The sequence below is a fragment of the Falco biarmicus genome, chromosome 10 (assembly GCF_023638135.1).
Source record: "Falco biarmicus isolate bFalBia1 chromosome 10, bFalBia1.pri, whole genome shotgun sequence".
In the NCBI taxonomy this organism is placed as follows: Eukaryota; Metazoa; Chordata; class Aves; order Falconiformes; family Falconidae; genus Falco; species Falco biarmicus.
Window position 1 is genome coordinate 36171106 of NC_079297.1, and position 69814 is coordinate 36240919.

General features: G+C 46.6%; 2 protein-coding genes and 1 long non-coding RNA gene across 4 annotated transcripts; all 3 read left to right on the forward strand.

Moving 5' to 3' along the window:
* The first annotated feature begins 1070 nt into the window (after positions 1 to 1070).
* LOC130156440 (uncharacterized) lies at positions 1071 to 6303 on the forward strand. The gene is made up of 3 exons (XR_008824425.1): positions 1071 to 1124; positions 1266 to 1356; positions 6268 to 6303. It is a non-coding gene; the product is annotated as an uncharacterized LOC130156440 (long non-coding RNA).
* A 12790-nt stretch (positions 6304 to 19093) lies between these two features.
* TNNT3 (troponin T3, fast skeletal type) lies at positions 19094 to 32869 on the forward strand. Of its 2 annotated transcripts, XM_056354937.1 has the most exons (10): positions 19094 to 19151; positions 22922 to 22940; positions 23731 to 23776; positions 24604 to 24720; positions 25056 to 25133; positions 25390 to 25503; positions 25704 to 25813; positions 26696 to 26786; positions 29790 to 29830; positions 32467 to 32869. In XM_056354937.1, exons 1-10 carry the CDS (start codon positions 19109 to 19111, stop codon positions 32513 to 32515), a joined length of 708 nt encoding a protein of 235 aa, XP_056210912.1. In that variant the 5' UTR covers positions 19094 to 19108; the 3' UTR covers positions 32516 to 32869. The 2 variants fall into 2 exon arrangements, with proteins under 2 accessions (XP_056210912.1, XP_056210913.1); XM_056354938.1 differs by lacking the exons at positions 29790 to 29830; positions 32467 to 32869 and adding an exon at positions 27481 to 29769.
* A 1483-nt stretch (positions 32870 to 34352) lies between these two features.
* MRPL23 (mitochondrial ribosomal protein L23) lies at positions 34353 to 45777 on the forward strand. Its single transcript, XM_056353378.1, has 5 exons — positions 34353 to 34504; positions 34625 to 34747; positions 35460 to 35542; positions 37401 to 37474; positions 45430 to 45777. The coding sequence occupies exons 1-5, from the start codon at positions 34479 to 34481 to the stop codon at positions 45592 to 45594; spliced, it is 471 nt and encodes a 156-aa protein (XP_056209353.1). The 5' UTR covers positions 34353 to 34478; the 3' UTR covers positions 45595 to 45777.
* The last annotated feature ends 24037 nt before the right edge of the window (positions 45778 to 69814 follow it).

Below are 69814 nucleotides of genomic sequence, written 5' to 3' on the forward strand. Positions count from 1 at the left end.
TTGCTCGTGCATGTTACCTGGTGAATGGGAGGTTGCAGCGCTCTGCTCCCGCTCCACGGCTTTAAAAAGCTTGTCTCTACATCCTCGGCTGGGGACTCTTTCCTGCAAGTGGCAGGGAAAGAGTGGGCAGGAATCGATCTGTGACCCAGGCCAAAAATATCGCCTGTCCCGCAGCTCCGAAAGTTTTTCTCTGCTCCTACAGGCTGGGAGAAAGGGGGTACTGGAGCTGCCAGGCACACCGGAGGGCACGCTCTGCATCGCTGGGGAGCCCTGCCAAGGGGACAGGCGGGAGGGAGGGGATGGGGAGCTGAAGCCTGTGAGGTTTAGTGAAATGGAAACAGTGAGCCAGAGCGCTGTGCAAGGCACTGCAATCCTCTGCTGGCATAGCCGTGCAGCTGTGGAGGGTGTTTGGGTGGCAAACCCCCTCTGGGCACCTAGAGGGTCCTAGGTGGGGTCCAGCTGTCTGGGGTTTGCCCTCTCCAAGATGACCTTCCTTAAGTAACTCTTTTGTATCATGCTAAGAAAGGCTCGGAGTGTGGCTCAAGGCAGACAAGCTCTCTTGCTGTGTTCCTGCTCTCTTGCCTTTTGTCCAGGTCTCCTCCAGCCCTGATGTGTGGCAGAGCCCTGGCAGTCTTAGCAAGAGGTGGGTGCGTGCTACATGCCACCCACACACAAACACATGCGTGACACGTGTGCTAAGTGCTTCTGACTTCTCACTCGCCCCGTGACTCCTCATTTCAAAGAGCATCAGACAGCAAAAGGTCCCCAGGTGGCCGCAGGCTCTAACCCTGCAGCACAACCGAAGCAGTTTACGTGCAGAGGGGCAGCAGGGAAGAGCCCCTGCCCGGCTGGGAGGGCAAAGGCTGCTGCTGAGTGTTGGGATTGCAAGAGCCAGGGTGCCACAACCAGGTTGTAAGCAGTGACTATGCACCATGGAGCTGTGGGGGCCCTGCGTTTTGTTCTTGAGGTGCCTTTGCCTCAGATACCCCCCCTTTAAGCTCTGCCTGCCTGGTGGGGTGGTAAATATAGAAACATAAGCCCTGGAGGTTTTTTTTATTCCCTCCAAACATGTCCCTCCCATCTTAGCATCATCTGTGCAATTGCTCCAGCTGCTCCTATACATGGTATGACTTTTTGTTTTCCTTCTACCCTCGCTTCCCCCTCCATCCACCCCCCCTGCCCCATCCCGCTCTGTTCCCTTCCCTGCTGAGCACAGGGAGTCTGGGGCCAATAGGCTCCTCCAGACGATCAAATGTCACTATAAGTTGACAGCTGCATCACCTTGGGACGCTTGCAGATCCCAGCCCACCCTTCCCCTTCAGCAGGGAGCTCGGCACTTCTCTCCGCTCCTCCCAGGTAAGTGGGAGCCCCGGCAAGGGATGCTGCTAGGGGTACAACTGCCGAGGGGCTGAGCTTTGGTCTGAATGGAGAAGCACTAGGGAAGGGTTGGGGTCAACAGGACTTGGGATCCAGCACAGGATCCTAAGGGAAAGGCAGTTTTCCTTCCTGGCTTTGGTTGGGTATCGCATGAGGCTCATGTCCCCTGCAGAGATTTGGGTGCTCTGAACTCTCAAGGATGGGTGGTGGGAGCAAAGACTCTTCCAAGACCAAGGTGTGGGGCTGGGAATGGAGTGGTGTCTCTTGGGAAAACTCCCCCCAGCAGCAGGAAGGAATTGCTGCCCTTCCCTCCCATCACCTGGAGAAGAGAAAGCTGAGGTGGAGGGATGAGGGGCAGGACCAGTGGGGACCTGCTGGCAGGTGAGGGGGGCTGGGGGGGGCCGGGGCTAGAGAGAGACCTGAGAAAAACAAATATGGTCACAGAAAACTGCACCTCCCGCAGAAAAAAAGAAAATTGGGAGAGGAGCTCCCTGTGCACGCGGAGGGGCAGGAGGAGGGGATTAAATTCAGAGCAGTGATGGGATGTTCCCTACCTGCAGAGCTTCCAGCCCCTGCACCTGGCTGGCCTGACCCCACCTACCCTGCGTGGGGGGCATCTCCCCCCACAGCGGAGAGCTCCTGGCTGTTGGGGTGGGGGGTGTCCTGCGAAGGCACCAGCCTCGTGGGTCCCTGCCAGGCCTGGGGGAGAGGCAGGGGATGGAAGCTAAGCACGGTGGTGGTCTTCCACCCTCTGCCTCAGCCTTGCTGTTTCTAGCAAACCCCAGGCAGGGGTCAGACGGATCGGATCTCCCCAAAGGCAAGGACAGAGCTGCTGCTGGGGCAGGGGGTCGGGATCGTGCCGGGGGGGTCGGTGGAGCCTGCAGCACCGCTTGGGTCCTGCTACCCTGTTGCAGCAGCAGCGCTGCCGTGGGTACTTGGTTCTCCAGCCCCAGGGGAGAGAAACGCTTCTGCTGGGGTGTACCGAGCAGTTCAGAAACAAAGGAGGAGGCAGAGGGACAGAAGAAATACATGTTCAAAAAAGTATATGTATATACATCTATACTTTTAAATTTATACATATACTTTTCTATATAAAAAGTATATGCATCCATTTTTATATTTAATAGATATATTACATATAACATATGTGTCAATAAATATATGTATGCATATAAAAAAATAGCTGCAGTGGGTTTGCAGCAGCTCCTGCTGGAAAAGCATGGCCGTGTGGTGCTTGGCAGATCATACCCCTTGTCCTCGCCTGATAGCTGTCCCTGCCAGGTCCCCTGGCCCCTGCGTGGCCACTTTTGTCCTCCCCCCTTTCCATACAGCTCTCGCTACCTTGCCTCCCTTGTATGGCCTGGCTTGGGAGGGATGATTGATGGGCGGGTTATTTCCAGGGATGGCCCAGAGGTGCAAGGCAGCCCGTACCCCCTCCCTGGCGCATTCTCAGCTGCCAAGAGGTTTCTTGGGATGTGCTGGCTCTGCTCTTTCAGCCAAAGGCAGGATCATTTGGGGCCAAAAGGGACGCAGCATTCCTGCCCACCTGAGGTTAATGAGGGTCAGGGGATTTGTCCTTCTAGCCGTGACCTGCTTAGCTCGAGCAAAATGCAGAAGCTAACCTTTGCTTTCACCTTTAAGGGGTGGGAGCAGGCAGGAAGTTTTTGGTCTGGCAAAACTTTCCCATGTGTTTTGATTTCCTTCCAAATGGTGGGCAGTATTAACTAATTGATTTTATTACATCCTTAAACCTCAGTCAAGACCAGACCCCATTTTTCTGCCGCTGTACAAACAAAACCCAGTTATTGCCTTAAGGTGCTAACAGCCTTAATCTTAGGCTGCATTTGCTGCGTGTAAAGTAATTTCCACTGAAGGGTAATCCCGAGCCAGCTGGAGACTTTCCATTGCCTTCAGCGAACTTAATCCTAACTGCAGAAAATACTGCTCTTAGCAGATTGCTTGCTTTATTGCCTTTTGGATGTAAATACGGTTTGGTTTTGTTGGCTGCTTTGATGACAGAGTTAGCTACGTGGACAGTGCTGGGTGTCCAAGAGCCTTTCTCATCTCGGGGGGCTGTTGCTATGATGGTCTGTGTTTTGCCCCTGGCTTTGAGGGACCAGATGCCTTCTGAATGCCACGAAGTGGATAGACACCTTGTTCTTCTCAAGGCGAGACCTTTTTGGCTTTCCAGCCAGGGCAGTGGCAGTCAGCTACAGCCTTAAATGCCAGCTCCTCCCGACGGAGTGACCAAACTTGGCTGAACGTTTGGTCCTTGCAAGGCTGAAACCGCATCTCACCCTGGATTTTTTTCTCCCCAACCTGCTCTAGCCTGTGGGGTTTCTGCATCTGGCTCATCTCTGCACACAGTCTGCCAATGCACTTGTTATTAATTCGTTTTATCCGGGGCCCAGAAACCCCCTCAGAACTGGGGTCTTGTGGTGTCAGGGATGCTGGCATTCTCGCTCGGCTTTTATAGCATGCGGACAGATGCCATGCGAAATCCCATTCGCATTTGCAGCGCTTGGATTAACAAATATGGAAGGGTGTAGGGGAACAGCCAATGTGACAACCCTCGGCAAGATGTCCTTAGAGCTAAATTGGAGTCTAGATGAGCTCATTCCAATAACTGTTAATGGAAAGCCTGATTGCAAAGACTCCTGTTGACTTCAATTGCCTTGGAAAGAACAGCATGCGCTGCATGACGTGCCTACCCCACACCGACCAGACGTTTGCTCTCAGTGTGCATATGCCGGGCTCTCGAGCTGATTTCTTCTCCAGGATTGAGCAGTATTACTACTTTTTTTACCGGAGAGAGAGGGAAGAAGAGTTTAGCTCAAAGCCCTTTAAAAGTCGTCTTCCCGCTCCACACACCCCCCCCCCTTGGCAAGAAGGCAATCTGGGTTTATAAATTAAAGGCAGAATCCGTGGGAGGATTGACCATAGCTCTGAGCCTTTACAGATCCTGCATTTTGGAAGAAGCCAACAGCTGGGCATCTGGCAGCTTCCCTTGATGGGCTTTTGCCAGAAGCTCTGCTGTCCCGCTGCATAAACCAACACACTGCCAAGCATTATTACTAATAGTTTGAATAATTTTTGGAGGCTGAAATGAGATTGTAAACTTGCTAGCCACTGTGCGGAGAGCAAGTGGAAATCTTTACCCTGAAGATTTGATGATCCAGATAAAAAAGACCAGGGGAGAGAGACCAGAGGTGTTGTAGCATCTGAGTAAGTAACAGAAGAAGCAGCAGGAATCAGTGCAGCAGAAAAGCCTTTTGCAGAGCTGAAAATCCGCCCAGACATGAAATTCCTCCAAGATTCCTCCTGCCTGGTGGGGTTAGAGTCCCCAGAGTACTCCTTGGGGTGGCTGTTGCACTTGAGGAGTGGGCAATCATGGCTACCAAGTTAAAAGCAGCCCGGGACCAAGAGGTCACTGAACCCAGATCTCCTGTGTCCTAGCAGATCACCCTCCAGTCCAGCTACTCAGGTCAGGTCGTAACACAGCCGTTGCTGGCACTACTTCCAGGGCAATGCTGAATTTCAGAAACAGGATAAATGAGGAACCAGAGGGGAAAAAAATGCTGGCTGTTTATTGCTGCTTAGGACATGGGGTTTTTAAATCCTGCTGGTGTTAACGTGTGGTGCCCAGGGTCATTGCTGGGGAATGGAGAGAATCCCTTATAGGGCAGGGTTGGAGCCTATGGGATTACTGCCTTCCTCTGAAATAGAAAGCTGCTGAGCTGCAGTTGTTCCTTTTGAGCCTAAGTCAGCCCACCTGCTCCTTCAAGACATCTCTCATATATCAGCTGAGTAATGAAGTCATGAATGTCATGGCTTGGGTTTCCCAGCGAGGAGGAGCCTGGCTTTCTAACTTGAGACGCGCCGCAGATTTGGAGGAAGTTTTGGAGGGTCCTTCCCCACCTCCTCCCTTGGCCTCAGGGCAGCCGACGCTTTTGGGAGAGCCACAGTATTCACCGCTGCCGTCACCCACCCCAGCGCAGCGTGCGGTATCACTGCAGTGCCCCCCGAACAGCAGCTCTGCTCTCTCTGACTCTGTCTGAGGCTCCTGTACACGCACTTGGGGTCCAGCAAGGATCAGCAGAGGGACCACATCCAGCCCTTGCACCCATTCTGTGGGCGGTGGGCTGCATCCAGCCCTGACCAGGGCTGCGCAGAGATGCAAGGCACAGCAGCGCCGTGGATGGGCTCGTTTCTGCCCCATGGTGCAAGGCTTGGGTGTAATAAATACAGCTGGTTACACTGATGTCAACTGCCCAACCGGGCATTTGGCCAGTTTTCCTCTTAAACTAATCAACAGATAATTGTTCATTCATTCATCAGCTGTATAAACCAGACACGCTTTTGGGCGCTGACAAATAAGTAGTTATCTCGGGGTGTATTGGTAGTTTCTGTTATTTTTTCAGCTCTGACTAATGCTTTGGAGCTGGCACCTGCCCACTTGTGATAGGGTAAAAGAACAAAAAATTTCTCTGGTCTTGCTGGAGCGATGGAAATGTCAGATGGGTGTGAGAGGACGCCCTGGCTTGTGCCCGTCTCCCTGAGCTCTGGAGGTTTGGTAACTTAAAGCCGGGTCCAGGTCTCCCCCCGTGCCTGCCTGCGGGAAGCAGCCAGGTTGACAGGGCATGTCTTTCCAGATGATCTTTTCCTCTTCCCCTCTCCTTCTCCTCTAACCTGGCTGGCAAAGGTCTGTGCTGCTCCTAGAATGGCAGTGTTGGTGGGGGACTGGCTGCTGTGTGGGAAAGCAGGTGCTTGGCTTTTTTTGTCCTCAGATGTCAACCCATCTGCTCCTGCTTGGCGTTTTTTTGGAGGCACTCTCACTAATAACATCTCTTTTTTTTTTCTTTTTTTTTCTTCTCTTCATCTTTTGTCTAGAAACCCGTTGCCGACATGTCTGATACCGAGGAAGTGTAAGTAGAGCTAAAGCCACCTGTGTGTCCTGCTCAGCTTGGCCCCGTGCCGCAGAGCGAGGGCATCCCCATGGGGAGCAGAGGCTGGGTTCTGCCCCGTGCACAGCCTGAAGCCCCCCAAGGCAGCGGGGAAGAAGTGTCTTGATTTTGAGCATCAAAGGGTCCATCAAAGGCCCCTGACACCCTCGCTGTCCAACACAGGACATCCTCCAAACACCTCTGCCCAGCTCAGCCTGCCCTCAGCGCCCGTGGCTCTGTACCTGGAATAGCATGACCAAACCCAGTGGGGTCCTTTGACATTTATGCATCAGTAGGTGCAGAAGGGAGATTTAGGGCAATCATGGGACATCACGGAGAGACCTGCAGTGGTCACGTAGCCCCCTCCTCAGCTGCGAGGCAGGCTCAGCTTAACCTGTGTCATTTTGCCCAGCCTGCTCTTAAAACTTGTTTTCCAAAGATGAGATCTGGCACCATTTTCAGGAAATCTCTAACACACATGTCCTTCATTTAGGGTCTGGCCCCAGGGCTGCTCTGGGCTTTGGGTTTCATGCGAGGTGATGGTAGCACAGGAGGGGTGGGCAAGTGGGGGCAAGGAACGGGAGCAGACCCTGAGATTGGCATTGCTACAGCCATGGGATAAACACGGAGCAGCAGCTGGTCTATGCCAAGTTTTTCGTAGGCAGCCCTAGGGTTCAGGGAGCCTGTAGCACATCTGGGTTGGTGTGGGGCAGCGGCTGCAGGCTGGCTTGCCCGGCACACTGGGGCTGAGGTCCAGCTTCATCAGCCCCTGCACGGCGCTCTTGCGTGGGTACCACGTTATAGCCTGGTGGTGGCAGGATTATTCCTGGATGCAGATCTATGTGCACCTTCAGAGTCGGGAACGCTATTTAAAATAAAACCCAAATGCAGTCGCTTTACTGCTCTTTAAACCAAATGGCTCCTGAAAGAGCAGAGGGAGAACGGGGGAAAGAAGACACAGCAGGCTTTAAACAACAGCGCGTTGGGTTGCTTCAGTGTATTGTTTAAAACTTAGCGATGATACGGAGTGAAAGAATTATTTATCTGGTCTCAATAACCTTTTTTCTCTCTCGCAGGGAGCAAGGAGAGGGTAAGTCTTAACTCTGTCTCTAATCGCTTCCATGCAAGCCTGCCACACTCGCAGCCCGAGTCCTCTTCTCCTTTCTGCCCGGTGCTGAGATTTTAACAAAAAGTGCCGGTACAGTTGAGCAAATCTGAGGTTTCTTTTTTGTGCGTCGGTCTGTCCGAGTGTCCCTTTTGTGCGTCGGTCTGTCCGAGTGTCCCCGCGTCCCGGCGCTGGTACCCCCGCAGCCCCCGGGGCTGCCCCACGCCGATGCCCCGGTTTCAGGGGATGCCGCCAGTTTTTGTTAGGGCGCTGCCATCTGCTGGCAATTTATTTTGAGGCTTCTGTACAAGTACTATTTTCTGCTTTAAAATGTAAAGCCCCACAACATGTACAAGCAATATACATAGAAACGTACGATTTTTTTCTTTGCTGCTTTTTTTTGTGTACTCAGAGACCCTCTCTTCCACTTTCCTCCTTCTAACGCGTGTGTACACCTGAGTTCCCATTGCCCAAGAAAAAAATCCAGTACGATATCTCCTTCCTCCCCTTTTTATGCCTCCTCTTTTTTCTCAAAGTCATTTTATTTGCTATTTTACTTGCGGATTTGGAAGTGGCCTCTCAGACACCATCTTGCCCAGCATCCCTGAGAGCGCAAAGGGCTCTGCCATGGGTAAAGTCCTACCGATGTGTCAAGGCTGATGGTTGATTTATCTGCTTTTTTTCTCCCCTCCCCTATTTCAATGCAGAGGAGTACGAAGAAGAAGGTAACAAAAAAACCCCTTGGAACGTAATTTATCTTTCTTTGATTCTTGCTCCTGCTTTTTCCTTGTCTGTATTTCACCCTTCTCTTTGGCGCTTGCCGCTAAAGGTGATCTGAAACACTTGATCAGTAAATCAGTCGGAAACCACAAAAGTGGCCGAGCCGGGCCGTAGTGTGCAGACCCTTCACGTTACAGTGAGACGCTGGATTTGTATGAGCCGTAGGGGGTGGCTGTAAAGCTGGGAGCTAACCCGGCCTTCACCCCAGAGTGGAGCAGGGGCTGGGGCAGAGCTCACCCAACGTAGCACTGGCAGTCCCGGCGGTCTCGTTTGGCAATGCCCTCAGGTTGAGTCTACATTTGGAAATTGAAACGAGGAGCGTGTTGCCCGGCTCCCGAGGAGCACCCAGCGGGGCGCTGCCGAGAGTGGAAATGGGGAGGCAGAGAGCCGACTGGCAAAGATGAAGTTTTTTAACGTGCCTTTAGCTGGCAAAAGTTGATTTGAAAAGCTGCGAGAGACAGAGAAAGATGAGCATGAAAAGCCCTTCTCACCCAAGCTGTTTCAGCCTCTGTAGGCAGCAGCGAGAGGAAGATTTTGGAGACGTGTTGCTGCTTTTGCTGGGCACTTTGGACACATCAGCTTCAGGTCAGGCGAGCGTAGCTGCTGGTTGTCGTCCTTCCTTTTCCCAAGGTGTTTGGATCAGAGACAAAGGCCAAATGCTGGGGCTTTCTCCCAGCATCTGCCCTTAGCGTCCAAGACATCTTCTAAGGCGTCAAAAGCAAAACTCTTTACTGGGAGGTGGAATATTTGCACGTGGAGTGTGTGAGACCAGCTCTGAGAAAGAGACTTACCCCTGTGTAAAAATGTCCATCTTGGGGCTTTTATACACAGCTGCTTTTTCTTCTTCTTTACTGCCCCCCCCCCGCCCCGCCCCCCCCCCCCCCCCCCCATGGATTCCCCATGGCGGTGGGAACAGAGGTGCTGCAGAGTAGTTCCTGCCCTAAGCTATGCTAACTTTACGTCTCCAGTTCCCCCAGCATTGCTTCTGAGGGGATCAAGGGCTCAAAAAAGGAAAACCAAGATGCCAAATGGGTTGCAGATGCCTTCAGTCAGCATCGTGTCCCTGGTCCTGCCCAGAGGGCACAGCCAGAGAGGTGAAGGTGCTATTCATGCTCCATCCTTCATGCTTTGTCAAATGTCCAAAGAGTAAGCAAAGGGTGTTGCTTCTACAGACAAGCCTTCCTTAAAGGAGAAACATTTCTTGCCTTTCTCCTTCCTTCCCTAACTGCCTACTTTTGGGTTTCAAGAATTTAATGATTAATATGAAATTAATAGGCAGGTCACTTCCTATATTTTTAATCTGCATGACTGTCTCCTCTGAGGTGTATCTTCTCGCTCCTCATATTTGCTTGACCTCTGCATTCTCTTCCAAAGTCATCCATCCCCTTTCCATATAACTTCTCCATCACTTTCTAACCACTTTTCTCTCCAGGCCTTAGCTCACCCCAATACCAGTTCCTAACTGTTCTCTGTTTTCATCTCCCTGCTTGCTGTTGCTTCTTGTTCCATGACACTTGCCAGCTGAAGCTCAGGAAGAAGGTATGTGACATGGCTTCTGCTTTCTTTCGCTGTCCGTGCAGAGGAAAAATGTGTGTGAAGAACTCCAGAGCAAGTGGTCCACATCCAGGGGCTGGGACCCGGCCCTGAGCCACAGACATCAATGTGCTGATGGGCATTGATGGCATTTATTGAGCTGGCAGGAAATTGGGCCTTGCTTTTTGTTTAAAAACCCAATCAACCAACCAACCAAATACATAAATAAAATACATGCATATATAGAAATAGAATGCATATAACCCCCCTGGATATTGTATACACAAATATATATAATTTTTAAATATAAATACACATATATGTGTATAGAAACATATATATTTGGTTTAGTCTACCTTTTTTACAGAACTGCTTGACATTATTTTTGTCACAGTAGTGTCAAGTCATCTCCTTTCTTTCCAAAAGCTTGAATTTTTAAAAGGGAGGGGGACACCCTGTAAAGTTCATATTCATCTGTTGAAATTCAGAAATGAATTTATTTGAAATTTCAAAAATTGGTAAATGGTGGTGAAAATTTTCTGCCAAAATTTTCCACAAAAAAAGATTTACAACAAAAGAAATGCAGCACTTTTATTACTGGTTACAGATTCACCAAAAGTCAGTTAGGACATTTTAGCCAGCTCTAATAAGGAATAAAATATTGGATGACTTTTTTAATGTGGTTTTCATTTGTGGTCATACTCCCATATTTCAGTAACATTTATAACCTCATAATATGCCCATAAAAATGTTATTTTTAATTCTCTTTCACCCTGTAATTCCATCATTGTGTATTCTTACCCGTAACGGCCTGGGAGCTTGGCAAACCTCAAGAATGTTCCAATAAGATATTTCTTGTTTTCGTTTTCTCCCATTCCCTTTGCCATGTGATGTGTTCTGCTTGCAGAAGAGGTTCAAGAAGAAGGTACGTGGAATGGCTCCCCAGCCCCTCTCCCCTCAGAAGGGCTCGCTGCCCACGCGCCCCTCGACTTTGCAAACGGGTAGAAGAAAGCTGGAGGCAAGAGAAAGATGCTGGGACAACCCATCCGCTGGCAGAGGGCTCCTCTTGTCCCTTGCCCAAATTTCACCGAGGGTGCCCCCTACCCCTGAGGACCTGCGTGGGCTCCTACCCCCAGCCTGGGGCAGGGAGCCGCTGGGGGCTGCGGATGCCAGCCCTCCAGCCAAGCCGCTGCAGGCTCCGAGGCTGAGCTTCAGCCCCAGGTGTCTGTAACGCCTGCCGCTGCCGTGGGATGGGGTCGCTGGGGGCTGGCTAGGGACGTTTCTCTTGGGTATCAACTGGTTTCTCCTGTGTAGTTTGGCAGATAATGATCGGATGGATTTTGAGATCAAAATCCATCTGTGATAAGGTATGGGTGTAGCCATACCTTACGTGGTACGCATTCTATAATATGCCATATTATATATATAGTATATATTATAAGTTTATAGACTATAATATATCATATTATATATAATATAAGCAATAATACTGTAGAATGCAGATCTTATTAATTATATCTATGCAGACACTGGCAAGTAACCCCAGCTGGCTCCCCACATTGCATGCAGCCTTTGCAAGGTGGAACAGGCAGGGCAGAGGAGAGGGGCTGGAACAGAAACCCACCCTTTGCACTTGAGAGGTTTGGGATGTGGTGCTCCGGGTATGAGGAGCCAAAGGGTGCGTTGGTTCCCGATTTGCAAAGCTTTGTGCGATGGGCACCTTTGAAACAAAGGTAAACCTGATTGCCATGCCGTGGGAAAGCCCCTCTGGGCGGTTTGCAGGGTCTTTACAGCATCCAGGTGCAGAAGGTTTTACATTTCTTGTACCTGCGTGTGCTTTGGTTGCCCGTCTCCATTTCACCTCCTCCTTTCTTTCTCTATTTCATTACCCGCTGTGGTTTTTTAGACCCCCTGTTGCATTCACACACTTTTTAGTCTAACTTCTCATTTTCCATCTCATTGATCTTGCTCCCTACCATGTCCCACCTGATGAAGCTCACGAAGCAGGTACGTGCCATCGCCTTTCGAACTGCTCCCCACCGTCTCTTTGGCGGTGATGGGGGGGGGGATTCGAGGGTGGTGCAAGAGGTGCAGGACCCAGTTACTTCACCTTATCACTTCTGTTGCCTTTGCTTTCCACCTCTCTGTGGCCGGGTCTGCCACAGGCTAACACAGGGGAATTGTCCCAGTGCAAGGTCCTGCTGTGCGCAGAGGCAATGGCAGGAGGTTGCTCCTCTAACACTGGAATTAGACATTTCAGCATGTATTATTTGAGCTTCCTGTGATTTTTTCCCTCTCCAACAAATTTTCACCTCTTCCCTTCACATGGTGAAGTTGCTTCCCATCAACATGTGCCTTTCATTCCTTCCCCTCCTGGCCATTAGTGCATCCTTCACTCGATAAAACTTTTCCCGCTGGCTTAAGAGAGTTTTCAGCCTGTGCAATAGCCTATAATAATGTGTTTCTCCCAATGTTCCTTTGCATCCTGTCCCATGGCTCGTCCCACCTAAAGAAGCTGAGGAGGAAGGTATGTGACATGACTCCTGAATGTCTGTCTGTCAGAGTAAGCTCTGGTTTAGCCATAAGCTGTAAGACAGCAAAAGGAAGCAGGACTTAGAAATAGGCATATTAACATAGAATAAAACTTGCCATGTTTTGTTTTTTATACTCTCTTCATTCGCGTCCTGTCCTGACATTGAACGCACCGGCGACGCTACGTAGTAATTGTTGCATGAAAAAAAAAGAAGTATAAAAACTGCTAGGAAATGTAAACCTCTTGAAAGGATGAAGGTTGCAATGCCTTCATGCTGAGACTGGCTGGGTGTCCCCGGGAGGCTTGTTTGGGACCACTGGAGGTGGGTCGGGACAATGTGCAGATGTGCCCACGATCAGCCTGCTGCCACAGCGGCTGTCAAAGCTGCGGAGGGGTTTTGCCCTCCTTTGCCAGGCTGATGTGGTCACGATAGCCTTTCCTTCAGCTTAAACCCCTGTTGGATAGAGCAGCTGGTGGTAATTTTGATGCTTGAGCTTTGCAAATGATTAAAGATGGCTTTCTTCTTCATGCAATGGAGTCTCTGGACCACTGTTGCACAGTAGTACGTGCAGCCACGTGCCACCAAAATCCTGGCCCCAGGCTGTAAATCCGCTTGGGCATGCACCAGGGCTGTGAAACGGCACGCTGCGCCGGGCTCTGCACAGCTGCAGGAACGTGCGTGTAAGGCAAATGGCTGATATGGCCACTTAAATCAGCTTTTAATATCTCAGATCATTTGTACCCTTACTTCCAGCAGTGCTTTTCAGATCCGTATTCATTTCATTTCCTTGCAATATATTCTCAGGCTTTCCCTCCCCTTCCATTTCGCATGAGTGAAAAATTGTTCTGACGTTTCTAACGCTCTTGTCTTCTTTTGCATTTTGCTCTGTGACTCTTCCCACCTGCTAAAGCTCATGAGGAAGGTATGTGCCATGGCTTGTGAATTCCTCTGTTTCTGTCTGGAGCGGTAATGCGTGCAGGAATTCTGGAGGTGGCTGAAGAGGAGAGGATGCAAAATTATCCTCTGTGTGCTCGCTGACAGCTATTTCGCTCTCGTAGGATAAGCGGTGTGATGAGTAACGAGTACTTACCGCAGCTTTGAAAACAATGCCCGAAGCAGTGGCTGGGCAGTGCTTATGTGTTCCTCGGCACTCCGCTGCCTCTCACCAGGCAATCGGTAGAGACACCAGTTGGTACGGGGATAGCGTTCCCAAAACCGTTTCCTCTATGGAAACCAGCTCTGGGGCTGGAGGTGGGACAGCCATGCCCTGTGGCGATGCTCCATCCCTTGGATGCATCCACCTCATCCTCCTGCCCCCCTGCCACCGTGCAGAGGCAAAACTCACTTTTGCAGCGGTGTATGTGGTTGTGGAGAGACTTGCATCTGAAGTCCTGAGCAACGAGGCATGCTGTGGCATACCTAGTCTTCTCTTGGGCTAAGGACTGGACCGATGGCACTGTTTTAGTTGCAGTGTATTTGCGGAAAATGCCAATTCAGTGAAAAGATGTAGTTGCATGCTTTTCCCATAACTATTGGTATTTTTCCGGGTTAATGTGTGTTATGCAAAAACGGGGGTAGCAGGGTTGAATTTTGATTGATTTTACAATACGAACGGAAGTCCAGCTCTGGTAAGAGGATCTATGTGATTAGCAAAATAGTAGGTCATGCTTATTAAAATACCAGCCTGCCAGCCCAAACCCATTTACCTTTCAATTGCCCTTCTGCCTTCCCCTCTCTGCATGTCCAGCGAGGCTTTCATCGGATACTTGATCCTGCAGGTCGAGGAGCAGTCATACGCTCGCACTTACCTTTCCCCGTCGGGGTGCAGTCCTGCACACCAGTGGTGAAATCCTGGGCACTAAGGAAATCAATGCCAGCTCCCCCAAGCCCATTGATTTCCGCAGAGGCTGGGATTTCTATGCACATGAATAAGAACAGGCTGTCTGTAACCTTTTTGCACAGTCAAAACTATGGGTAATGGACTTGTTTTAATACAAGCAAATATTTCTGTCAAGCAAAGGTTACCAATGGCACATGATAAATGTACATTAGTCATCTGCACCTTTTATCTCCCAACACCCCCTGCCCCTCCCTCTCCATGAATTTCTAATTGACATCCATATGTGCCCTCTACTTCTTTTTTAATCTTATTAATGGTTTTTATCCCCTTAACCCCTCCATCCTGGCTAAAAAAAAAAGTGTAAGGTTTTGTTAATCATCCTGTTTCTTGCTCTAATTCTCTTATCTTTCTTTGCATCTCCTTCCCTGCTACTTCCCTCTTAAAGAAGTCCATGAACCAGGTATGTGACTTCTGAATTCCTCTGCGTCAATCTGAAGGGTTATTATGTGCTGGAAATTCAGTTGCACTTGGCAATTTTACAATTGGGTCATGTTCTGAATTGGGACAAAATGGAAACTTTTCAAACAAAGTAAAACAAAAAAAGGAGATGCCTTGCTTGGCAACTATTGAAAATATTTTTTTTTGTTTAGTTGAAACAAAACATTTTGTTCCAACATTTGCCCCCCCTCCCCTTCTTTCCTCCATGGAAGATTTCCAAATTTTGAAACAAAAATTCTATTTTAGATGCTTTTGAAGCATCGACTTTCTGGATAATGTGGAGTATATTTAGTGTAATGCAAGAACAGATCCGGAATGAGAGACTGTCACAAAGCAAAAAAATGAAAAGGATTTGTTCTAGAAATGCAGTATCTATGCAGTCTTTTATGGCTGTTAAACCGTTTCTATTTTTTAACCAAAATCTTAGCTAAATCTACGTGAGTTTTAAAATACTGAAATTCAATTGAATCTGATTTCTGTTGGGAAATTATACCAGTAACTCTAATATTATACTCAGGAATTCAAAGATGGTGGAAGAAAACAGATAAAAATCAAATATTAATGATAAACTGTAACATGCAGCTTCCTTACACCTTCCACCAATAATAATTTCCTCTGCTCTGTCATGTGTAATAATGAGGATAAGAGCTAACTGTTGCATGAAAAATGTAATAACACTTTTGTAAACAAATATTGCAATATATAAGCTGTAATAGTAGCCCCTGACTGGACTCAGAGCCATCCTTACCCCGCATACAGGAACGTTATAATGCTTATTACAGGGAAAAACAGAAACTGAACTTGCAGCATCATCTAAACTGTCTGTGAAAATTATGCTGTGCCATTTGGAGCAGCTTTATGAAAGCAGCCACACCTCAGCAGCCCCCCAGCCCCGTTATTTCACTGCTCTCGGCAGAGGGACAGCAGCCTCTTAGTTTAGCCGAGATCAGGGCTTTCGCCAGGGTCGAAGTGAGTGAGGTGAAAGCTGTCTGATTGTGTTTTGCATGACTTAATACTTCAACATCCGTGCGCCGCTTCTCATTTCCCTCCTGTTCTCGCCACTCTTGCTTCATGTCCTCGTCTCCTTTTAACCATCTTCATTCTTGTCTGTCACCTGCTCCTAAGGTTTCTCTGACCTTGCTTTGCGCAAGGTAAAGGTCATTGCTACCACCCCAGCTGCTTTACCTGCCTCTGTGCATCTTTCTCCTGGTATTTATTGAACTGCTACTCACTACTTGAGTGTTGGTCTCAAGCTTTGGCATATATATGAGCTTGAATTTTATGCAGGGCACCAGGTATTAACATAATCTGATTAACAATAAAACCATACCTACAGACTCCCTGTGTTTCCTTTTCCCTCTGTAACACAAAGTATAACAAAAAGGAAAGATGTAAATATAACAAGCTTAAAAGAAAACTTTTATGTCAGAGGGAGACTGTTCCAGCTTTTCACATCACTGTATGATTATTTAGTTTCCTTGTTATTAATGCTGTCATTGTCTAATAAATCTTCTAAGTCACAGCTTTGGCCCGCACAAGTTCAGAGTGGTTGCTGCTCTGTGATTCTTGCTCTAATTCTTTTATTTTTCTTTGCTGACACTTTCCACGTAACCAAGCGCATGTGCGTGACATCTAAATTCCTATTAATCTGCAAAATTCCTGTACATAGGAATTTGAAGCTGTTGAAGAAAACCAGAGTCATGACAAATCAATCCATTCTTAAGATTCCCTAAAATTTACGTTCCCTATAGGAAAGTATAGTTATGGTTTGTAACTGGGAAGTCACCTTCTGAGAAGCTTAGAAGAAACATTTTAGTGTCCCTGAAAACTTTTAGGGCTGTGGTTACCCCACAGCCGGGGCAGAGGGAGGTACCCGAGCTGCAGAGACAAGCTGCTCACGCTCACGGGCATCGCTGGCAGCAGGGTCCCGGCACGCAGGCGCGAGCGGCTTCTGCTTTGCAGCAGACAAGCCCTGTGTAGACCCCAATACTTCCAGGTCTGCAGAGCTAAGTTCCAAATCTGCCAGTGAAGGCCCTTAGGTGGGGAGCTTCAGATGCCGAGCGAGAGATCCAAAGCGGTACTTCCCTGCAGTAACTCATACCCCCATACCTGCCCCCACAGCTAAAGGGGCACGGGCACACCTGACACACAGGCTACCCTGCACACTTGTAGAACTTTCTTCTTGGGTATGCTTGCTTTCACATGTAAGGGTCACCGGTGCTGCTACAACTGCCCACTGTTTATATATTTGCATGATATAAACTGTTGCAATTCATCAACATTCAAATTCCCTTTATCTTTCATTTCTATGGCATTCCTTCCTTGTCCCACTTCACACCCCACTGTAACTACTCTCCTTTTCCACTCTTATTAACCCTCCATCCCTATAACCTAGTCTGCAAATGATACTCCTTCAACCCAGTCTTACAAAGTTTGAGGTGATCCCCTCCTGAATAACTTATTTATAATTCTTTTATCTTCCTTTCCTATGTTTTTCCCCTGACACTTCCTACTAAATGAAGCCCCCCCTCCAGGTATGTGATTTAACTTCTAAACCCCCCAGTGTCTGTCTGCAGGGATGGTGTGTGTGGGAAGCCAATACAAGGTGACAGGAGATAACAACCTCTCAATTAATGATAGCTTGTAACTTGCATGCCTTTGGGGGTGTGTGTGTGTGTGTGTTGGTTTTTTAGTTTAATATTTTTTTCTAGGTAAAATGTAAACAGCAGCAAGGAGGAGGAAACTTACCTGTTGCATGAAAATTTTACTAAAAACTACGGGTACACATGTACTACTGTGAAAGAGTAGCTCAGCAAAAAAGTGCCCTTATGGAATGGGTTAAATTCTGCACTGTGATATGAGAATGAGTGTTTCTTCCTATAGGGAAAGCTTATTTTCAAAGCTTGGGGCAGAATTTGACCCATTGGCTGTACACAGGGAATACAAATACCGCCAGATTTTGCATTATTTTTATGCCTGCTTTTGAAAATATTCTGCGGTGCGTATATGGCTGAAAAGCAAAATTTGCCCTGCAAATCTGCCCCGCTGATCTATTCTTGCTTTGCCAAAAAAACCCAGAGGAATGGAACATAGACCTGCACAGACTTTGAACGAACGTTTTCTTCCTATGAAGTAATCTGGTTGTCATTCTGTGTTGCAAATGGAAGTGAAGACCAGCAGCACGTGTATATAAACATCACAGTTGTCTTCAAGGAAGAAAATGGCCTCAGCTACAGATGTAGAGAAGAGCACTGAGCTGCTTTGGAAGTTAGCTGAACACTGACGCTGAGGTGCAGCAGGTATTTCAGTAGGTTTCCAAACCACTCTGGGTTTATTTCAAATGACTGACATCCTGCTGTAGAAAAGGATGGATCCAAGAGCGCTTGGAGACTGCTGACCATGTTCATGTGCATATTTCAAGCCAAGGGAAACCTTGCTACGCTCTGCTATCAGGTTGTGCTTCATGGCATATAATGCTCAGAAGTTTATTTTGAAGGGCTGCACTATTATCGTAAATCTGCCTGTTTCACCTAACTGAATTCCTTTCCTGTGATTTCTGTTTCTATGCTATTTCAAATGTAATTCATTTATTTCACCTCAGGTTTACGTCTTAGCTTCGCCCCCCTCTCCCCTTTTCCTCTCTGCCCCTCCCCCCCTTTGGCTCAAAAGCTCTTTTGGTGTGTGAAATAACAGGTTTCTCGTTCTCATTCTCTTATTTTCCATCGCATCTTGTTCCATGACACTTCACACCTGAAGTTCATGAGCCAGGTATGTGACATGACTTCTGATTTACTCCTCCTAGCTGCAACACAAGAGTGTGTGTGTGTGAGACAGAGAGAACAGGAGTCCTGGGTTGACAGAAGAGAACAAAACAAGAGAAACAAATATTAACCACAATGATCAGTTGCAGCCCTTTTCTCCTTTAATCTCCAGGCTTACCACTGCCTTAACCTTACAGCATCTTTAACTCCTGACAGCCTCTCCAGATACCTTTTCTCCCTGCCTTAATTCACTAATTCCTTTACTTTTTCCCCCCTCCTTTATTTTTCACGCCCCCCTTCATGCATTCCTTGGTCTCTTTCTCAGGCTTCCAAGAGCTTTAAACATCTGTTCTTTCTCTTTTTCTTTTCCTATTTCCTGTCTTTCCATCACTGCTTGCACCACACCACCTGCAGAGGAAGCCCACGAAGAAGGTATGTGATGCACCTACAGCCTCCCTCACCCTTTTTCTTTTTCAGTGCTGGGGAAACAGTGTTAAAAACACTGACCTTGTTCAAGAGCAAAGAGAGCACGGGAGGGAAACGGTTTCTTTGGATGAACATGGAGAAAAGGGCTGTATGTTTGCCCAATGGAATCAGAAAAAAGATGTTGTTTCTTCTTGTCTGATCTCCAGAGAGCCCGAGGTTCCCAGCGTAGCCGGGAGGGAGCGGGGAGAGTTGCTTTTAGGAGAACAGTGCCGGTTGTGGACTGACTGCTCTGCTTCTTCTCTTTTGCTTTTATGCTTCAACCTACAGCTGATGAAGGCGGCGAATACTGTGATGGTAGCTCGGTGTTGTCTTAGGACAACAAAGTCATCTTTCTAACACCTCACTCTCTTTTTCTGTACTTGCTTTTGTTCCTCACTTGATTTTTAAACTCAGGAACTGGGCCAAAACATCTCTGCCGCAAAGAATTGCTCACTGTGCATATCCAATCACCCCCGGGGGGGTCACTGCTGTGTGGAGATCCCTGCACATCCCTGTTAGCATAGCAGATGGTGAAGACCAAGCTCTAGAAGCTTGCTCTGGACTTGTCTTTTAGCTAGGACCTGTTGTGTCACAGATCTCATCAGCAAACCTTCTCTATCTCCCAAAATCAGCAAAGTAGCTCTTAAATCCCTGTGGCGTGCTTGAAAATGGACGTGCCTTCCTCATCCATCCTTAGGTGGTCATGGTCTCCAGGCCTGAATCTCCAGATATTTAAAATTCTGCTCCAGCCACACACTGAGCTGTGCTAAACATGAGGGGTGTGAGTACCTTTATTCAGACTGGCTGGGCAGGCATAGGCTGTGCGTGACCCCTGGCCAAGCGGGAGTACATGGCTGGGGACGAGACTCGTGTGAAGGGACCAAATCCAAAAGTACACAGGGTCAGTTTTGCTCTTGTGTGTGGGTGAGAGAACTTAGCGCCCCCCGGGCCAAATTCAAACCCAGTTTTAAATGTATAGAGAGACCCTCGTGGACTTTTACAGGCCTTTGAAGTAGCTCTGTTGTGTTCTGACTGCCCCAACCCCTAGAACACCTGGCCAGTTGTTTTGAAAGACAAAGCCCAACGTCACTTGTAACCACCCTGAATTTTCTGTTTCCTCGTTTTGTTTTGCTTTTGTAGGGTTTTTTTTGTTAGCTTGTTTTAATTTTCTTGCTTGCTTTTCAGGCTTTTTTTTTCTTTAGAGAAATACCCTGAAGACCTTTCTAAGCCCCTTTCTCTCCTTTTTCTCTTTCTTTCCTTTTTTTTTTTAATAGCATATTGACTTTTTTTCCCCCTAAGGACAGAGTGTGAGTTAGATATGTTGCTTCTGAGAAGTGGGATTAAGGGAGGGCGTTTAGGGAGTTTGGAATGAAGTAAAGGCAGTTCAGGTGGGCTCATAGAGAGGGGGCCACTGTGTGAATACCTCATAGATAGGGCAGGAGAAAGCAAGGTTGTGTTTATGGTGGTGTGTACTCTCCCTAGGCTAATCCTTTTGGAAACCAGAAACTCAGAGACTCTCTAATCACCAGGGCGGTGAACTTGGATTTCCAGTGGCTCTTGCCTTCTTCGGCAGGGTTCTCTGCGGGGGTTTTGTCACAGCCCCATGGTTTGTGGGCAGAGTGACCAGAACGTCAGTCAAAATCCACCATAGGAACAGGAATTTGCTATGACAATTCCTGTCTGTCAACAAATTTTGACCCAGTTCCTTGACTTGGTGTCTTGAAAGAAGGGGCATTTCAAAATAAATTGCATCCCCGGGCTGCTTTTGGTGCATTCAGTATGGACCAATGCTGGGTCATGCACTGCAAAGGACAGGTTTATTACTGTTCATTTATTAATAGAGGTTCCTATTTCTTTTGTCATCCCCTTTTCTGGTTTTCTGGAAGTACCTTGAAATGTTGTAACTACAACTTCTTATTTCAAGAGCAACTAACCTTCATTTTTCTTTTTATTTTTATGATTGTTTGTTGGTTTAAATGAGTTTAAAGTGCTGATTTGGTGGCAGCTGAAACCAAAAAACGAGCGTTTTTTGACAGACAGATGTTGATTCTGGCAACCAAGGTCAACAAACAAAACCAGCTTCCTGCCCCCCAAGTGTTACTAACTGGCAGCCTGAAGTTAAACAGGGATGTTTATGAAAATTATCTGGGTATGTCACGAAGGAAGGGAATCCTGTGTGAATAGCATCCCTGATAGATTGATTAATCATGATTACTTTTCCTCTCTCCAGATAAAAAACAATTTAAGTCATGTGCTAAGAAGCTCACTGGCTATTTGAAAAGCAAAACAATTTAAAAAAACAGATGGAGAAATACAGAAGTACGCTGTGGGCTAATGGTGTTTTTCTGCAGGAGTGATTTGTGACTTCCTTTATGCGAGTGATCTAAAACATTTCAGTAATTACATGCTGTTTGTTTTATTAACATTGCTCTAGTATCTAGAGGCCTCAACTGAAACATGTTTTGGTAGGCAGTGTTCTTGCAGTAAATGAGAAAAGTCTACCCCCCAAAAGTTCATAACTGGAATCGATACTGGAAAGCGTGAGAGAAAGGAAAGGTTTGTTTCTGATCTCTTACGCATCTCTCATGTCTTTTCCCTTAATTATCTCAATAACCCATTTCCAGCCACTTTCTCCACTTGTTATTATTCAACATCCTTGCAAATGATGTCTCTCCTAAGTGTTTTCCAGTATCAGCTTTTGCTACTTTTTTCCTCTTATAATGTTTCACTTTATTTTACCCTACTCTGTTTCATTTGCTGTTCCCGATTTCCTCCATCAGTCCCAAAACAGCTGGATGCAAATAAGCATTTGAAAGAACATAATATAATAGCTTTCTGTATCATGATATGGATAGCAGGGCTCATGCACCCACTCCTGAGGGACACTGTTTTTACTTTTACTTTACAAAGCTGGTTTTTTGTGTTGGTTTTTTTTTTAACTGATTCAACAGCTGTGAGCTTTTTACCTCAGTTCCTCCCACTGAACCAACATGGGGAGAGTCTTGTACCACAGAATCCAGCAGCATCCCTGAAAGTTCAAACGTAGTGTGAGGTTATGAAAGTAAACCTGGGTCCCTGTGAGACCAGGCCAGAATAAACACATAGGTTTAATTTACTTCTGTTTGTGAGAATAACAGTGCTGAACTTACTGGCATTATGCTGGAGTTAATAACTAAAGTTTAAAAAGCATAGCAGAGAGGGGAATTGATGGCAAGCACAAATGTTAAGCAAGTAACTCATAAGACAGCACATTTTGGAGACCCAGGGAAAGGTCACTTGTTGCAGGGGAAGACTTCTGACTGCCAGAGGGCCCAAGCTGACAGCTCTGTGATGGCTTAGCCTGCCCGTTGGGGTGCTATACCTCTCCTGGAGATGCAAAGATCATTCCCATTAACACCGATGGGAATTTTGCATGTACCTCAGCAGGAGAGGATGCTTACTAAGAGAGGACAGCCTTTCCAAGCTGGGTTTGAGGAGCACCACACAGTGCAGAGCGATAAGCATCTTCCCCATGGCACTGAGGTATCTCAGGGACACGTGCCCTAACTAACCTGGGAGTCAATGATCCTGGAGAAAATGTGTGCCATGAAGTTTTTCCCTCCTGGCCTCCATGTGAGGCCTTTGAGCAAAACCGGTGAAGCCCAGTTATCATTGACATACCTGTGAATTCAGGTTAACTTTAGTGAAAGAAGTGCTGATTGGAAAAGGCACAGTTTCTTGTATCCTCCAGCCCAGCTGTCCTCCTTAGAGCTTTGGTCAGGATGGTTTGAGAAAAATAATTTTGCATTTACATGAAACCATTGCTTTCCAGACACTACGCTTGGGACTTTTACACAGTCTCCTGATTGTTTTCTGCCGAATTCTGTTTCAAGGGCAAAACCAGATTCACTCCTAGCAAAAGGGGTGTGTGAGTGTGTGTATTTCTTTTGGAAGCGCTTGAGATTTAACCAGTTTCTCTGGGATGTTTCCCCTAAGATTAAATTTCCCTTCCCTCCTTTTACTTTAGCAGCTGGCATGATCTCTGTTGTTCTAACTGTTCTCCCTCTTTTTCCCCTTCCTGTTTTGCTCCATGTTTCCAAATACAGAGGAGAAGCCCAGAATAAAGTAAGTATGAAGGACAGGGAGCTTCAAAGCCCTGGGATCATTTTTCTGATCTAGCAGAAGCCCTTAGATTGTCTCTTAGGCCAACGGGCACTAGAAGCCTTTAACCCACCCTCCCTGGCGCCACGTCCAGCTGCTCCCGCTCGCCTTCCCGGGATGGCTGCTTTTGCCAGAGGATGCCTCAGCAGTAGTTACTGCCCTGGGTCTTAAGACCAGTTCCTGACAAGAGCTGGAGAAATTGTCAACTGTCCAAGATTCAGCAGTCTCACAGTACCCCGAGATATAGCCAGCTCAACAGTAAATCCTCCGTGAGAGGCCATGGCTGGGAAACTGCCCGTCCATCCAGGATCACTGACAGTAGGAAAGGGGGCAAATATGGGTCTGGGCTGGCTTAAGCTGAAGGTTTCCAACGGACCTTCTGGCCCTGGGCCCCAACACCTTCCCTTCCCACTCTGCCAGCTGCCCAGAACAGAGCCTGCAGCACTGCACCAACAACCTCGCAGGCCAACATCTTTCCATGTGGTAGGGAACGACCATAGGCTTTGGGAACGAAAAAGGTTTGTTAGGGGTAACTCCCTAGGACAGTGCTACTCTGGAGTAGTTTTCCACTGACCTGCTGTTTCACCCCTCTGTATCTCCATCTCCATCAACATTCCTCCTTGTCAGCATCCTCCCTGAGGGCAGGGCAGGTCAGGGCGTGCTATTTAAAAAGCTGCCTGTTCTTTAAGATGAAAATCCTTTTTTTTTTCTTCTTTCTTTCTTTTTTGTTTGTTTTGGTTTTGACTCTCTGCAGACTAACTGCTCCTAAAATACCAGAGGGTGAGAAAGTAGATTTTGATGTAAGTATTCCTGAGCTGGCTGTGTTTGTCTGTCTGTACCTGAGCCATACACATGTGTACAAACACACATAACTCCTCCTGTATTGGATATTGCTGAGCATAAAGTCAAGGACAAAATTATGGATGCTTTGCTGCCTGTTTTCAGTGAAAGGCTACTCTCTGCTCCCTGAAACTCTCTGGTTGCATTTGTTGCTAATGTGGCTAAGCTAAAATAATGTATTTCTTTTTTTTCTCCTTAAATCTTTGAAGCCAATATATGAAGAAAGGAGAAAGTAAGTGTTTTAGGAGATCTCAGATCCCCTCTCCCATTGTTGTAAATGGCATGAAAGTTGCAGGCTGAAATAAAGCAGGCTTATGCACATCTGTTGCTGAGAAACTCTACCTAAAATGACAATAATAAACAGAGATCCACATACCTTCCTAGAAAGTTGATATAAAAATGAAGACGCTTTGGTGTTGAAAATTTCCACTTGCTTTGCCCAAGATGCAGTAACATTTTCTAGGTAAGATTCATATCTCAAAGCAAAGAGGACGCAGCTAAGTATATGCGAAGACAGGCATCTAAGCAAAGCCAGGGATAAAATACGGTGTAGGGGAATGGGAGATGTGGATTCTGTTCCCTTCTGGGCTTCTGTCTGTCACCTGCGTGAGTCTCTGACTGTCTCTGACCTGTACCAACAGCCATTTAAGCTAATCCCACAGATTTCCAGGGATATCTGCAGACAGTCCCTGGTTTTGTTCCTCTGTGTAGGCAGGGTGCTGGGAACGTCCAGGGCATGTGTCTAGAGCGATATGGGCTTACTGAATGTACTGTCCTGCTCTTCTAGGACATCCAAAAGAAAAGGCAGAACAAAGACCTGATTGAACTGCAGGCCTTGATTGACAGCCACTTTGAAGCCAGAAGAAAGGAAGAGGAAGAGCTGATTGCCCTCAAGGAGAGGATTGTGAGTCCCTGTACTGCCATTTCCCTGTACTAGACTGGATCCTCTGTAGGTGAGAAGTTGAATCCATTGGTGCACTGTCAGCCTTTGGCAGAAAGCTGTACCGCTGTGTGCAGAAGTGACTGCTCGAGTCACCACCAAGTGGCTTCTCCCCACATCTGTCCCCTCTCTCAGCCTCTTCTTTTGCACCTGGGAATTGCACACGAGACCCTTTACACGTTCTGGCAAGGGAGTAGGTGGCGCACTCTACAAACCACAGCTCTTGGTGGTGGGATGCGATACTGGAGGTGGGTAAAGCCACAATGATGACTCAATGCCTCTGCAACTGCTTCTTGCAGGAGAAGCGCAGAGCTGAAAGAGCAGAGCAACAGAGGATCCGGGCTGAGAAGGAGAAGGAGCGTCAGGCAAGGCTTGCAGTAAGTGTCTTTGCATCTCTCTCCTTGTTTCAGCATCAAATTGGAGGCTATCTCCAGAGACAGAAGGATACTTCAGATTCTGCCTGTCTCAGTCTGAAGAGGAGATGACCACCCTCTTAAAGCAAGGGCAGGAAACAGGAGCCGCCGATTCTCACCGACTTGCTTATCTGATTACCTTCCCTGCAGTGACACTGGCTGCTGGGGAAGCTGCGAGTCTCCCCTGGGGTAACTTGTTTCTGTGTGTCACTCTTCCCAGGAGGAAAAGGCACGGAGAGAGGAAGAAGATGCCAAGAGAAAAGCTGAGGATGATCTCAAGAAGAAGAAGGCTCTGTCCTCCATGGGTGCCACATACAGCAGCTATCTGGCTAAGGTAAAAAGCATGGCCCGATGGAAGAAATACGGAAATGTTAAACCACAGGGGTGATGGGGAACAGTCTTTATTACAGTTGAGAGAACAACTCAGCTTTCTTTCTGGATCCCTAGCAGCTTGTCTTGCATGCTTTGTCACTGAAATAATTCCATTCAGGCTGTATTTCTGTGGTCTGACATTAATTGATGTTCTGAAAACAGGCTGATCAGAAGAGAGGAAAGAAGCAAACAGCTAGAGAGACAAAGAAGAAGGTCCTGGCAGAGAGGCGCAAGCCCTTGAACATCGACCACCTTAACGAAGACAAGCTGAGGTAATACGCTTATCCTAACTTACTGAAAGTAATCCACTGAACTTTGGTCTTGCTGTCCTGGAGTCTCCTCTGGTGAAAAAAAGAGGTAGAGGAGAGGGCCTTCCTTGAAATTCATCATGGGACAGTGTTCAGTTGTGCCCTTCCTTGATCCAGAAAACAGAGGGGAAATGGGGATGTGGGGAATTGTTGGAATGGTTTGGGAGCCATCTAGCCGTGCTGTTGGCACAGCCCCGGTAGCCTCTGCTGCTAATCAGGGTTAGTCATTTACAGGGCTAGGTACAAACTTTAAACCCAGCTCTGCGATTAGCTGAACAAACCTAGAGATCGAGATCTGTGGCATTCCCAGGGATGAGTTAGAGCTGCTAAGGTATGAGTACCTTGCGGTCTCCACGGAGGCTGGAGGTTTGGGAGCTGAATGCTCTGGTGCAGAACAGTCATCAGATGACAGTCTGGACTCCACTTGTTGGAGTTCACACATGGTTGAAAGATGAGGTTGGCTTACCTTGGCCCTGAAACAGATGAGATTGCACAACGGCAGCTGCTCTGCTCATCTGGGTGGACTTCAGAGTCCTCCTTCCTCCTGATCTGAATCCCCTGGACTCTTCTTTCTTTAAGAGTTAGGCAGAAAACTAAATTTATAGGAAATACGTTAGCATGTGACACATGCAAGAGTACAAGTCCAAAAGGTTCTCAGGTGAGAAAAACATGACCTTGGAACTGGTGAGTAGCTTTCAGAGAACAGAAGGGGTTTGCAGGAACTGCATTAATGTATGAACTGCATTAAATAAAACGTAAAAACTCTCACTACTAGTGATGTGAAAACCATAGAAAACACACGATGTGATGTGTTTCTCTCATATTCCTTTTCCCATGAACACACAGGGACAAGGCTAAGGAACTGTGGGACTGGTTATACCAGCTGGAGACTGAAAAGTATGACTTTACAGAGCAGATCAAGAAGAAAAAATATGAGGTGAGCTGAGAAGCCATTTTACTAATGGCAGCGGGTCCAAAATATGAAAATCTCTGTGACTCCTCTGGCAAAAGCCATGTGGTGACGTCATTTGGGTCTCCAGTGCCCTTTTACAATATTTTAAGCAGCAAGACATCTGGAACTGCATTCCCCTAACGTACATGCTTGGACTGGATTTCACATTTTAGGGTGAAGTTGAATAGAGCACTCTCAGGGTTTTCAGTGCCCCATGGAAAGGCAATCCCAACAGAAAATGGGCTCCCTGCACTCTGCTCAAACACAACTTGTCCATTCTTGTTTATCTATAGGTACCCGTGGCTTGAAAATTCAGTAGCTCTTAATTCACTCATCTCCATTGCTAAGTAGTATTTTTAAATTCATCTTTGATTTCACACTTGAACGTTGTAAGCTTTATTCCCATCCCAGACAGATTCCCTGTGGACTGAGCTCTCTGGAGTCACTGAAAACTATCTCCAGGCAGGAGCATGTGACTGAAGTGTCAAATGGTAACAGAAAGTGGACGTGTTTACTTCACAGTCCCAGGACAGGGCTGCACTCACCTACAACAGGTTTCAGTGGCTGAGAAATCCTACTGGATCTCTCTCTGCCTTGCCCTCCTTTTAATTCCCAATCACACAGACACATGCTGACAGAGAATGAGCAACACCAATGTAACTATCTCAATCTCTCTTAGATTTTAACAATGCGTTGCAGGCTGCAGGAGCTTTCCAAGTTGTAAGTACAATGAACTTGCCTGTGTAACAGCAGCAGCAAAGGCTACCAAATGCATGAGCCTGTGGCATGGTCGGGGCCCGGTGCCAGACAGAAACTGGCACTTGGCTCCAATGCAGAGAGAAAAGAGAAATCTGGATCCTGTGTCTCTCCCTTCCCTTCCTTTTTCTCTCCCCTTCCATTCTTTGAAAAGAGATGAGGCGGTAATTTAGGAAAAGAGTCAGGGTCCCACAGGGATGTGGTTAAAGAACTGAGCATGCAACCCATGCAGAGCATCTCTAAAATAATTCCCTATCCAAACCTCTGGTATTGCATGCATGGGGGAGGCACCCTGATGCACCTGGGATACAGGCAGAAGCTTAGGGATGTATGTGTAGGAGCTCGGACTTCACATAAAAGAATGGTATGGGGTTTGGAAAGATTCTCCACCTTATGGCACATGCTTATCCAGACCCAAAATATTGGAGAGGGCTAGATTAAGGGTGACATGTCTATTGGGTGTGGTAAAGGAGGAATTAAGGCAGTGCCAGGGGAGTTGTACATGCTACGCTAATGAAACTTCTGCATAAAGAAAGAGATGGGTGGCTGCTGATGAAAAGCAAGGAGAGGAAGTACAAAGAATGAGCAAAGTAGAAGGAAAATGCACAGCTGAGATGGGAGAAGAAAAGCGGAAAAGCAAAGGGAAGATGATAGCAAGAAAAATGTGAGGAGAAAGATAAGTAAAAACAGCAAAGGGGATGAAGGAGACACAAGCAAGGATGCAAGGGAGAGACAAAGGAAGGAATTGGGACACACAGGAGTGGAGCTGTTCTTTAGCTCTAGTGTCTGTTGCTCTTTAGTGCTTCATTGGAGACTGAGTGTTATAGTCACTATCACAAGGTTATCACTGAAGGTAAGTCTGAAGCCCTTGGGTCAAACTGAAGGCAGCTGGTTCTCTTCCACACTTGGGAAAAATACTCGGTTGCAAAAAAAGAATTTAAACTGCTACAGCAGATATTACAAATTCCATGAGTAAGTATAAAAGCAAGTGATCTGCTGATCTTTCCTTCCTTGTGTTGTCCTGTTCCTGCTAACGTTTCAGTCTCTTACTTTGTTTGTTTGCCACGGAAAGACACCAGCCAGGAAATACCAGTTGTTGCACCAGCTGAATGTATATACTTGTTTTGCACGTGGGGAATGTCAAGTGCCACTTTAAATGTTCAAATGTTGGGTCATCAGTTCTTGGACTGCAGAGCCAGTGGAGAATTTTGAATTACACCAGAAGCAGAAGCGAAGCACGTGTCTTGGCAAGTGCATTTTTCCACCCCAGGAAAACTATGTAGAACCCTGACTGGGTTACAAGTGAGGAGGCGAAAGGGCAAAAGAAGGCTCTCTATCACACCCTAATTCTTGTGGGCTTTTCCATACCTGAGCTGGAAGAGTCCCAGGATTTTGGTAGCAAGTCCAGGACTATGGGCCAGGACTGAGGTGCTAAGTCAGGCCGTAAGGTGCTCATCCTGTGCAAGGTAGGTGTTTGCTTTCCTGTGCATCAGGTCGAAATATGCAGCTTACCCATGGTTAAACAGAGATGCTCCATCTTGTAGGACAGAGTCTCTAGCGGCCTGCAGTTATCAATAGAGCTTGGGAAGGTCTTCACAGCCCCCACTTCAACCTTTTCCTCTGTGGTTGCTGAAGCCCTCCTCTCTGGACCCTTTAAAAGTCATCTTCTCTTACTAGATGAGTGGCTGGGAAGGTGGTGACTGCTGCAAGCTCCTCATCCCCTGCTCTGCCAGCCAGCAAAGGTAGTCCAGCAGAATGTGACACCCATCTTCGATTCTTGAGGTGCCCACCCAAAGACCACTGAAGCTCTTTGAGCTTACACACTTCCTAATGTATAGAAGTAGGGGAAGAGTGAGAAGGCGAGGTTGACACATAGAGGTGATGGAGCCATCCAAGAGCTTTCCAGTTGGCCAGGGTGACACTCATTCTCATTCAGTCACCTGTGGTTTGACATGTGAGTTCATATGAGATTAATTTTTACCCATAGGAACTCTTCTAATAAGGGTTATAAAATTCTAGCTCTTCTTTCCCTTGACATGTGAAACGGGCTTGCAGATTTATTGCCAAAGAGCAACATTTCTCTCCTTCGTGCAAGGGTGAACTTTCATTTCAAAGGACAAACCCGTACCATAGGCACCTCTTTCCAGCACTTCAACAGGTAACACTCCCCTCTCTGTGAGGGAACAAGGTTTCTTTATCTCCAAAAACGCTGGTCATGTATGTTGTTTGCAGATTGTCACCCTCAGGAACCGGATCGATCAGGCTCAGAAGCAGTAAGTACCTATATCCCCTTCCTAGCTCCTGGCTTGGGGATATCTTCTCAGTGTTAAAAGTAGTTGCTTCAGCCTCCACACCGACATTTTCTTGTTGCAATGAAATGAGGCTAGAGATGGAAGGGTACCTCCCATCCTGCCTCACACTGAGAAAATGAAGGGGAAACTGAAGTGGATGTAACACCTAACAAGACAAAATTGTGTTTCTTCACACCATGTCTGCAAAATTTCCATCTGCTCATTGCTGGGGTTTTCAAACACCTGACTGAGGTGCTTTGAATACTTGAGGGAATATAACCCTTGTTTACGAAGGACAAACAAGTGGTTGCTAAGATTATGAGGAATGGTGTGTAACAAGACTAACATCTGGGATTACTGTTGTGAGTTCTTTTCACTCATCATCTCCCACTTTCCTTCCCCACAAGACTTCTATTTCATTAGATTTTTTGAGTCTAACTATTCCAAGTGTTTACAGTGAATTTATGAGAGACCAGGGCTAGACATAGCCTGGGGGCTAGGGCACGTAGGAAACTAACAGCCACAGAGAAGGAACTGCTGGGAAGCCAGAGAGGAGAGCTCTCCAGTGGTGGGATTTGATCTGAGCTTCTGTATCTTCTGTATCTATCTTCTTAGCAAAGCCAAGCCAGGAATGAAGTGGTGGTCTTTGGTGGTATCTTTGGATGACAGCAGTGACCGGACACTGCCTTCCCACTTTCCCAAGCCACCCTGCCTTATCAGATGAATGTAACACTGGGGGCTCAGCTGTCTGTAGATGCCAAACATAAGGCTTGACCTTCCCATAGTATTTTCTGTACGGAGCTGTAGGCTGATAAAGCTCAGCAGAATGTGCAGCTGCAGAATGATGCCGTGGCTTGCCTGCGTGTTGCTGCCTTTCTGAGAGGCAATACCACACCACCCACAACAGGCTGTACCATTTACTGCATGCTTGTTCCCCCCAAACACATGATAATTTCTCAGGATACAGGCTCACAGAATGGTTTGGGTTGGAAGGGACCTTAAAGATCACCTGGTTCCAACCCTCACCTAGTTCCAGCCCACCTGCCATGGGCAGGGACACCTTCCACCGGACAAGGTTGCTCACAGCCCCATCTAGCCTGGCCATCATTTGAAAAGTTTGTGCTGAGAAGCCCACAGCTTGTGAGATTTGTGTGTACTTAAATTTCTATCCACACTAGATTGTATCATAGCAAAGCAATGCCTGCCATACAAGGACTTATACGAGGATCAAGTAATCTTTTTGCTTCAGACTTTATTAAGTCTCCTTAAGTACACTCTAAAGGTTAGGCATAACATCAAACATCACAGGCGCCTGTGGAGATAAAAGGACTCTGCCTTCATTTGAGGAGCTAAGCAGTTCCATACTAGGTTTTGAACCTGTGGAAAGGCTGGCAAAAGGGACACCGAGATGAATTTTAAGATAAGCAGGAAACGCTCTGCTCTGTCTCAAGTAAAAGGTCAACTTTTTTAATAGATCAAGTTTAACTTGGGCAAAAGGTAAAGTATCCATTATGTTTAACGTCTGTGTCACTGTGCTACATCTTTCTGTAAATATGGTGAGTCCCCATGGGTAGGGGCAGCACCACAAAAATCTCCCCAAACATGTTGTCCACATTTTTGTCTGCTCCTTGGAGGAACCAGTGGATATCTGTTGATAGCAGGGCCCCACCACCTTGTACTCGACCCCCAAACCCATGCTCTGCCATGCCAAAGAACTGTCCCTGGTTTGCATGTGCTTTGGTTCAAGAAGCAGCCTCATCATCATGTGTGTGCGATGGAAAGGTTTGGTGGTTGTGCCGAGCCCCAAAAGCCAAGGTGCTGCCTACGGGAGCCAGTGCAGATTCTAACTCAACTAACTTCATGCCTGGCACCTCTCTGACTCCAGGCATGCCTGCCTCTCATTCAGAAGGTAAGTGGCTTGCATGTAGGATTGCCCTTCTGTGTGCACAAAGATACTATTCGGAGAGAGTTTGCCTCAGGTGCTTTTCATTGGGAGCATAGCTGGACTCTCACGCACACCATGAGCAAGACGGGGATACTGACATGAAGGGAGGCCTAAAAGTTTGTTTGGACTGTTTTGGAGGCTCTTGCTCTCATGATACAAGGAAGAAGCCACTCTGCCTTTGCTAGAGCAAAGCAATTCCTAGTTGTATTTGAATAATCGCTCAGCTTTTTGCCTCCCCTACTAGATGATCAGAGCACCTGGGGAATTTGACCAGAGCTCCTGGTTAATGAGGACATTTTCTCCAGAAACAGCTCTGAATCCTAAAATCCAGATCATTGCAGATTTGAATTCAGGAAACATCAGGTCTGTGGCTGGATAGGCCTGCCATTTAGTTCTGAGGCCACCTGGACTGCCGTCCTGATAATGCAGGAATCTGGAAGGGTCCACCTCTTTCAGGCATGCACATCCTGGCCTTTCACTAAGAGCCTGAGGAGGAATCCCTTTCCACAATATCTACAGTATTTTTCTCAGGATGTGCTCTATGGCAGGTGTACCCAACGTGAGAGAAGTGAAGGCAGTTCAAACCTGATCTAAGGGTCAGAAACGCGCAGCGGTCACAGAGCCACACTGCTTCCATCATGCTGCCATGCTTTTCTTTCTTTCTGTATTGTAGCAGCAAGAAGGCAGGAGCCAAGGGCAAGGTTGGCGGGCGCTGGAAGTAAAGAAGCAGGCAGGATGGCCCTCCATGGCATGCCAAAACCCTGCTGGTCTCCTCTTTCTTCCTTCACCAATCACTTGTGTTCCCATGCCTCGACGATAACAAAAATCACAACATCAGCCTGGGTTGGCTATCGCTGCTGCTTTTCTTCTTTCCCTTCCTGGAGGGGTCTAGCGGCTTCCTCAGTCAAAAGGAAGCAGGTTCCCTGTGGAACCGAGATGACTCCTTGCTGGCATCTTCAATTCCTGCTGAGCATGTCCTTTATCCTCCTGATAGCAGCCCTACGCTGTCCTGTAGATTGCTGTGTACAAATCTCTGGATTTTGTAAATAAAGCATGACCACCAGTACCTACTTCAATGACAGCCCTCTGGAACAGTGTTTCATATTTTATTTAACAGCATCCCATTTTGCAAGGATTTGGGAGTTGGTCCAGGTTCTTATTTAATATCATCTGATCCAGCTCTACAGCTGGGAATGAGGCTCAGCATCGTCAGCAAAGACCCAGGACTCAGGTCCTGTTCTACAGCCACAATACAGGCAGATAACAAAAGCTGACTGTTCAGGGGGAGCTCATAATCTGGATGCCAAACATAATTCAAATTGACTTAAAGGTTTGAGTGACGAAGGAAATCAAAGAATCGGAAATAAAGGAACAAATCCATAGAAGTGGTAGCTTTCAGCACACATGATTTCTTAAGTGCAGTCACAGTGCAATATAGAGAATGAGTCATTCAAATATTAGATTAAAATGTTTATTGATGCTGTTAACCTACATGTAATATCAAAGCCTGATAATGAAGTGTGAATCGGTTGGATAATCCAGCGCAGATGTCAAAACACAAATGGCTGTTCTAAATTTGGGATGTGAGCTACGCCATAGGGCTTCTTGTCTTTGCCAACCCTTGAAATGCCGTGTTGGGAGCGAAGTCCACCAGGGATGGTGGTTCTCCCCCACGTTTCCAAACTTCTGGCTGTTTCTGGTGCCTATGTTCCCACTCTGGCACTCTGTTAGCACACGCTGTGGCTTCATAAATTCATGAAAGTGGTTTAGGTGCCCTTCAAAGGTCACCTAGTTGACCCCCCCTGCCCCGGGCAGGGACACCTTCCACTGGACCAGGTTGCCCCCAGCCCCGTACAGTCTGGCCCTGGACACTGCCAGGGATGGGGCACCCACAGCTGCTCTGGGCAGCCTGTTCTGGTGTCCCACCACCCTCATCGTAAAAAGTTCCTCCCTTACATCTGACCTAAGCCTACCCTCTTGCAGTTTAAAACCCCTGTCCCCTGTCCTGTCACGACAGGCCTTGGTAAAAAAAAACCTCTGTGTCATTCTTATAGGCTCCCTTTATAGGGCCTTTTATAGGTTTATAGTCTTTAATAGGCTATAGGCTTTTAAAGGCCCCTTTAAAGGGCCTTTTATAGGCGCCCCCCCCCCTCCCCGAGCCTCCTCTCCTCCCGGCTCAGCAAGCCCAGCTCTCCCTGCCTTGTCCCCGCAGGGGAAGGGTCCCAGCCCCCCCCCCCCCCCCCCCCCCCCGTTTCCCTGGCCCCCTCCGGGCCCACTCCGACAGCCCCACGTTGGCCTGGCGCTGGGGACCCCCGGGCTGGCGGCAGCACCCCCGCTGGGGTCTCACCCGGGAGCAGAGGCGGAGAGCCACCTCCGTCCTGGAGCCGTGAGGAAAAGACCCCGTGAATCGCAGCCAGCGCTGCGGCGTCCCCCACAGGCGCCATTTTGTAGGCGCTCCCCCCCCTCCCCCGGCCCTGCGGCTCCTCTAGGGGACCGTCCCCAGCCCGACGGGCCGGGTGTGCCCCCGGGGCGGGCTGTGGTGCGGGGGGCGGCGGGGTGACGGGGTCTGGCCCCGCCGGGTCCCCCCGCACAACCCCTCCGCTCCAGCAGGGGGCGAGAGCTGCCGTGACCGCCCCAGCGGCAGCCGCTCTCGGCGCCGCGACGCTTCCGGGCCGGGCCAAGGCCATGGCGACGGGCGCCAGGAAGGCAGTGTGAGCGGGCCGGGCCGGGCCGGGCCGGGCTGGGCGGCGGGGGGCGGCCGGGCGGGCTCGGGCCGGCCTGGGGGTGCTGTGGGGGTGTGCTGGTCAGGCAGCGTCGTCCTCTCCCCGCAGGTACCCGCTGTTCCAGCTGGGCGGGCCGCAGCTGCGGATCTTCCGGCCCAACTTCTACATGCTGGCGGTGCGGCCCGGCGTGCCGCAGCCGGAGGACACAGTCCAGTTCCGCGTCTCCATGGAGTGAGTGCGGGCACGGCAGGGCATAGCCCCCCACCCCACCCCCCCGGCCGCGGGTGGGCCCGGCGCCGCCCCGGGGGTGCAGAGGGGCCCCCGCCGCGCCCAGCCGGCGCCCCGGGCCGGGCGCCACACGGCCGGCTCTGGCCGCCTCCCTCCGGGCTGCGGCCGGTCGGTCAGCGCAGGGTGGGAAGGGGAGGTGCCGGGTAGCGCGCTGCGGGCCGGGGGGAGCGCCTGCTGCATCAGGGAGACCTTCCGGAGGGCGGCCGGGGCGCTGGGTTAGTTACCAGCTTTGCCTGGCGCCGCTTGCTGGGGGTCGGTGAGGCGCAGCCCTCCCGGGTTGGGCTTGGGAAGAAGGGGGTGCGTACGAGGGGCGTCCGGGGGAACAAGGTGATGGCCAGGTATTTGTCAGGACTCTTTCAACCTGACTGGGCTGGTTGCGCGCACTAAAGCCCACAAGGCTGGGACAGGTATTGAAAAGCATTGGAAATTGGTATTCAGAAGATTAGAAAGGATTCTTGGCTCAGACGCTGAGAAAGCCTACCCACGCTGTCCGAATACAGAATATACATGGGGTTTTGTCTGTTGGGGCTACAGAAGAAGACATGCCTATTCCAGAGTATCAACCAGTCTATAAATACTCTGGCTCTGTTTTGTTTTATGTCAGTATTTATACTCTTCCTTCTTTTTCTCCCCAAAATGTTTTTGCATTGCCTAGAATGACAAAAGTGGATATCAAGAATTACCTTGAAAAAATATACAATGTGCCGGTAGCTGCTGTGAGGACCAGGATACAGTACGGTAAGTGCAGTTGAGTAATGCACGGGAATGAGTACAGCAGTCCTGCGCAGCCAGAATAGACTTTCCTATCAAAAGATCCGTTAGATTTAAACAAACTTTGGCTCCAAGGGCTTAGCTAGTGACGTCTGTCAGCTTAGTTGTTTATTTGTCCCTTCAAATGAATGTGTACCACTTCATATTTGGATGCTTTGATTAGATTGAGACATAAGCTTAGTTTTAGAAAGAAAAATCTGAATTTGAAAAGCCTCATCGTCTTTACAGTTATCTGGTTTGTGCTGTATGCTTTTGTAGTTGGTACTGTTTCTCTCTGAGGACCGGTGGGTGTCTCATTTCAGAAGGAACTGCTTAATGTGTTATAGTGAAATTAGTAATTAAACTTGATTTCAACCAGAGCCTTTTTTTGTAAAAAAAATATATGTGAATTGAGATTACCTGGCATGCACACAGAGGTGGTGTTGTGGTCTAACAGAAGGCAAAGTTTGTAGAGCAAAGGAAAATGTTCTATTAGACCAGTAGATAATGTCAGAAAAACATCTTGACAGATCTTCAGCTTTTCATCACCTGTTGTTGCCATACTTCTGCTGCAGGCTTGTATGCTTCTGCTCATGGTGTTTCTCCCCTGTGCCACCCCTACAAAAAAAGCCCCCACCAAACGCCAAAGAACCAACATAAAACCAACCCAAGGGAAAAAGAAAAAACATTCCTAGTTTAAGTTATGCTGAGCTCTGACTTGAAGCAGACGGGCCCATCTCTAATTGAAATAAGCTAAACTTACATAATGTCACCTTTACATATGAATGCTTCCTCTCCCAGAGCTTCTCTGACTGCACTTTGGAAAGTCAGGAATGTAATTTTCATGTTAGTTACTTTTCCAGTCACCTGGCAGGAGCGACTTGTTGGTTAGGACATATTTGATGGCTGGATTTTTCTTTTTTCATGCAGTGACTTTAGGAAAGTAATGGTTGATTACAATGGTAAGGGTAGGGGTGATGTTAAAGGGATTGGGAAAAAAGAGCTGTAAGTGAAAAATGGAGAATGAAAGAAAAAGCTTCAAAATAAGGTTGTAAAACTCAGAACATATAAAAGAAGACAGAAAGATAATCTATAATATGCTTCTATGAAAAACAGAATTAAATAGTCTTAAATACCAAACACATGCAGTTCCAAACAGCACTGAAAAATATTTATGCTTCTCCTTAGAACCATTTTGTCCCCCACTGCTAATGGAAGTGATGGTACAATGCATATATTCAGGGATAAAAAGAGGAAAGGGGTTTAGAATGTCTAACAGATTGAGAGCTTTAATGTCTGCCTAACATGAAGGGAATAAATTGAACTTCCCACTCGGTTGTGACCAGCATACTTGCAGAACGTTGAGATGCTTTGGTTTGTTTGGATGTGGAGTGTAATTTCCTGGTGTATAAACTGTAGATCCAGCTCGTTAGCTGGGTAGTAAAAATTTACAAGTTTGAAGCTGTTTAGTAGTTGTTTCCTCCATGTCTTCCTAAGACTGATGTTGGGGGCCAGGAGTGATAAAACTGTCCTCCCTACTGAGAAGACTTATCTCCATGCTTCCTTGCAAACTTTGTGTGTGACGTGAAGGCACAATGGCTGTCAGCAGCCTGAGTCCGGTGGTGCCTAGGTTCCCTACATGTAGATGAGGTAGATGACACACATGAGTAGTGTCAGCCAGTTTCAGTACACTTTGGTAATTGTGATGCTGTGCTGGTACTGAAGAAACGAGTATTCCTCTTAGCAATAAACCAGAACTAGTGAAGTCCCAGCTTCAGCTTGGCCTTGCTTTGGGAAACTTGGAAGTCTTGGGAAGTAAAAAGCGGGATGCTCTTCACTTCTGCAGGCGCTAACAACAAGAGGAATCACAAGAATCATAGAGTGAAGAAGCCGGATTACAAGGTTGCCTACGTACAGCTGGTGAGTTAACATGGATGCTTGTGGGGAAAGAGGAAGGGACTGTTAACCAGCCAAAGCTACAAGTATCGTTCAGTGAATTGTCAAAGCGGCTGAATGTTTCTGCCAGTCCTCTTAACAATGACAGTACGTTCCAGAATGTATAAAGAGACTTAAATGACTTAAGTCTAAAAATCAAATTCAAACAGATGTTTAGTTTTCAACTCCAGTATTGGTTTGAGGTCTGTATATAAGTTATGGTCTGATGTCATATGGTGCTCCTTTGCCAGTGAGTTTCGTGCTGACCTTGTACTGTCTGTGCTGGAAGGTTCACGACTTGTGTGGTTGATTGCTGAAATGTCCAGTAAGTGAAAGAATGTATTGTAGGGGTAGGGAACTTCTTATTAAAGCTTTTTGGATTTCAGAGAAGACTTAAGGCATATTCCCTGGAGAGGTTTTAGTCATGTCTAACAAGCGTGCTTTGTGGCTAAAGTGGGTTCTGAAATGCATGTTGGTTGCCCAGTGGAAAAGGACCTTCATGTTCTTAGGAGTTCCTTTCATAACAGGAGCATATTACAGTTTAGACTTCTCTTGGGTTTACCTGTCTCTATGTAAAAAAGAAATGCAACCGGTGACAGAAAACCCCTTCATATACCAAAATTACATTAAAGGGATGCTATTTATGGTTGTAAAACCATAAGCTCAAAATTGCTGTTGGCATAACAACCTCAGTGTTACTCCATCCTGGGACAAGGATTCAGTGTGGGGGGAACACTGTATGATCTTAAAGACTGCGTAAGACTTCATGTAGACTTGGGGTACAACTAAAGAGTCATAGACAATGGGAAATCTGATGGTTTTTTGAATTTTTCAAAGGTTAAGCGTGCTTAGAAGTTTTTCTCTTAAGCCCCTTCTGGCAAGGGGATGGAAGCAAAAGTGAGGGCAGCATGTTTTTCTAGACAGACCTTATCTCTAAAAGAACAGTATAAAGTACAACGTTAACAGAGAGAATTGTATTTAGATGAGGACTGGCCTTGTTTTACTATGCTGAAGTGAAAGGCAACCTCATCTTCGTGAGGATTTTGCATTACAATGGCTAAAAAAGACATTCCTTTTTCAAGGAAGAGCCTCTGCCTTGGTGGGCAAATTCTCCCTTCTGGATTGTCGGTGCTAGGTTTTTGTCTGTGAGAGAGCAGGTGTGAACGCATTGGCAGCTGAGGAATTGAATGCCAGGAATGAAGTTGTGCCTTACAAGTTGCTTTCTCTGTGTGCTTTTCCTTAGTAGGTAATTGCAGGCTCTTTTCCATTGTCATGGCCTCTTGGTAGTGGCTTTGCTTTTAGAAACTCGTTTCCCAAGATTGAAGCAGATACAGATCTTTAGCAAACTGTGGTCAGTTCTTGAATTTTGTTTCACTGTATTTAATGCAGTCTTGTTTCTTTTGTCTGCTGAGTTGAGGTACAACCCGTAGATACTCGGGGGAAGGAACGGGAAGCAAAATGCTGCTGCTCTGTGGAGCAAGCCACTCATTTAAGGCAGTGTCTTTGTGCATTTATTTCACATCAAATCTCTGAACCTAGAATAGTTGCCGTTACCTTAAGGGTAGCTTTGTGCTGGACTGGAGGATCACCCAAAGCTGGCTTGGTACTGGAGGCAGTTGCAGAGCAGTAACTGGTCATTCCTCCAGCCTCTCATTTTGTCTGCTGGGCGATGCACAGAGCCCTGTGGCAGTGTGGCTGAGGGCTCCTCTTGGTACGTGAGGCAGCAAGTGGCCCTTAGTGCACTGTGGTGTACTGTAGTATCATCGTAAGTTTTTAAAGAATGCCATGTTTTCAGTCTGTCCCGTAAGCGACATCGAGGGACCACCTTTTGGTGTTGTATCTCACCTCAAATGAGGGAATTCTGACCATTTACTAAACTCTTGTCAGTGAAGCTTAGTCTGTGCATTTTCCTCTCACCTCATTCCTGGTCTCTTTGCTCTCTTTTTTTTTCTCGTTGTTGGTGGTGTCTGTGCAGTCCTTTCACATTTTTGTTTTTCTGTCCTTTTTTTTTTTCCTTTCTCTTTTTCCTTTTGTTCTTTACTTTTCATCGCCAGCTCTGATGTCTCAGACAATGAGCTCCCAGTTCTGTGTTCACACCAGCTTTAAACAGTGGGTGAGGCCAGAAACCCCATGTCATTTCTGAAACTGAAGGTTTTGCCTTAATTCTCATTCATGGTGTGATTCAGGCCGTAACAGACCCCATGCAATCCATTGTTAATATCTGCCTAATTTAGGAAAGTCTTTGGTAACCACTGTAAAATCCTTATTTTTATGAGAGTTAGTTTGCCTCTGTCGTGAATCAGAGTAGCTGGGCTTTCCCACCATGTTTACCAGCTGTATTTTCTCTCATTAATCGAGTTTCAAGTTAAAACTGCTTATGACTGGAAAAAGAAGGATGTGTTTTTGGAAGGTCTTGGGTTGATCTGTCTGTTGCCCTCTAGGTGGAAGTATTGCTCTTTCCAGTGTGACTGAGCAGCAGCTGCGGTGTGGTTTACCTGAATGAAATTGAGCATATTCTCATGACCAGTTACACTTCCCTGCTTCATGAAACATCACCTTATGTGTCCCAGCGCAACGCACATATCCATTAGCGTACTGCAAGTGTCTCAAAGGTGGAGGGTGTATGAAGTCACAGTCAGCATACCCTTAGGTGTCAGATTAGTGCCCCAGCTGTTCCACATGTAAGAATTGTTGTCCTTTCTTTTCCAAATACTATTTCTTGGAGATTCAGAGCTGTTTACTTTATTCTCAGGCGGTAACTGGACAAATACATGATCTGTCCAAGCATAATATTTTCACACTAAAAAAATACCTCAAATCATAGAAGGCTGTGGATCAACAATATCTTGCCATTCTGGAGCCCGCCTGCCTTTTTTTCCCCTTTTGGAATGTGGTGAGAAAGGTTTAAGTTAGAGACTTACAGTCCTGGGTATCAAATGCTACTTTTTTAAAATAACACTTTATTTTCTTATTTAAAAACAAAGGTATATATCTTTGCAGTGTAGATAAAATGAATGTGATACAGCAACCTTTCTCCTTACTCCAGTACAGTTATAATTATCCTAATGTTATTACAAAAAAAAAAAAAAAAAAGAAAGAAAAAGAAGAAAAGAAATCCAGTGAGAAACTTTTACAGTTGCATCAACATCAGGGAAATTAAAAAAAAACAACAGCATCCCCTCCTCCTCCTTCAGGGTTCTCACTGGTTTAGCTCAACAGGTGTTAGCACCCGTGGGAGCACAACTGTAGACAAGCCTCTGGAATCCAGACCTATTTTTAATTAAACCTGTTTTGAGAAATCTAATGGAGATGGCTGTAAAAAGGAGTCTGACCTTGTCAACATTAGGACTAACACCTATTTAGCTGCATGAATGATGGCACCGGTGGGAACATTTTTGCAAATGCTTTCTCCTCAAACCCTCTTTAGAGTGTCCAGTACGTTCATAGTAATTAACCCATTTGCACATCAGATGGGACAGCAGTTTTCTTTGGACATGTAGTGAGTTCAGAGGAAACGCGGATGCTCTGTACCCTGTGTCATTCCTGTGTGGATTTCCAAAGCTGCTTTCTGTGCCGTTTCACTATACGTTTCAACATCAGATGTTACCACTGCAATAGTAAAACTGTTGAAATTCACTGGATTATTAAACTTAGCTGCATTTGCTGCTACTGCTGGACTGAATCCTGTGCTGTTGGGAGTCCAACATTTTTCAGTTAATGATACTATAAGCATCACTTTTCTCCTAATTCTGAAGGACAGTAGTAAGTGCTTCAGTTATCTAAATAATCAGAAGATGTCACGGTTGTTTACGTGATCAGTATTTGCTGCTTCATTTCTACACAGTAATATCTGTCCTGACCTTCCATTCCTAAACTTTTCAAGGGACGCAAAGGTCAGAGAAGTGTAAGTGAGTTTGTGCCAGATAATCCTTCCAGCAATTTTCTGACATGAGGCTCAGCAGTAGAAAGGCTAACACTTCATTTCATAGGCCTAATTATGGTCACTTAACCTCTCATTAAAATGAATGGAAGCAATTTGTACCGCTTGATGTGATAACTCCTTCTACAGACTCAGAGAGCAAGGTATGTTATTGCCCTTTGTAACACAAAGGCTTGAAATCTAAGAGGAAAGTACGGGTTTGATGCTTAGGTCATTTTTTTCTCTTGAAGGATGTTAGCATTTAACAAATGAATCCTCATAAGGCCTTGCATATAAATCAGTTTTACATTTGGGTAATGCTGAAGCGAGGATTAGAGTTGTGCAAGGAGCAGAAGTTTAATGGCTCATTTCTGTCATCTAAACGCCGGACCACACACCTCACTTTGTCCATAACCTTAGTATTTGTAGGAAGAAGGCAGGTCTCTCAGAATAGCAATGTGTAAAATCATCATGTTGCCTTTACTTTTTAGGTGTTTCAATACCGCCCCTCTGAGTTGCCTTATTTGTGGTTTTTTTTTTCTTCTTTTTTTTTTAACATTGTAAGTACTCACTTAGATATAAGAGCATGTGGTGGTAGAGCTGCTCCTGACAAATTTCAGAGTATCAGTGTATCACCTCACACTTGTGGAAAAGTTCTTTTGCTGGCAGTGCAGCATCCAGTTCCAAGACAGACTAAATTATCCAAGCAAAATTATTTTTCTGCCAGTGTCTGTCTTTTTTAGAGGATTTTCTTCTTTAACATGGCTATGTCAGGTAGGAATGTGTTCTTATTTTCTCCCTCTTTCTCTATACTTCTGACTAAGGTAATTGTGCTGGCAGAAGTCCTAAAGGAGAACCAAACCCTAACATTCTTAGAGCTTATTTCAGCTTACATGCATTTCAATAATTCAGTTATTAAAAGGATGGCCTTGCTTAAATGGCTTGCAAAAGATAAAACAGTGAACAAATGTAAAGTCTATGAATAAGGCAAAATTTTGCTTTCTGGTGAATATGCCCATTTCATGTTCTAGCAGTTTGCAAACCAGATAAAACCCTGATGAACTTGGTAGAAATTTAGTTGTTTGGTTTATTTCCATTAGGATTTCATTCCGAGGGCGCATTTATCATATGGTTGTCAACTGGTTGCTGTATAGAAGGGAAAACTTTTACAAAGAGGAAATGTAAGAAAAAGCAGCACTGCATAAAGGAGTGACGATCACCCCATTCCTTTGTTAGGCATTTGTTTAAGAAGGTGGCTTATGAGCTTGAACCTCAGTAGTGTCTGGCATCGAGGGGAAGATGCACTGAATGTAAATATGCCTGGACAGTCTCAAAATCCTTTATGTAAGTTGATGCCTTTTGGTATTTCTGAAATTTTGAAATACCCAAGATACAGGCGTCTTCTGAAAACTAGCTACTGAGCATGCACAACAGCTATTTTTCATACAGCTTTCATCGCTCCAGAGTCTTACAGTGCAGTATTACTGCATAGTATTGTTACTTAAGATTTATCAACCTTCAGTTCTCAGGGTGTAATGTCTTGGCTGTTTCAAATTGTGTCTGGCTGCCAGCCAAAATCAGAATTTCTTCACAAAACAAGAGCTGGAAAGAGCCAACTTGTCTCTGCTGATTTTGATTTATTAAAAGACTCGAGATACAGATTGACATTTTCAGCTCAATATTTGACTTTCACCAGCCTTGAAATGGGAACTGTGAGCACTTTGATAAAGAGCTGAAAGGTTTGTCTGGTTTTGTTACAGCCTCTGTGCGTATCTTTTTCTTTTTTTTTTTTTGTTGTTTTTTTGTTTTTTCTCCCCTCTTTTTGAAATAATAACTGTTTTGCAATGCTTAGTGAATTACCATGGATGTTGTTAGTATGCTTTAGGGACAGCTTTCCTTCATTCTCCAATAAGGGAAGTACATTGGTCCTGGAAGCATACCAGAATGGAAGTGCTGCATAACAAGAACAGTCCCTTACTACACTGTTACCAATATAAATAGTTCTCAAGTTTTCAGTGTAGGTGGTATGCCTACCATGTTAGCCTGAATTGTTTTTTGACTTGTTTAGCTAAAATGGCTTCCTCTCCAGGGCAGACAAGTCCTTAGAATTGGCCCCATCTGTTCAATAGGTACCACAGGGCTGCGTGACCCGCTCACAGTGCAGTTAAAACACAGTATTTTTTTCGTCATATAAACAAATTCTTCTTCAAATGATTCAGTGTGCTAAAATCTTGGGCTGCGCTTGGCCTCGAGGGTGCTTGCTGCTGATCCTACGACAGGAAGAGTTGCAGTAGGCTATGGCTTTGGGACTGCTCAAGGGCGTTGATAAGGCCGGTTTCTCTGCCTTGAAATGGAACTGTGCTTTAATTGTCATAGGACAGCTACTGTAAGTATACCTGTTGGTGATTCAAAGGCACAAAAGAGTTGAAATCCCAGAGTGTACGGTGTTGAAGGGTGAACCTCGATTTGTTCTAGTTGATCTTTTCCAGGCTAGAATCAAGGAAAGAGCAATGTACACAGCAGCTCCCTTGTTTTTGTAGTATGGTCAGGCTCTTAGGAAACCCCCAAGAAGTATGCACTACAAAAACAACCGGAGCATTGCTGGGTATGAGTTGATATTTCCTAGATTCCAGTCTGGATAAGCTCAACTGGGATAAGTCATGTTTTTTCTTTCCAGAGTGTATGCTTGAGGTTTAAATTCTTTCACACCTGTAAATTACCAGGTTGAGTGTATACGACTGAATGAAACATAGCACACATTCAGCTGGGTCAGGGACATGGTGATGGTTTTTTTTTTGATTTAATTATGTCACATTTCTGATCCCAAAATGTGGTATAGGTAGCCATGTTGTGGAACACTCCTTTCATGACCTTTGTGGAACCGTTTCATAACTGGGCCTCTTGTTTGATTGTATTTGTTGCACAAATGTAAAGAATGGCTGATCTGAAAAAAAACCCACAACCCCAACATCAGAACACCGAAACCGTTTTCCATCTGAAGTAATTCAGTGCTTTTGCTGAGATGTCTTTATGCAGTACTCTGCCAAAGAAATTAATGTATGGTAATGTTTGTAAATATTTTGGAGAGTAATTTTAGAACTATCAGATATGAATTTTATTACGCAAATTCCCTTACAAAATGGAAGGACTAATATTGCTGAGTTTAATGAAGTTGTGCTTAGTGCAAACACCACTAGAAAGTAAATAGGTAATGCTAATGGGATAGCACGTTTCCACAGAATAATCCTTTCCTGCTGTTAGATAAAAACCAGAGAGCAAGCAAATGTTTATTTTCCAAGTGAGAGGCGTAGATCTGATGATGATGTTTCACTAAGATGACTTGTCTGTTAGGCAGAATGACTGATGTAGATGTAATCACTTTAATCTCATTAGTGATGTATTAGACAGATTGTTCCCACCATAATTGTTTTACACTGTATTCTTTATTCCTGTTGATAAGAGACCTCTGGTATCTGTTACTCTGTGTTCCAACTTTACACCCTACAATAACAGCTTCTTGGACTGTTCTCTCTTATCCTTAGCAGAGATCTAAGCAACTATAACCACTACTCATATCCTGAGTGTTAACATAATGAATGCTGCTCCGCTATGTATTTCCCCAGTGGTGGTACTTTAACAAAATCACTTGATCACTTATTTTGCTCATCTTGCTTTTACTGTATGACTCGTCCAACATCTCTGAGGTGGTTCAAAGTCTTTGAAGAGGTGTCCTTCTCCTGACCGTTCATCTGTAAAAAAAAAAAAAAAAAAATAACAAAACCAACCAACCTTGTCAGTGTCTTATTAATTAGTGTGCAAAAAAGAGAGGCTGAAAGTTGGCTTTGGGGTGGGAGGGATATATGTGTATCTTTGGGAGAGGGGTGGAAAGAGATCTTCTGAGGTTAAGAGGTACCATTTTGCACTGGCTGAAACTTCAGGGTGGTCTTTCGTTGTAAGTATATGCATCATAGCTACTGCAGAAGGGCTGGAATGTTTCTCTGACCATTTGTTTTCTCTTTAGGGCCGAGGACAAACCTTTCAGTTTCCCAACCTATTTCCAGAGAAAGAACAAGACACAGAAACTCGCTCTCTTGAAGACCTCAAGGATAAATATATGGAGAGAGAGGAGCAGAGGCAGAAAGGTGACCCCAGACGAGGTGGAGTCCCTGACTGGTTTGGACTTTGATGCAACAAGCCAGCTGCCTTTCTTTAGGCTCAGAGGGATTTTGATCAGCAGAACTTGCACTCTTCCCTTCTTGTAATGACTGAACGTTTATTCTTGAGCAGCCCTTGCTAGCGTGTCTTTTTCCTGGCTGTTTGTGCTCGGCAACAACAAAATGGCCCTAAAGAAATAAAAAGGTAAAACAAATCTGACTGCATCAGGTCTTTCCTATGAACTTGTGGGCAATTTCTAAAATGTGGAATTGCTTGTGTTGACTGTGAGAGTGGCATTGTGCTTACCTTCTTCCTGCTTCTGCGGGTTGTTTTGTGTAGAACTAGGAGGTATTTCATTTCCCAGGATAAGTGTAGTTTGCATCAAATAGAATGTATAAATGTCAAGATAGGTCAGTCGAAAGTGGACTTGAAAGTGTAGCTAATTGGTTTATAGGCTCAGGACATAGGGTTCCCTTACTGTCAGTTACTGTGTCCTACTATCCTGTGCGTTGCCTTCCTTGCAGGTGGCCCCTCCTTTTACGGAAACATGCATGTGGTCGGATTGCACGCCTTTAACGGTTGTGTGGCATTTTGGAGTCGGGGTTTATAGGACAGACTTGTGACCGGGCACACGAGCGTTTGATCCCCAGAAGCATCAAGGAGCAGACAGAGGTGGTGCGCAGTCTCTGCTTGCTGTTGTGCGACACAGGTAGTTGCCTTCTGCGGCCAGCCTGCCCTAGGAATGTTTACTGGCAGGGCTGTGCTAGTATTCCTTCCCCTGCTCGCAGGTACCTTGCAGTGCTGGCAAGAGTCCTGTGTGGACACAGTTGTATTGGCGTAGAAACACTTCTGCCAGTGTAGGCTGTTTTGTGCTCAGGACTAATAAAAAGAGTCTTTTTACTTTTTCTGGTGCAGCTCCCTCTGCTTCCAAGTTGCTGATGCCAGGGCAGTGGTAGAACTTTTCTAGGCCTTCCGAGCTGCCACGTTCAGGTTTTTCATTTCTTGGCTCTGTGGCTGTTCCTCTGTGCTCTGATGAGGATATTTCCTCTTTTCCTTTGTCAAGTAATGTGCTCTGCTGTTGTGTCAGAAATGGCAGGAGAAAAGGAGGGCTAGGAAGCGCTTCATCACAGATAGAGAAGGATGTGCTTCTTCAGGCTGTTGGCTACAACACCAGCACATGCAGGGTTTAACGTACAGCTAGTGTTTCCCCAGCTTTTGATTTCTGCCACTTGGAGCAACTGGCAGGGTAGTGAATGAGCCCATGCCTCGAACACTTCTACTGGAGTGCTCTCCTTTATTGTTCTGTGTCTGAACTTCTTGTTTGGATAGCTAGCAAGATGTTTACAGGGAAACAGCTGTTCCCCAGAGAGGCAGTCCAAGTAGGGTTTTACGCACCCCCTTCTGTTCATTAGTTACCTCTTTCCCCCTGCTACTTTTCTTCTGCACGACAGTCCATCTCCTTCTGTGGTTTATTGCTTACAACCCCAGTGACTCTCCCACACCCTTCTTTGTCCAGTTTCCAAGGGGGATCGTGTGTGATCTAAGTTAGCTGGTGCTTAAACAGAGAGATGCTCTCAGAGAGGAGGGAGATAAGGGAGGATTTGCGACTCCCAGCCTGCCAGAAGAGTTAGAATAGTAGATGTGGAAAAATACCGACTTAACTGAAAACAGTTCATACGTCTGGCATATCTGCGAAGCCAACACTTCCAGAGTTTTGTAGTGACATGCGAAACTCCAGGTTAAATCAGGAGCTGGCCTGCAGTTTAAAAGCAGGATGACTGAATTTATCTAGGCATGGGGTCGCTCCTCTGCTGTACACAGCCTCCCCCTCCCTCCTTTTTTAAGTGTATTTTTTTAAAGGGGCTGTTTCTCAAACTTGGCTCATTGTGGAGCTGGTCCATATTGGGGCTGGAGCTTTGTTCCTACACTATAATATTACAGAGTTTGCTACTTTTTCTTCACTTTCCTTTGTGGTCACCTCCAGTATAGGTAACTCCATCTTCTTCACCATGGTGAAGGTAAAATGAAAAGAATTCATCTAGTGCTGCCGTACATCTTCCTAACTGGTTGGTCAGCCTTGAGTAAGCAAACAGTCAGGTATGTGATAGTTCTGGATAAATGAGGCTGTATTCCATGTGTTATGCGTAAGAGTGAGAGAGAGATTAACCGTCAGCCTCTCTGCCTTCCCGGTTGCAGAGTGGTAACAGGAGAGGTTAAGAGTCACCAGCTTCTGTACTGGCATTGAGAACCCAAGGAGGAGTTCATTTGCAGTCCCAAATAAGCTCTAGGCTAAATGAGTAGCAAAAGCCCCTGGCTAGGTCTACCATGCTTTGGTACTCTGTGATTTCTCCATGGGTGATTAATTTATAGCTTATGTTCAAAACAGGTTTCTGTCTGGAGTGGCACAAAAGGGAAGAAATAGATGACTATACCTGTATCTATATGAAATTGCTGCAACCACATTCTGGCAGATACTCAAGTTGCTAATGAGAGCAATGTTACTAGCTACCTCTAAAATAGTATTCCTGTAAAACTAAGGTAAGATGAAAAAAAAAAAAAGCCCCTGACCCACCGTTACTTTGTTTTAATGCTCCTGATTGCCCTGGAAGTGGGATTAAAAAGATATTGAGTCTTCTTCAGTCTCTTGTTCGTCAGCGTTTCTGAGGAAGTGCCAGTGTTTAATATAATCTCGTGCTTCACAAATCCCATCCCCCAAACTGTACATGTAGGCTAGAAGGTAAGAGAGGAAGATGATCCTTGAATATGAAGGCAGAGATTGTATCATGTACCAGAGAGAAGTATAGCAAATGAGTGGTGAAACTAGGACGAGGACTTAGAATTCTGTAGTTTTATTCAATAAATTGTGCTCCTTCCAGCACATCCTGATTTTTTTTTTGGATGATGGAAGGGATCCGCAGATCCTATGAGGTCACATCTAAGAGGTCACATCTAGCCCTGCGATCAGAGGTGTCGAGCTGTCCTTGGCTAGGTCAGCAGCCATACCTGTGGGCCAAGGATCTGGATATACGTGTGAATAACTTCTCCAAGGACCAAAGTAATGACTTGGTTGAAGAGGCTGATGTTCACTGTGGTGCAGGAGAAGCCACATCCTGCACTTGGCGTGCGCAGCTCTGCAGCTGCTGGCTTTTCTGACGTGCAGAGGAGATGTTGAACACAGTTTCATTCCCCTCTGAATGTGTGCAACCCCCCAAAGAGAGTAATGTGCTGGAACAGTCAGCGGATGCGCAATCGACTGCGTCGGCCGCTCTGGTGGGGAAAGGCAGCCGGCTGTGATGAGCATTGTCCCAGCAATACCAGTACACTTCAGAGGGAACATGCGATTGCTTTTTTGTTTGCTTGTATTTATTATTTTTTAAAACAAACCAGAATGAACTGCCGAGGCAGCGAAGTGACTCTGTACGTGGCTCTGCTAACATTATAGCTTCGAAATGAGTTTTGTGTAGTAGGTCATGCATGGTTGGGTGCTAGGGGCAGGATCCTTGTTGGTTGAAGCGGATCACATAAGAATGTGTGGGTGTCTGCAGGTGACAATATTACTGTGTCTTGTCACCACTTGTCACCTGAGCCTTGCTAGGTGACCTCGGAGAGTGCAGATGTTTGTCTTTGCAGTTTGCTTGAAGTAGGAAGGCACATGGTGCCGCTCTGCTGATATGTGGTTAGACACGAAGCTCTGGTAGCTTCATCTTCTGTGTGTTAGCCCCACTATGTCAAAGATTAAGCGTGGCCTGCACATCAGTGGCCAGTTTTACAATCCTGGCCGTAATTCCCTGTTTGTCAGGTTACTGGTGGTTAGAAGAGAAAAGGCTAAATAAAATAAATCATAGGAAAGAAGTAAGTACAACCTTAAGGTGGATTGCAGAAAAGGTATATGCTAATCCATTAAGCGAATATTCCTGCTCCGTGCAAAGGAAAGCCAAGTCACAGGGAGGGTAGATGGCTCGCTTTCATGGCTGAACATCCCTGAGAATGGGTAATCCAGAGTTTCTGATACCTGCTCCTGTGCTGGGACCCCCAAATTACGCATCTGGTGACAGAAAGGTGTATTCAGCGATGTGATCCACCGTTGACCCACTGCCATTAGCACTTCTGAGTGGATGGAACTGTAGGAAAAATTTGCTTTTTTTTCCCAAGGCCATCTTGCTGGGGAAAATGTCTTTGTGGTGGGGAAATTCCTGCTCCATCCTGGTTATCTCAATTACATCAAAGTTGTTGTTGTTGGTTTTTTTTTACTTCAGGAAAATTATTTTACTTATTTGAATTTTCAGCTTGTAGGACAGACTGATGCTTCTTCAGCTCTGGCGTGTTTGTGGAGCGGCTTGCAGAGAGCAGTAAGGGGGTGGATAGAGGACGTCTGCTTAGTGTGTGAAACAGGGCAAGGTACACAAAGCAAGCACTATTTTTGCTAGGAGGACTGAAAGCTGTAAAACCGTTATCTTGACAATGCTGCTTTCTTCTGAAGTAGAGTTCAAGGACTGCTCGGAGTCCAATTTAAAACAGTTGTCTGAGAATGGCTTTCCAGGATGGCTTATATGCCAAGGCTCATAGGTACCGTGGCTAAAAAGGAACATTGTGATAATCTCTTTTGACCTCCTGAATAACACAGACCATAAAATTTCATGCCGTAGTTTCTGTGCGTAGGCCAGAAGCTTGTGGTTGAATGTTAACCTGGAATGGAATTCAGGGCTTGAACTTGACAGGCATTGCAAGACGAAGTACTTTGGGCCTTGTATAAGCTGGGCCCAAACAGCAGGAAAGTCAGCAACACGTCGTCATCTGTCCTGTGAATTCCTTAAAGTGGGTGTAATGGGGAAAACTGAGCGTTGCTGGTTAGGAATTGTGTTTGTAGAGAGGAGAGGTAGTTTTTATAAATATTATTTTCTTTAAATGCAAAAGGTTTTAGACTAGCTAGGATGACATCCTGGCTAAGCCATTTCTTTTACAGTGATTTATGGCTGTTTTGACAGAATTTAGCTCTTGTATATAGTGCGGCTTATCAAAGTGTGGGCTGCTGTTGTGGGCACACCCAGCTTGCAGAGTGCAGATGTGTCACTCTGCGGCCTGAGAACACAGTAACTAGGGCCTGGTGCAAAACTAATTTGTTTTAGTTACAGACCAAGACTAATTATCAGTCTCTTAACAGCTGAAGGCAGTAAAGGTTAGTAAATGCTGCAAATGAAAAATGATTAAAATTTTGGAGAATTTGCGCAGTGCAGAATTAGGCACTGCATTTTCTTCTGTGGTGACTGGGACTTCAGAGAGCATCTTGAGGCCACACATGATATTCTAGTTGGGTAGATTTTGCTTGGGATCTGTCTTTTAGTGCTATCAACATTTCATTTTCCAAAGTTTTTGGTTTAGGAATCAGACCAATGTCAGTGATTCAAGGCTTGGAAAACTTCCTTTCCTAAAAAAAGGCTTGGGAAACTCCCTCTGTTGAATCAGTGTGGTTTAAAAGTATTTTGACCATTGTCTGTCTGTATGTACCTGGAAAATAAAAATTTCTCAGAGACAAAGCATAGCTTAGTGTAGCTAAGCAAGAGAAATGAGCCGACTAGAAAGAAAACTGGCTTTGGGGTGGGCAGGTGATATAAGTGGAGGGAAAGGCCAGGGAGCTATTCTGGATTGTGTGGTGCATTTCCCGTAAGCCTGTGCTGGAAACATAGAGCTGGTGAAGGCCTCTTAGGTCGTGTAGTCCATCTCCTCAAACGAAGAGAGCCTGCTGCAGATCGAGCTCTGCCAGTGCTTGCACACATGGCAAACCTAGTGTGTGGTGTGTCACAACAGCTGTCAAAGACTGGTCGTCATACCCAGAGTCTCTAAACATCCTGTTTATCCTTGCAAGGAGGAACACTTGATTGAAAGATAAATACAAAAAAAAAACCAAACAAAAAACAAAAAACCCAACCAACAAAAAAAACCCCAACCCCAAAACTGGCGCTAGCAACAACATTTACCCTTGGGCTAACAAACCTGAAAACAAAAGAAAATAAACTTAGGATGGAGGCAAACACATTTCCACACAAGGCCAGATTCTGAAAGGGATTTAGGAGCTTAGCTTGTTTTGGCATGCTTGAAAAAGAAAAAGCCGTCTGGGTGCCAGGATTCTTAGGGCTCCGTATGTGTGCGTGTGTATCAGGGGAAGAGCATGGGGAAAGATGGGGTGTCTGTGGTGGTGTGAGGGGGGAATGGAGGACACTGGAGCTGCCAGAAAGCTTTGTGCAGGGTCACCCTTGGGGCATAGTTTGCACAATTTTTTTTATTTTTTTTTTAAATTAAACATGCCGAAAAAAAAATCTCCAAGTTGGCAGCAAGATTTTTTTTTCTTCCCCCTCTGTTTGTTGTTCATTTGTTGCTGCACGGGAGGTCTGTTTACTTTGCTCAAGAGAATGAGGGACCCAAGAGGCGCTGCTCTGCATGCGAAGCTTTTATGGAAGGGGCTAGGGGAGGAACTTCCAAGCCTTTTGAAACAGAGCTGGAAGAGTTTGTGGGCTGTTTCTTTTGTTTTTTTGCCCAATTCATGTTGGGCCTGATGTTGCTACTGCTTATGCACACGTAGCTGGGCCATGGACTTCAAAGATGGGTCCTGCTGTTAGGGGCTGATCAGGCACATCCTCTACAGGGTGAGTGTGAGGAGGCCTGAGGAGCCCTAAGACTTGATGTTGAAGCTCTGAGTAGCTGTCTTAACACCACAGTGCCCACCGCTCTGTCCTGGGACCTCTCCTGGTCAGTGCTGGGGTGGTGCTGCTCTCGACCACCACCTCCCTGTTAACCCTTCTGGCTGAACTGGCCTGGAAGCTTGAGCTGGGTTTGTCTGTGCCATTAAGGTACTCTCATGGGTGAGCCACTGCAGCCCTTTGTTCCAGGGATTTAGTGTTTTTAAAGGGGGCTTTTCCAGAGTTGTGTGGCAGCCTACTGCTGCTGATCTTTGTTGCTTTAGATGACCTAAACAACTTCTGAATGCTTCAGTTTTCCCCAGCTGGGCTTACTAGTGGTTGCAACCTGACCAGAGGTCCAGCTGGAGGAGGGAAGGTGGAGACCCGCTTGCTGGTGTCTCAGTGGATGAGGCAGCTTTGTCCAGCTGGACCTTCCTTGTGTCTTATGATGCTGAGACAACTAGAAAAGAACAGTGGGGAGAAAACTAAGGGTGCTGCGCAAGGAGGGTGAATGTCTTTAGATTAACAGATGGGCACATCCCTGGGGATACTTTCACAGGCATTCTTCTGGGTTCTGGGCAGCAAGAGCAGTGAGCACGCTGTGGTGTGAGGGAGGGGCTGAAGAAGGCAGTGGGTAGTTCAGTTGGAGCAGCCTTTAGAGCTATGTGGCGTCCTGCCATTTGGAGTTCTCCTACCCTTTTTGGTGAGAAAGGACAGGACTGATGGGTCTCCCTATAGCCTCAGTCTTGTGTTTGAAGCGGCCGTTTTCCAGCCCAAGTCGGTTCTTCTGTCCTGCCCTAATGCACAGCAGAACAGAGACATTTCAATTGGCAGCGGGAGTTGACTCCTTTTATCTCCATGTTTCCTGTTTTAACTGACAGGGAAGCTGCTCAGCAATCCTGGGACATCTTTCTGTGTTGTAAAGGATCCCTTAAATACTGGGGCACACCATATTGTTTTGGCCACTTGGCCTCCAAGAGGAGAGGGAGTCCAGGAGCCAGCTGTGATTGTAGTTAAGGATACTACAAAAGACCTCTTGTGAAAAGAGATTGAAAAGCCTGTAAATATTAATTGTAGATGAGTGAGGAGTGAGAGGCAACATGATTAGAGATGGCCTCTGCAGAAGTACCTCCCTTTATGATATACGTGGGTGCGGGCTGTCAGTGAAACAAAAAAGGAGGGCAAGATAGAAACTGACACAGAAATATTTTCACTCAATGTTGGGTTAGATTAGTGTTGTGCAATTCTTTGCCACAAAATAGCAGGGCCAAGAACTTTGCTGGATGCAGACACACACTGGCTGTTTCTGTGGATAACCAAGATATCAAAGAGCTAATCGTAATATTAAAAGAACAAGAGTTTTTGGGAAGTTGTCAGTGCCACATGCGTCAAGGCGCAAGCTGACTGCACCAGATGGAGGTGGGGATAGGAAGAGACTTATTTCCTTAGGAAGCGAAATAGCCTGCGAGCTGTCTCTTGCAGGGTTTCTTTTTCTGACCTCTGGATCAGCCTGTGTCATGCTGGATAGTCCCAGCCAAGCTGGAGCTTGGGAAGGCTGGCAAGGCTGGCAGCTGTCTCAGCCACAGTAGGTCTAGTTGTGTGTTAGACTCGGTGGGAAGGTAGAGCACCTTCTGCATTCTCCAGCTGTCAGCTCAGAACATCTTGATTTCCTGCCCCCCTGTCCCGTCCCGTCCCCCCCCCCCCCCCCAAAAAAAAAAAAAAGAAAAAAAAAAGGTCATTCCTGCCGCCTGGGAATGAGGAATGTGAACTGAACTTCCTAACTGGACTCAGCTGAACATGGGTCAATTCCTTAACCTCTCTTTCTGCCTTTGTTTTGTGTCATAGGCATTATGTAGGGATGATCACTCTCCTCTGCCCTTACTTGTCTTCCTGGCTAACGTCTAGGGGTCCTTAGGGAGAAGTGCCCCCTCCATTCCCTTTATGGTTGAGTATGACGCACTGTACAGAATATTGATATACTGAGGTTGAAGGCTGGTTTCGTAATTTGCTATGTTTTAATCACCCTGTTAACTATCTGGAAAAAGTAGTAGGGAGCTTTGGACACCTTGGCTGTAGAGCCATGCTGTTCAGTAACAACTCCTCAGTAAGAGAGCTGTTTATTTTTATTGTATTTTCTTTTCACTGCTTTTAATAGTTGTAAACAACCTCTGTGTGGAGCGTGTCTTGAAACTTTGACCAGCTGGGTGAGGGGCCTTCATATCAATTTCCAGCCTGTGGAGAGGAGAGCACAACAGGTCCCTGACTGCTCCAGCCACTTCCTGCCTGCCAAGGAATGCTGGAAACAGAGGTCGTTATTGCACAAGTAATTAAAGGTTCATCAGCCCTACCTCTCCGATTCCTTAAGGCCATTGTAGTAAGGGACAAATACTCCTGCTTACCCACTATATTTGTTTTCTGCTTGCTCTTGTTTTTCTTGGCTTGAGAAGAGGAATTATGAAGACTCTTGGGTAGGATCTGGGAGTGCTGCGGTCTAATGCATTTGGCTGTGGCCCTGGCTGTGTTGTGGAACGCTCTAGTACTGAGAAGTGGAGTGTCTTCAGGGACCCCTCTCTTCCTGCTTCTCCCCTATATCCAGACACTGGAGAGGTGGCTCTCAAAAAGGAGGTCCAAGTTGCCCAGGCCCTGGCACAGGGTAGATGAAGAAGCCAGGCTTGGGGATAGCTGTAGAGCTGTTCCTCTGAACGGCTGACGTGCCTCCTGCCCTCGCGTTAGCAGATACAGAGATTTTACTACAGCTGAGCTGGACTCCAGAAATGTGAGATTGGCTTATAATGGGAGGGTGTCCTGCGGATTTTCTTAAAGGCATTCTTTTATCTTTCTGTGATTTGAACTCTAAAGTTCAGATTTTTGTACATTTTCTCTCCATTACAGTATGCAAGAAATTACTTTCTTTGTCTTTTAAATAGACACCGAGACTTGCATATGGGCAGGGGGCTCCTGAAAAAAAACCCCAACAAAAAACCAAATATTGTGAGTCTTTGACAGAATTACAGGAGCAGGGCGGACTGAGCCATCCACCCTTAAACCATCTGTCCCTTGAGATCTGGAGAGTCTTCTATCTCTGGGGAGCACAGCCCACAGACATGGGAAGTCATGCTGCTGTCTGCCAGATTTTCCTTCTGTGGATGAATGATCACCACCACCACCATCACCAAAGAAACGAGCCCCCATTGCACTGACTCTCCTCGTGCTTCAACAGCAGTGGAAGAAACAGCTGTGAAGGAAAAGAGAGCAGTCTGTCCATCCTGTTGGTCGAGTAATATGGTGAGTGAGCCTCACAGTGTTGCTGCTACTGGGTGGGCTGAGTTCGGACTGCGCTTACTACCTGCACCTCAAGAGCCTCCTCATTGCTGAAGGCGTTTTGCCCCAGAGAGCCTGGCTGTAGGGGCTTGGCTGTAGCTCAGGAACAGCTTGAAGGGCACATGTTGGGTAGGCAGATGGAGCAGGTGATGGAGATGATCTGTTGAAGAGGGGGAAGCGTGCAGTGAGAAGGAGAATGATGAAAGGGCAGCCGTGTGGGTGACCCTGTGTGGGTGGAGGAGGGCAATAACTTGTCTCGGAAGGAGTGAGGGGCCAGCAGCGAAATTGTCTGGAGTTAGCGGCTGAGGCAGAAAAAGGCTGATGGAATGATTAGGTCTGGCAGACTTGAGGTTATTCTGTGTGTGCATCTGCGGGGGAGTTGAATGACTTCTTGGTCAGTCTGCAGAGGCTGTCTAATCAACGGCCCCAGTGCCGGTCGCAGCCCAGGATGCTCCAAGATAACACTAACCCCACCGCAGAGCGGAGGGGTGTCTCCAGAGCTCCCAGGGGCACTGCCTCTTGACACGTGAATGCAGCCCCCAGCGCGGGAGCCTTACAACAGACACTGCGTAATGGCCTGTTTTGAATTTGTATTTCATTTGCCTCCCATATGGGATCAGTTTTTTCCTTTTCTTCATTTTTTTTAATAGCGTTTTTCCTAGTCATAATAATCAGTGTTTCCCTGCCTTCCCCCCTTCATTTTTCACAGCTGGCTTTGATTGGTTTCAGTCCTGCAGATGCTCCTTCGGACCGAGAAGAAGGGGCAAAGGTTCCCTTCCTTTTCAGCACGAGGCAGCCAGCCTTGCCGGAGGGCTGGGGGAGGCCAGCGTGCGCCCGGACTAGCCGACTCTTCACTGTGGCCCCAGCTGGCCTCTTGTGCATCTGGTGAGGTTTGCCAAATTGCGAGATAATTTCTCTGCCGAAGGCCTGGAGAAGATCACAAGTTGTTGATGGTGTGCATGCCCCTTCTCTTGCGCTGTTCAAAAACAACCGTTCTTGCAAGCGAGAGGGGCAGGCTCCCCAAACGCCTGGTGTGTGCAGGCTGCGGGTACCCAGGGCCAGGGCGCATCTGTGATCTGCAGAGTGCGCTGAGACTGACTCGGATCTCCGTGTCTGCGTGTGCCATCGGGCTTGCGGCAGGCGCAGCCCCACGTGTCTGCCTGTGCAAGGTCCTGGTCCTCTGCACACTATTAACCTGTGCAGCCCTGTGTAGTGCACCACTGAAAGAAGCTGGCAGATGCGCGAGTGGAAGCACCCCAAGTGTGTGAATTGGCATGGGAAAAGTACAATTACTGGATGGCCAGGCAGGCTTTCTTGATTTTTAGGGTGCGAGTCAAACGTAAATTGCAGAAAGGAGAAACTTCCCTCAGAGGCAACCTAATTCACAATTGCCTGATGTGGGGTTTCTAGCAACTTCCTTCGAAGCAGCTTGTGCTGGTCACTGTCGGAGACGGACGGTTGAGTCGACAGTCACTTGGCTGGTGTGTTATGGCTATTCCTGCATTCCAGGCACCATCCAAGAGAATGAGACATAGCATTGCACAAGACCAAAAGAAAGTAAATGTTTACAGGCATAACGCACATTTCAGCTTGTTACATGTTCCTGAGCAGTGAAAGAAATGAAACAATAATTAAAACAGGTCCCAAGTCTCAGTGTGTATCTTGGCTTGCAGCACAGTCCTCTTGGAGCGCTGCCTCTGCCTCTCTCTGATCCCAGCCTGAGCAGTACCACTGGGCCGTTGCATCCAGGTCAAGGTCTTTCCAGTTACTCCAAGTACATCGCCTTTCTGAGAACTGTGAAAGCCTGTTGGTGAGGTGGCTTTACGGTCTGCAATGGATTTGGATGCTTGATGTTTTCCCCGCATGTGGTAGCACCCACACAGGGATCTTCCCAACTGACGAGGAGATGTTTGCCTTGGGTATCCAAAGCATCAGCGTGGGGGAAATTATAGATGGATTTATTCCCATGGGAGGAGGGTGGAGAAAGGGGAAGAGCAGAAGAGGACATTTAAATCCCCTGAATGATCCCTTTTTAATGGTCTGGCTTGTCTCTGTGTCCATTCAGGGAAGCAGTTAGGGTGTGACGGAGCAGATGCAGTGAAGGGCTGTGTCGGCACACCTGACAGCTGTGCCGGGAAGCAAGCACGAGTAGCTACCTCTGCTCTCCTGCTCTGAGCACAAGGCTGGTCGCAGCACAGCTTGCAAGCTGGGATGTCTCCCTGCGATGAGTCAGGTGGGTGGAGGAGAGAAGAGGGCTGCTGCTCTGCCCCCTCTTTTCCCAAGGAGAAGAGTGAAGGGCTGTGGGTGGGGGGTGTTGTTTTGCATGAAGGGATGAAGTAATGAAGTCTTTCTCCTTAGGACAAGGAAATAGGGAGAGTGGAGAGGTGACCGAAGCACCCTTTCCCCAGAGATGCTCTGTGGGTGATGGTGCCTCTTCCCAAGCTGTGAAGATCTTGTAGCATTGTCTTGGCCTTCACACCAAAAGGAGAACTTACGTCACCCTGAAGGTTAGTCCTTGGCAAGGAGAAAGGGCTTTTTAGTAACGATCAGCCCACTATGCATGTGGCACAGGACGACAGACCTCCATGCGTGCATGACGCTGGTCTCAGATGTAAACTGTAACATCCCCTTATGAGCTAGCCCTAGCTGCTGACTCATTTGCATCGCTTTTCTTGGTTCTCTCGCTTGAGCAGAGTGCTGTCCAGATATTATTCATTTTACTTGAAATAATAACTGAGATGTCCACTGAAGGTAGAATTGCCTAGGCTTCCTGTAAGGAACAGAGTGAAATCCAAAAAGCACATGGTAACTCGTGCAACAGACCATCTCTGAGAGCACCGCTGGCTGGTGCCTGTCTGTCACGCAGGACAAACGTCCCTGGCCATTGCTGAGTCCGCAAACGCGTTGGATTCCTTGTTTAGTTTGTGATACAAAAGGTACTTCTAAGAGGTGGCAGCTACGTGGCCTCTTGTCGTATGTGACCTAGTTATTTAAAGATCTTGTTGGTATGGAGAAATGCTGACTTTTCTATAAGGCAAGTTGCAACCTGCTTCTATGCAATGTTCCGCTACGGCTTTTCTCTATCCTTGGGAAAACTGGGTTTGATTGGAGGTTTGCTAGACTGTTCTGAAAGCAAATGGTAATGTTTGAATGAAGTCAGGGAGGGGGGATGAAATTGGCCAGTGTGCTTGTTGGTCATTAAGTTATGAAAAATTATTTTGGTTTAAGAATTTGGTATTTGTGTGCCTTCTGCTCTGAAACAACTCATCACTAGCTCTTCCGAGTTTTCGTATAGTCACATCTCCTTAATAGCTTGGGTAGTGGCTATTGTTGAGGAAAACACAAAAGACCTGAGCATCATTATAAACACTTGTTGTTGTAGAGTGTGTCGGGAGTCTAGCCTGGAAGCTAAAACCGCAAACCTAGTCCTGTCGTTTCTGTGGATATAGTACATAGGAAAACAGACGGGTGTGATGATATTTCCCTAACTGAGAACTATCAGAAATCTTCCTGTAAAGATTATCTGCAGTGGTCTTGTTGGGGTGGTAAAGGCTTGTGTTTGTAAGGCGGAAGAACCAGCTTTTCAGACGTCTGTTTTTTTACAGAATGCTTGACACTAAAGCCATAATTCTGGGATTTTGGTTCCCTTGTTAAGTCCTCATGCTTTCAGATTCTTGGAGCTAATTTTCATTGACAATAGGAACATTCCTTGAAAAATGCTGATGTAATGAAGTACGTGCTACTTGAGATTAAAAGATTTATTCAGTGACTCCTTTTTGAAACTTTTGCGAAGTGTCTTAACATTTTTATGTTTCTCCAGCTGCCAACAAAATCACATTGCACCACACAGTTTGCAACATTAGTCAGATTTTGACACTGGCTCACGCAAGAGGCAGTTTTCACAGTCAGGAATCATAAAATGTTAAAGAAATTGCCATTATTTGAAAACTAGACGCAGTTCAGTGAAGCAGATGGACTTGCTAACAGTGACTTAGGAGGTCTGTAGCACAGCTGTGTTGACACGGATTATAGACAATCAAAATTGTATATAAAGTGCATGCCATAGTTTTAGTTTTAAGCATATTGCTAACATTTAATGAAGTATGTAACCTTATATGGTTTATGTATTTTTGTACTGTAGCTGCAAGTTATGCTATGGCCTTGACTAAACCTTCCCAGAAATCTCTATCGCTATTTGTAATGCAGGCACACAGACTGAGAGTGCCAATAAGCCTTTGATTGAATCTTGATTAATGTAAATATGTTAAGCCTGTAAGTGCCATTCCAGCCTACGGAGCTTCTTGCAGCTTTTAACCATGTCCACATCAGAGTTAGAGCCCCCTTGCTTCAGATAATTTCCAAAGACCAACTGGAGAATGTTTGGACTCACTTGTGAAGGATCAGGGACAGAGACATTTCCTGAAGCCCCTGGCTGGCTTGTTTGCAACACCATCCCAATAAAAATTAAGCCCTCAGACACAAACTTAGGGAAGGAAAGAAGAAAACAGAATTCTGATATGTTTCACAACTGTACTCTCTGATCCCAGGAGAAAGGTTGGGTAAGCAACGCTGTGATCTCTCTTACACGTCTGTCTGTCTTCAAAGCTTTTGGTTAGTTCTCTTTTACTAGTTGGGTCTCTTGGGTTAGGTTGACAAGTCGCCTAACCATTTCATGCATTGATAATTGGGTCCCCAACTAAGCAAGCGGAGAGGGGATGCAGGAGCATGGTGTGTGACCAAGCAGAAAATGGGATGTGAGGTGTGGGGAGGAAGGCGTTATGAAGCATGGCGCGTTGCAGTGGGATCTAGATTGGCGAGATGGATCAAAGCACCGAGTTCTCCTGACCCTGCTGCATGATAACATCTGGTGCCTTAGTACCTGTTTTGGTGGAAAAATTTGCAGACTTTAGTTTGCTGAGGAAGTATGCTGAACATGCATAACTTGTGTGTGTGGAATGGGACAAGACAACTCCAGCATGGGGGATAGTTTCTTTCAGAATAAATCTTTGTGGGAATAACCCTCCCGATCTACGCTGCTGCCAGCGCTCGCTAGGAATACTGCCACTGAGCAAACGGTAACCGCAAAGGCACGTGGTGAGAAGGGAGGAATAACAAAAAGAAAACATACAGTGGCTTGTGTCCTTCCTCCTATGGTAAAGCTCTGCAGTTTCTTCTCTTTGTAGAGGGCTTCTTCAAAGCAAAGGTAGTGGACATAATTCGGTAGGTTGGACCTATAGGCAAAGTAAATCACTTGTATTCCCTCCCATACCTTTCTGTCTAGACTATGTTACAGATAACCATAGGCTAGTACTACTGCTGCTACCAGGAGTCTGCCCCTACGTACCAGGAAGGGAAGGATTTTAATCTGCAATTCCCTGATTTTTACCTGTGGACAATTCCACCTCTTAATGTAGTGTCTTTTGAGGTGTTAATAGCAAAGAACTTCTTTCCAGCCCGCTCAGGGTTCCCCTTTTCCCAATATAGTTCATGTCTGTCTTTGGTGAGCTTCATCAGAGCTTTTCGTCTCCTCCTTTTGCCTGTTGGCTGCTGTATCTGACGGGTCTCGGTACCTCCTTGGCTTGGGTATCTTTGCAGGGCAACAACAGAGAAAAGGGGTTGATAGCCTGGCTTGTGTTTCAGGCTGGCAGGCATTCTACTCCTGCTGCAGCTCAGCTTTTGGTGGCCCTGTTGTCCTCCTTGTCCAGACTCTGTGTGCAGGCACTTTCCAAAGCCACGTGCTATTCTGCAGATGTCTGATCTTTCCCACCTCCTGCCTGCTCCAGTAGTTGTTTTGGTGGCCCTCTGGCTCAGCATCCCCTCTGCCTTTCTCTATGGTGTATTTTGGATTTTCTATCATCTCGACAGTGTCTGTGTGCTTCGCAGTTTGTGCTGGGCTGGCTGACAGCTAACTGCTTTTCCAGGGTGCCTTCCCCTGACTGCTCTGGGTGCCAGCCGTAGTCCAGACTGTTCTCAGAGGCTTAAGCCTCGCTATTGCAAGCTGTGTGGTTTAAAGCCCCGACGACTTCTTGATTTGCACTAACGGGCAGATCCTCAGGAAGGCCATGTATAAACCTCTGTTTTTCCAGAAGACTTTTTTTTTTTTAATTATTATTATTATTATTTGCTCCAGTCTTCCCTTCTGTATACCTTAATTTTGCTTCAGCCACCCTCTGGCATGTTGTTGGAGCCCGGGAGCCGGGGCGAGCCTGCTTTGCTGCTTGACATCCCAAGAACTCCAGAATAGGCCTGTGCAACACAAACCTCTCTATTTTTAAAGGGGCCTTTCCAAGGTATGGTTTCCTATCGTCATCTGGCCTAACTGGGTCACTGTTACACCTACTGGTATAACAGTGCTGCAGACGCTTGTAGACTGATGCCATTACTGCATGATGACAGTTCTCTGGCAGTCCAGATATTTCCTCTGACTTGTATTTTCTGTAACATAATTTTTCTCCTGTTTTCTATGGCTTACTGTACATTTCTCTGCTTTCTTTTTTTTCCTGTACGCCAGCTATTCTTGCAACACATGCAAAAAAGTGCTCAACTGTCAAATATTATTGTAGGACTCACTGTGACTACCTATCTGTTTCGCTGCAAATATGATCGTTCTCTTCACTTGCCTTTTCAAAATAAAACTATTTAATCAAAGAAGAAATCTTATTAAAAAAAACCCTAATCCTGTCAGCCGTTAAAACACACAGTGCCTTGATTTGTGGTTCCCATAAAATCGCCTGTCTTCTGCCAGAGTTAAGAGATGAATTATTGCCTGAAGTGGCAGAAGAAATGAAAAATGGTGGAAGTCTGTCTCCCTCTAACGCACGTGTTCTGGGGGTCACCAGTGATGTCATACCTGCGGCTGGGTCCCTGTGGTCCCAGCTCTTTCTTTTTAAGCAGCAATATTATTTCCTAACCTCAGTAAAACAATCCAGACAGTGCACTGTGGTGTAATTACTGTATCTTTCCCTTGGCTGCAGTTGCTGGGGTTCTGGCTCTGCGCATCGAAGGACCATCTCGATTGTTTTACACTTGCTCAGTTGTGCTCTGCCAGCTGATCCACGGCATCATTGCTGAGCGCGGTCTTGTCATGATGCCTGTGGAAGATGATGTATGCATATTTGTGCACTGATGCTAATGCAAGCGTGTCTTTTTCTATTTTGGGGGAGTGGGGGAAGCCTGTGTGTGATAGTCTGAGGCTGCTGGTAAAGCTGCGGCAGCTGGAAGGTATCTGATCATACTTGGTCTAATTGCCTAGCAGGGTTCACTCAGCGTGCCTCGGCTGCTCCTGGAGATTTGCGCCGTGGCATAGCTCAGGCCAGGCAGCAGGGCTTTGAAACCCTCCTGGGCAGTAGCGTTGCAGCTGTGCCAGGGATCCGTGACGAGCAGTCATCTCTGGATCAGGTAGGTTAGAGTGGGAACACGCAGTTCGCAGGGTGTTGATGAACGGAATCGTCCTGCATGTGATCCATTCTCCGCCTTTTCTGCCCTGTTCAGCAGAACTTGAGAATTTGATCTGATCTCCTCTGTGGCCCATAAAATCATAATAAGAGCTTTAGTGACGCCTCTCTAATTAAAGTTGAATTGAATTTTGCACTTCAAGCATGACTTAAACATTTATTGCTCTTGAAAAATTATACCATATCCTCCCCAACTTACGCCAAGCATTCTTTGAGTACCAAATGATATTTCTTTGAGGTATTTTATGTTACTGCTTTTGCAAGTAGTAATTAAAAGGATCTACTATGCAATCCGTGTATGCAGGGATAAATTTTACAAACAGTTTGCCTTAAGCCATTAAGAAAATGCATCTCTAAACCTCCTCTCACTGTGGTATCTGTCTGCTTCCTGGATTTAATTCAAAGTTTATTGACCGTGATGGGAAGAGTCCCAGTTACTTCACAAACTTTTGGTTAGAAATTCTTCTGCATTGTCCTTCTAGTGTTCAGCTTTTGTCTGCTGGAAGTAATGAAACACACCAATGTGGAAGGAACTGCTGTCATTTCCTAGACAAAGACCAATTTCTGTCTTCAGTTCAGATTGAGCAGTTATACTCGTTAGAAGTACCCAACAGGAGCCCGGAGAACCAGGCTGTTTGGTTCAGAGGTGGGCAGTGATAGGGTTGGCAATGGATGCAAGTTCCAGAAAGGGCAATTAGAAAGATAAACCCAAACCCATCACTTTGAGGATTGTGGGACAGATGAATAAGGGCCCGCAGGTGTTGTGGGATCGATGTCCTTGGGGATATTCAGAACCTGAATGGACAAGGTTCAGAGCAACTTGTTCTGAGTTGGCCCTGCTTTGAGCAGGAGGTGGGACTGGGTGATTGCCAGAGGTCCTGAAATGGTCTCTGATTCTAAGGTGTACCAACTTCTGAGGTGCAGGGGGAGAATGTGATGAGACTGAGCATAGCAGTTAATTGCAAAGTTATACAAGGTTCCAAAGACAGTTGACAAGCATGGTGGATAGGATTAAATGGCATGAGCTTGGAAGGGCGTGAGGGAGAGGAACTAGATAAATGGGTTTTGACCTATGCCTGAAAATCCTGCAGTCTAGGGGTGGAGGGCTGTCAAGTGAAGGTATTGTCTGCAGATTTCCATTTACTGTACAGAAGGTCTGTCTACTGGAAGAACCTTCAGCAGTCAAAAAGGGCTGCACCGTACAGTAGGACTCTTCAGGCTGGGAAACTGTGAGCACGGTGGCCCGAATGACCCTGGTAAAATGACGTGGCGTGGCTGTTTGTAGATACAGAAAAGAGAAGGTCCTTTAATTTTTTCCACAAACATGTCTCTCCCTGGTGAGTCTGTGGTTTGACTAGAGGGACAGGCGGTGGAGATGAAAGAGTAGAAGGTATGATCTTGGCTGGAAACATAAAACCCATGAAAACTGCTTGGGGCTGTTTATCTTATAGGTGAGGCTTTTCCATGTTTCTTACTATTTACTTTATTGGTGAGACTTATCTGTGTTTCTGTTCACGTTTCACCTTGTCAGTGGGGAAGTATGAAAGGAACTTCCATGGCAAGGCCAAGCGGACCTGGATGCAGAAGAGAACGGGTTTATTAAAATACGCATGAATTGAGCATGGCTGAGAAAATGCAGGGTTAATCTGCAAACCTGAAAGATTAATTCCGATTATTTCTGTTATTTCACTTTATTCTCACTGTGTGCCTTTCTTGCATTTGGTGTCTCCTAAAAAAAATATCGTAAAATTTTCTAGTGATCTGGAAGTTGTTTTTTTTTCTTTAAAGAAAATAGTTTTCAGAATAATCTCTTTTCCTAATGTCTTCTTCCGAATGAAACATGCATACACAAGAAAATTCCGTTGAAGGGGGAGGAAAAAAAAAGCATACTTGGCTTGGGCCCATCTTGGCATTATCTGATATACAGTATTATGTTATCCTTCGATGGTCTGTTATTGTCTTCCTCCTCCTGAGCAACGTGCCAGCAACCATATGTGTGCAAGCGGCTTAAACTGTGTATTGAGCTCTCTGCTGGCGGACTGACGGCGTGGTCAAGTGGACAGCAGGTTCGAGTCGGGCCCAGTACCCGGCTCTGCGGCTGACCAGCTGCGTAACCTCAGGCAAGTGACTCTGTATCTCTTCCCTTTCCTGTCCTCGGCTCGGTGTTAGGCTGCGATTCCTCTGCGCGCCCCTACCCTGTGGGATGCAGCGCCCTGCGGAGATGCCCGAGGTGGCTCCAGTGCTTGGAGGGATGTAGTTGTGTCAGTGTGATGCTGCAGCTGAGCCAAGCAGCTCGGGAAGCTGGCTGGGCTTGGCTCTGCTGATGTGGCTCTCCTTGCTCTTCAGAATAATGCAGCTTTCCATACAGGCCTCTGTCACGCTGGTGGGATGTCCCAGCTCATTTGGAGTCGGCTCAGGGAACCTCTGTGAAGAATTGTTGCTCCTGTGAGCTGAGCCTTATGGCCAGAAGGTGGGAGGTGATTCTTCTGGGCTGTCCGTTTCTCAGCTCAGACTTGATGTGCCCGGGCTCATCTTCACCACATCTGCATAGCAAAGAGCAGTAGCGGAAGGGAACATCGATTCCCTTTACCCTGGTGATAACCATAAATTGTACGTGAACTTTCTGTGTATGCTTACCTTGAAAGCTTTGCTCAAATCTAGGGCAGCTACTCACACAGGATACAGACAGCTACATAAACACATTGCCCCGTATTGATGGTTAGTGGAGATCAGCACCAAAGACAGTGGAACACCACCACTGGTCCTAGCCAGAGATTTGGCAAAATGCTTGTGTTAAGTCATGATCAGAAGCAGCATAGCTACTGTCAGCCAGATTCTCCTAGAAAATGACTTTTCCTGTATTTTCATGATATCCAGGCAAGATGATTAACAGACAGGCGTGAGCGTTCAGTGTTTTGTGTTGAGTCTGCACCTTCATCCCTCAGAAGCCATTCTTTTTACTGATCGTAACGGTGGGACTGCAAATGCTGCGTCCGTGTATGAAATGCTCGACTGGAGAATGATCTCTGAAGTAGACCCTCAGTGGCGCCGTGTACTGCAGAGCCTCCTCACCTTCAGTGCACTTACTTCTTCCCGGTCTCCCGTGGGCTACCAGCGCGATACAGCCAAGCTTCCCGTGCTGGTGAGGTCTTTCCTCGATGGCTGCAGCTTTGGACATGCCTCGCTGGTCTTTCCCAGGCACTTCTGTTATTTTCCTGCTTCAGAGCAGGCCTGAGGCACAGACCCAGTAAGATCTCTGCTAATTAGTCAGCGATTAAAATGTACTGGATTTTATGATGGTAGATTAACTGGAAAGACAATTTGGCATTTTTTAACGAATGGCAAAAATGCCTTAGGTACTGGATTGCTTTTATCGACCGGCTTGAATGCAGCATTAAATTAAAATTCAATCATCCAGTGCCACTGCTACATGGTTGTCTTGGTTCAGAAGTAATTGCTAGCCCCTGCTTTCAGGGAAAGGTCTGGGAGTTTGTGCAAAAAAGTGATACCACTCTGTTTGGGCTGCTGCTTTTAAAGCAACGTAACTTCTCGCTACGATGAAGGGACACCAGTACCTCACCGGGAGTATAGACGTGGCCTGCGCATGCTCGGGGTGCCCTCGTTACACTAGAAACACATCTACGCTGGGGTGTGCAACATACAGAGAACTTCCCAGTACAGACCAAGCACTGGTTAGGATTAACCTGTCCACAAACTTGCATTTGTGAAGTGGAAGTTACTGTTAAAGAACTCAGTGAAACCCCTGTGTAACACTCCGTAGCTGAATCGGGAAGGGGCTCAGGCCAAACCGACCCTGTTCAGTCTTTGCCCTGATGTAACTGAATCGATGCAAAATTCTGCATTAAGTGATATTTAAATTGGAGTGTGATTGAAATAATTGATTCATTAATAATAAATCAATAAAAATTGATGTCTAGACCGGAATATGTGGGACTAGGTTTGAACCTGTCTGGAAAAACAGTGGTCATAAAGCACTGGATGCGATTTTGAAGGATTTTGTCCCGCTGGGTTTTGTACCTGCGCTGTGCTTTCGTCACGCCAGGACTCGAGTGCGGCCGCCTTTGCCTTGGCGCAAGGGAGGCGCTTAAAAGTTTGTCCACACTGTGCGTTGGGGCTGTGAGACTTAGCGTTCCCCATGGACGAGGGCTGCCAGGTGGAGCTGAGAGGTTGCCCGGTTCAGTGAGGACAGCGGTGGTCTGGGCAGGGGAGGTGGCTGTTCCTGGTATGCTGGAAATGCGAGGGAAGAGCCCTCTGTGGCACAACTCCATCTGCTTTTACTTACTTCTCCCTTTCCTATTCCACGGGGTTTTTGGTGGTTGTTCTCGTCATCCGGACCTTCCTCCAGGCTGTGTAAGCACCGGAGGTGCCCGTCCCTCAGCGTCTGGAGATGCTTCTCTGCCTCCGGCTGGCAGCATGGCGTGCTCTAGCCACTGCAACCGGGGACGGGAACCTGCAGCTCTGCCAGGAGCGGTGTTTCATCCTTTCCCTAGGAAAGCAGCCATGTTCCCTCTGCGTTTTGCTGTGTCTGGGGAGGGGAGATGACTCCCAAACCCACAGAGCAATCCAGTTTGGTCTTGCTGTGCCTTCTTGCTTGATTCTGGTCCGGCGTAATGCTTTTCTACTTGTATTTCAGGGTTTCCCCCCTACCCTGAAATCTGATGAGTCACTTAGGGAAGCCAGGGGTTCCTCGCGTTTTGTTATCGCTGCTGCCGGGTCCCACTCGTGTGCTTTCCATCAATGGAAGCCTTTTCCATTGACGGCAATAGGAGTTGAGTCAGGCATTCGAGTAGCCTTGCCAGAGCCAGTCAAGGGAGGGCTGGTGGGTGCTTCTGGAAAATAAGATTGTCTGCATGCCTTGGTGAAGTGAGGAGAGACCAATGAGAGGGTGAAAACATTTTTGTAATGAATACTAAAGGTCTTCCCCAGACACCAGCTCCCTCATCTGGGATGAGGAGACCACGTAGGAATGAGGAAGTTCTCACACGTCGCCAGAAGCAGAGCGGCGATGCAAAGAGCAGCCTGTTTCCAATCAAGGTCTCACACGCACTCCGGCCCGGCTGCTCTCGCAGGACGCAGAGCTGCCTTCCATTGCGACAGCTTTTGGGTGGGCTGTTGGAGGCAAAGGGTATCAGTAGCTCCCAAGTCTCTGTGAGCAGTGGCCAAAAGTTCTTGCCTACAGCATGGTCTCCACTGGACCACCCTCAAGTCACGCGGTGGACTTCCCTGAAGCCTGTGTTGGTCACCTGCTATGTGTTTCCAAGGCAGAGGGTGTCCAGCGCCCAGGTTTAGAAAGGCAGGTGAGATTTTCAGGAGTCTGAAGACTCTTGTTGTCACCTGTCTCCTGATGAGTTTCTCTTTTGTGATGGACAACCCCAGTTTGTTCGAACCTCTCCTTGTGGGTGAGGGTTTCTTAAACCTCTGCTTGTTCCCGTTGCTTTCCTCCAGACTGTTCCCAGCTGACACACAGCTTCTCTGCAGTTCCCTGGCCTGAGGCTAGACGGGATGCTCTCGCTGAGCCTTGCCATGCTGGCCAGAGCAGAAGGGTTACTCCACATGGTTTACAGGCTGGACTCATGTTTGTACAATCCAGGACAACGTTTGCCCTTTGTTTGTAGCAGTGAGACGTAGATGACTCCTGTTAAGCTTGCAGTCCACCTCAGCTCCCTCCGTAATTTTCTGAGGAACCGTGGATGGTTTTTCCCCATCCTTATCTCTGCTGAATGGGATCCAGTTATTTTATTTTTTTTTCAGATGTTTTCCCTGCTGCCAAGATCAGAATTCAAACCTGTCTTCAAGCAGTCCTTCCCAGCTACAGAGCAGCTGTGTATTTTGCAAGCGTGCGAGCTGTGTGATGGCTCAGGTTGTTAGAGAAAACTTGACGAAAGCTGGACTCGTAACAAACAATACAACTCTGCTGGGTTAATCCCTCCATTTTGACAGTGACCCATTGAAAGTCAGCGTCCAAGTGTTGTATTTCCAGTCACTTTTGCATCTGCTAATGTGAAAGTTAGAGGCTGTTTATTTGATGTCTTAGGAGGACATTACGCAGCTGAAGCTTTACAAGTCAAGGCACGTAATGTCAGTGGCCTCTCTGCTGTCCCTGCAGCCTGTCATAGAGGGAAATTAGCTTGCTTGGATGCAATTTATTTCTGATTAAATCTGCATTAGACTAACACTTCGTTGTTTTCCGTGGTTATGAATAGTTTGGGGTACTTATTATTTATTTATGTTTCAGACTTTTTTTTTCCTGGGAATCATAGTTAACCTGCCTGTTCCTTCTGCAGTCCACAAGCTAATTTAATTTAGGGCATGAGGCTTGCTTTGTCATCTCTGTTGTGCACCTCAGCCATGCTTGTCGAGAGATGCATAGGGAGTTGCTCATTGTTTTAGCCAGTTCTCTAAATCCTGTGAGTTCAAGTTCATCAGGTCCTGCTCCTTCCCCATTTTAGGTTGAGGTACTACCCCTCTGCTGTTGTTTGTATCTGTTTAGCAGCAACTGCTGCTACAAGGCCACCTCAGCTTCTCAAACTCCCCAAGTCTCAGTGTCTCACAGATGCAGTATGGGAAGAAAGTTTCACAAAAAGCGGCATGGAAATGGTGCAGTGCAGCTTCTCGTCACAGCGTGGAAGTCAGGCAACAGTAACAGGGTGAACAAACCTCTCTTGGAGCAAAGTGTGTGTAAACAGCAAGTAGCAGCCCCTTCTTCCAGGCTGGAGCGCAGTACATAAAACAAGGGAAAGGCAGGTTGAAGGGAGAACCTGTAGCAACCCTTTAGCTGAAG

What these genes read in the sequence shown, in the direction of transcription:
- TNNT3 (XM_056354937.1), top strand. Translation starts at nt 19,109, where the DNA reads ATGCTTCAACCTACAGCTGATGAAGGCGGCGAATACTGTGATG. An exon ending in AGCGTCAGGCAAGGCTTGCA is followed by an intron (nt 25,134 to 25,389) that starts GTAAGTGTCTTT and finishes CACTCTTCCCAG; the next exon opens with GAGGAAAAGGCACGGAGAGA. An exon ending in TCAAGAAGAAAAAATATGAG is followed by an intron (nt 26,787 to 29,789) that starts GTGAGCTGAGAA and finishes TGTTGTTTGCAG; the next exon opens with ATTGTCACCCTCAGGAACCG.
- MRPL23 (XM_056353378.1), top strand. Translation starts at nt 34,479, where the DNA reads ATGGCGACGGGCGCCAGGAAGGCAGT. An exon ending in ACGGGCGCCAGGAAGGCAGT is followed by an intron (nt 34,505 to 34,624) that starts GTGAGCGGGCCG and finishes CTCTCCCCGCAG; the next exon opens with GTACCCGCTGTTCCAGCTGG. An exon ending in AGGTTGCCTACGTACAGCTG is followed by an intron (nt 37,475 to 45,429) that starts GTGAGTTAACAT and finishes TTTTCTCTTTAG; the next exon opens with GGCCGAGGACAAACCTTTCA.